This window comes from Papaver somniferum, chromosome 6, assembly GCF_003573695.1.
Source record: "Papaver somniferum cultivar HN1 chromosome 6, ASM357369v1, whole genome shotgun sequence".
Classification (NCBI taxonomy): Eukaryota; Viridiplantae; Streptophyta; class Magnoliopsida; order Ranunculales; family Papaveraceae; genus Papaver; species Papaver somniferum.
Genome location: NC_039363.1, coordinates 170565389 through 170637477, shown reverse-complemented (window position 1 = coordinate 170637477; position 72089 = coordinate 170565389). Strand labels below are relative to the sequence as shown.

Below are 72089 nucleotides of genomic sequence, written 5' to 3'. Positions count from 1 at the left end.
ACCTAGGTCCAGTGATAAAACTTAGTTTATGAGCTTTCATGTGTACCAAGGTTTATCATAAAAGAAGTGAATTTTCATGAAATCGGAATAATCCTTCGTTTTAAAGACAAATAACGATGACACGAAGGAAAATATGTATGATGAACTTGTGTCCAGTGATAAAATTTTGCTTATGAGCTTTCATGTAAATACAAAACTTTATCATATGTATGAGATGTGAGCTTTCACAATATTTTTGAAATAAACCTTCGTTTTAAAGACAAATAAACGATACGAAGGAAAAATATTTTTTTTATATATATATATGCAGCCGTGACATATATTGTGCAAAATATGATGATATATTTTATTTGCATGAATTTTTTTTTAGATAAAATCCTTGAGAATTTATGTATGCAATTGCATTAATTGTTGTTTTTTCGAAAAAACAAACGTGGGTTTTGAGGATTCTTCAAGATAGACAATATATTTATGATGAATATTGTATTGTTATGAACTTCATAGGTCAGTTGTGTGAATGTTCACATTATGAAAATTGTGTCCGTGATTTTATGAAAAATCAGTTTCGAAATTAATAAAGTTTCGTTCGTTTTTGCAGTTTTCGAAGAGACGAACGATTTTGAGGTGTTAACTCTACCGTTACTATCACTATTGTTAGTGGAAGTACAAAAGGTAAGAGTTAAGAGTTACCATTTTTGCCGTATTTCCTTGATTCATGTCTGGACAGCATACTGAAGTAGAATGTAATGTGGACTTTGCAGTTGTTTTAGCAAAATGACCAATTCCCAGCCAACGATACTTCAAGGGACGAATCGCATACTGATGATGACATCTCCAGGGATGATGCATGCATGGACGAGACCTCCATTGGTGAGAAGAGGAGGATGCCACTGGCGTGAAGAACATTCCGAATATAGACGACGCATTCTTTGAGGAGGATCCAAAAGGAGCTGAAGCATATCTCAAATCCCCAGTATATCGTCTTCTGATCAACCCTAGGACTGTGACTCAGAAGAAATTGGTGACCCCGAAGATGGTAATACGGCTTTGTCTCGAACGAGGGCTTTTCCTTGCATCGACCATAGAGTTTAAGCTTTCTCGACGCCCTTTGGAAAAAATTCTGGATGGGCGAGGCATATGTTGGGTTTCCCTCATGTCAGGGCTATGCTCAACCAGGCACAAGTGACGAGAGCTATTCAAGCTTCTGGAGACTTGTCTATTAATCATGATGTGAAAAGTATCGTGGCTTTGCTGGCTCGTTGGTGTGTTCCCACTCACACCTTCATATGTAGATGGGGAGAATTTACTGTTACCTTAGAAGATGTGGCTGCTTTGATGCATCTCCCGATTACAGGTAATTTCTCTGGAGGTCTTTCGGATGAGGAAAAAGTGGTTTTTGACACTCTGACAGCTGCGATGGAAGAAGTGAACAAGGCGTCTGGTAGTAAAGGTTGTTATGCCCATTGGTTGACACGTTGGTGGCCAAGAGATGAAGTTTCTGATAGTCCCATCACCGGTATGTTACCTATTGCCGCTTTCTTATGCTTATGGTTATCCAGAGACATATTCGAAGACAGTGGACATTTGTTGAAGCCTTTCGTAATCCCTTTTGCTATTAAGATGGCTCAAGGTGAGCAACTCCCAATAGGTAGCTTATTCCTGGGTTCCTTGTATTCTAACTTAGACTCCTTGGTGTTAGATTCCAGCGTGTCGAATGGCTTCATGAAGATTGAGTGTTATGTTAACACGATGTTTCTTCAAGCTTTGATGTGGGAGCACTTCAAGAATTATGCGCCTATCCCACGTAATATCCTGCAAGGACCAAATACTGATGCCCGTCACATCTTCGCCGAGAAATAATGCCCGAATCATGCGTTGGTCTACAAAGCAGCCTCGGTCTAAAGCACGCCTCATTGATGTGTTGGATGAAGAATCGGAGTTCGACTTTCGTCCGTGGGTGTCGGTTCCTGATTATGTTTCTCAACCAACGACTTTCAATACTGGAGAGAACACGACTCTGAAATCTGGTGTGAACCTGAATGATGGTGAGAGATCCTTCATGTTGAGCTGTACTCCTGGTCACTTGTTATCCGTTATGCATGGAGAGTGGGTCGTAGAAGAATACAACATTGATAGGGCGGCTCGACAAATGGGTATGGATCAACGTGTTCCAACTATCCGGAGAAGGAAACCATCAGTTGATCAGCTTGCGTCTCGTTTAGATCACACTCACGTGGAAGGGAGTAGTTACTTGTTTTCTGGTTCTGATAGATTTGCATATGTAACCCCAGGTTATATAGAATTCTGGCATCAACAATTCGATAGATTGCATGAATTCGTGACAGTTAGTCAGCCTCCAGTGAAGATTCCTCCATCTGCTGAGATGATCTCTGGTCGACCAAGACTGAAGTACCTTTCTGGTGATAAACGAAAATTATCTCCAGGATGTTCTCAAGTAAGGTTATCCACATGTCTTTTATGAAACCATGGTAATTGTATTCTGATCATGTTATTGAATTCTTTACAGGACGGTCGTAGCGTAAGACCTCGAATCCATGCAAATTTTTCAGATATTGGAGAAGTTGTTCACCACGCAGAAGGAAGGAACAAAAGTTATAAGTTGTTACCTAATATCGTGAAGTCCCCAGTTCGTTCTTTGGTGAGTTCCCAATATTTCTCACCGCGACTTTCATTGCTATTAACATTAGAATCATGAAGCCAATGTTGTTAATTTTGTTGCAGAATTTTACTCCATCAAGTCTTGAAGGTCTTCAATTTTCTGCTACTGAACAAGCAATCGCTGATTTGAGTGACGAAGAAACTGTAAGTATTTCTTCACATGTTCAAATGGGGTGCTTCATAGATGAAAATATTCATTGTAAATGACGTGTACAAGAGGATGTCGTCATGGATATGGAGAATTATGGAACTCAATCATCCTCTGGGAATGGGAATGGAGGTAAATCCCAAGATTCGGAGCCGGATGGAAGTGACGTTCCTCTTGTCGTTGATGTGGACAATTCCAACCCCTTGGACACTTTGGAGACTCCTCAAGTAAGTATATATCCTGTACATTCTTCATAGAAGTATAAAAGTGTTGACTTGTAAATAAAATAAATGAGAACTCATGTGAATATGTGAAAACTTAGTCGAATTTTGTCGTCAGAAAATTCAGAACCCAGCTTTTTAGTAGAAACACTGTAGAGTCTTCGTCCGGAGTCGGATTTTGATGATATGAATGTGCAAATTCAAGCCCGTAGAATTTACAAGATTTAGTAAAGAAGCTTTTTAAGTTTTGAGCACGTTCAGAGCTTGAAAAAGGCGAAATAGTAAACTTCTAGGAGACTTCCGGAACTTTTTCAGATTGCGCATCACTCTATATTTTGCCCACATCTACTCGGTAGTTCATCGGATAGTCATGAAATTTTTACATGTCATAAAGGAAATCCATACGAAGATAATGGAATATGAACCATCCTCATATTCCTTGTAGATTTCTCCCAGTTCGTCTCTTAGTACAAGGAAGAGTTCAGTTTCTTCAGACGGACTCATCGTAAAATGTGTTTTCATGACTTTCATGTTATTTGCTCGTGCCTTGAATGTATTATGATGAACTTTGATGATATTTCCTTGAGGGTATACTGTGTTTCATAATCTCCTTTGGATTCGTGACTCTAACCTCATGTAATATTCGTATTAGGTGCTAAATACCGAAGTTGAGGATACTGGAGCCAATGATGACAACTCTAACCCTTCCGAAGTTATTGATGAAGAGACAACCATCCCCGCACTTTGAAGCCATGAGAAGGTCGCTACTGATGTTATGGAAAACCATATGGTTGTTGCTTCAGTGATAGAAGAAACCGATATAGCAGCGGAGAATACCGAAGGAACTGTTGCTTTGGTCGTGGAAGCTGCTCCAGTGACTGAGAACCGTATAATAGTGTATGAATACCCAACTGCAGGGGTTGTTTTCGATCCTACCTTTAACACTTCACTCCCGTATCATGAACTGGTCGGTGGATTCAGCGTTCCCATTGGATATGCACGCTTGTACGAGACGATATGGAAGAAGTTTGGCCACATGATCGTTGACAGGAACTCTGGGCGTGCTTATGCTTTAACCATGCAAGTAGGCGTTATCTTGCGTGTCGTGAGTGATATGCATACGAGACCCAGGAATACCGTGACTCCAGATATACTCTTTTATTGGGAGTTTAACTTGGAGAATTCAGAAAGACTTGGCCTCAACGTGAAATGGCTTCGTAAGCAAATAAACGTTATCAAGGATTCATGTGAGAAGAACACACCCTTTCCCAATGATGCTTTGAAGGAGAAGGAGGACAAGATTGCCAAGCTGACCGAGGAGTTGAACAAGGAGAGAGAGGCTTTGCAAATCTTGAAGGATGCTGATGAGCGAAAGCCTTTTCTTGCTGATCTCTTTAACTTCTGAATTTCTGAGAGATGTGAGGTTTGTACTTGGGTTTTGATATTTAGATGGTTTTGGATTGACTGATGGTTAAGGATTTTCTTGTAGAGTTGATAGAGATTTTCTTTTACGAAATATGAACTGAATTTTGATAAATTGCTGAATTCAAATACTGATTGCAAGTATTGCAAATGTTTTGGAGGAATTGAAATACAAATGAAAGAAAATCCTAAATGTTAAATCCCAACGCCATAGATGCTTCGAACGCCCAATACCTTAAATGTCCAATAATTTCAGATAAACGCCTTGAGCCAATTTTCGTGAATTACTGGTAGGGTTCTGCCATCTGTGTTGATCAATTTGTAGTATCCTCCGGCCACAGACTCAGCGACCATGAATGGTCCTTCCCGATTGGAGTTCCTTGTAGAATGAAGACCGCGCTGAACTGCTTTGAGAACCAGGTCCCCTTCATGAAACTTGTTAGGCTTGGTCGATCGTGCCTTGAATATCTTCCGCTGATTCGGAATTCCCTTTTTAATGAAATTCCACGATTGTGGCACATATGGACACTCGCGCAGAAGAGAGTATCCAGCAAAGTCTACAAAGACTGGGGATTCAAAAGACACTCGAGGAAGCAGGCGTTTGATCAACAAGCAGTACAACCTGCAACCTTCAACAAATGTTGTCGCGGAAGGGAGTAAGCGAAAAGCAGTGGTTGCCGACCTCTTCGCGGCTTCGTGAATCTCTGAGAAAGTCTGGAATCGAAGGTTTTCTAGCAAGGCCCTGTAGACTGGGAGCATGCCATTGATGCACAAGTCCACCAGTTGTTGCTCCGTGACGTTCGGGTCATGACAATCCAGGGCTTGGACTCTGAACCTTTTCACATAATCATTGGGATTTTCACTAACCCTTTGAAACATTCTTCCAAGGTCGGAGAGGGTGACTTGTTCTGACACGAAGAAGTATTTCCTGTAGAATGCGTTAACCATTTCTCCCCAATTGTTGATAGTCCCTGGTGCGATGTTGTTACACCAGGTGTATGCTCTGCCTTTCAGAGACTTTGATAATTCCTTGAGATGAACAACATGATTATGTTCATGTTCTCCCAGGGCTTCGAGAAAAAGAGAAACATGTTCCCGAGCATTGAAAGTTCCATCATATAAGGTGAAGGTTGAAGAAACGTAACCTTTGGGGAGTGGAATCCTCTGCGTAGCGGAAGGATAAGGAGGTTGATAACGATGGACATGCGATGTTTTGTCTTTTCCATGGTTCTCCAAGAGGTGCTCCAGATCCTCACGAGTGATGAAATTCGATGATCTCTTCGCTGATGAGTTGTCTGCAGCAGTTTTGTGGACTTCGTCGTCCTCTACTGTATGGATTAGAATTACTTCAGGATCGTCGTCTGAGGATTTCTCCTTCTCCTTTCCCTTATCTTGAGTCTTCTCTGACATCTTGTCAGTAAGAGTTTAAGGATAATTACACAGTTCCTTATGTGTAGCAGCCATGTCAGTCTGATTTTTTGCAAGAGTCTCCTGCGCTTTGATAAGATCAGCAATGGTAGGTGGTGGATATCCTCTGACTTCTTCAGGTGTCGTCCAGACAGTGGATGACCTTCGGCGTGAGGAGGAGCAATGTCACCACCATCAGTGTTGGAGGTAGGAATTGTCTCCGAGATATTCTGGTTGTTGTTGTTGCTAGTGCTAGTACGGTTTGTGTTAGGATTCGTAACTGAACCCGACCTGAGATCAACCATCTTGTGAAATTGTGAGATTGAAACCGAGAGAATGATCTCCCACTGTGGTCGCCAATCTGTAGATGGGGAAAAACGATTTGCTGATTTTTAAGGAATTGAGGAGACGACCGTACGGAGGAGACTCCTCGAACCGAGCGAAATTTTAAACCTCACACAGATGCACCGCTGCAAAGGGGGTGCTTTAGATTCGAGAGATCAATCTGTAGTACTCCGGCCTAAATCAAGACAATGACCGTTCCAGAGTAAATTCGGTCACAAGAGAGGATGGGTTGATCTGTAGGAGGAAAGCTGAGAAATGTGTGGAATCAATGGTAATCAAAGATTGTGGGTGTGTGAATTCTGAATACGGTAAGCTCTGAGTGATTAAAATTGCTCAATTGAGAGTAGTTGCTCAATTGATGAGTTGATGATCTCGTGTTGTCAGTTTGACGTGAGATTGATGATACTGATGATGCCGATCCTTCAATCATGATTCAGAGACTTATTTATATTGCTGGAATTGTAGACACCATGATTCCATGAAGTGTGACAGTTGATGTAATCAAGGAGTGGGGAAGTGGAGATCGTGTTTGAAACCAGTTTCTCAACGTGTGGAGACTTGGTCGATTTTCCACCCACTACCTCGTGAATTTCTTCAACTGATTGCACGACTTTCTCACATTCCATCGTGTGTTTGAACACACGTGTCGTAGACCGCCAGACCAAAACCCTAAGTGATATCCCCCCAAGTGCCACGGTTGACGTCTCGTGGTTTGTTAGTCAATTGATGACTTCGTGGTTCGATGGGACGATGAGTCCATGTAGTTGCTGAGTTGAACATGATGTTCTAAAACTCATGAGTTGAACATGTCATGAGACAGAGGTATAGTTCTTACGATGAAGTGAGCAAGTATTTCTCACTCGATGGATCGTTGAATATTGATTGTTGAACCAATATCCCTTGGTTTGAGAAAATATTTATCATCTGAGCAAGTGTTGCTCATGTGATGAATTGTTGAATATTTGATCGTCTAAGCATGTGTTGCTTATCTGATGGATTATTGGCAGCATACCAAAAATATTAATTAGAATACTGGTCGTTGAACCGAGCATAATTAATAAAATTAATGACCATGAGGTCGTCGTAAAATTATTAAGGTTGGAATTTGGAATGATGATCCTTGGATTCAGAAACCCTAATTTGATCAATTGATGATCAATTCATAGTTCGTCAGAATTTCAACCATGGGACGAAGGAGGGAGAGACTACATGGGACCGTGGATCAACCATGTAGTGTTCATATGCTCATGTGAGAAAATACGAAGAACTCCTGAAGAGTTGACGATTTGTTGGTGGAAGAATGATTAAAAGCTGGCTTAATCATTTATTCAAAATGCTCGTCTGAGCCTTAGGCGAGAAAACCTAATTAATTATGACGAGGCGAGGGACCGACCATGGAGTCATGAAACCGGACCCGGGTTGTCACGTGACCGCCTGACGATCACTTCATGAAAATCCAAAGTGTTTGGAAGAGTTTTGGACCTAATACGTGCAATTGTGCAAATTAGGTCAAAACTGTGAAAATTGATGGGACCGGCTTCCGTGAGCCAAAGATCCAATTTTGGTCGGTCAAGGTAGCGTGCTCATGTCCCCAAGGCGTCCGCATCTCAGTCCTGAGAATTTTGATATTTTCTGGCGTGCAATTGAGCATCCATTTGAGAAAATATGTCAAAATTAGGGTTTCGACGAAACTAAGGAAAACACCATGAGATGATGAAAAATAATTATAAAATAAGGAATGAGGAGGCGTGAGACCGTCGTGGTCAAGGCATGGTCGGCCGGTCGTGACCACGGTCCCGTGGTGCCTTTTCCTTAATTTTATAATATTTTGATGGTTTTATGAAAAATTCATGAATTTTGAGAAATTTGATGAATTTAGGGAGTTTCCATGAATTGAAGGAGTTTTCATGAGTTGAGGGAAGCAAAAAATATTAAAATAATAAAAATAAGGGTGTGTGGGACCGTGGAGGCGCGGCCGGCCGGCTAGGGCCCGGTCCCACGAGTTTCCCTAATTTTTTTAATATTTTTAGGTATTTTTGATGATTTGAGGGAATTTTTCCTAATTTGAGAGAAATACCATAAAATCAAGGAATTTTATGAATTCAAGGAAAAATAGGATAAATAATGATAAAATAATAAAGCAACGGGCGTGTGGGACCAGCTAGGGCATGGCCGGCCGGCTAGTGGCCCGATCCCACAAGTTTTTTCATAATTTTATTTTATTTATTATTATATGATGATTTGTGCAAAATACCATGAAATCAAAGAGTTTTTTTTTATGAAATTAGAGAAATAATAATAATAATAAAATCATAAGGAACTGTGTGGTGTGGGGACGATTGGGACCAAGGCATGGCCGGTTGGCCAATGGTCACGCCCCACACTCCTTTCCTTAATTTTATATTATTTTTTTATGGATTTATGGAAGTACCATGAAACCGAGGAGTTTCCTCGAGACGAAGGAGATTTGATAAAATGAGAGAATTTTCATCAAATCATGGAAAATAATAAAGATGCATTAAAAATATAAAACTGGCGTGGGATTGACCATGACACGGTCGGTCGGTCGTGTGTCCGTGCTCCCAGCACCCTGGTCAATATTTTTAATTATTTATTATTTTATTTTCTATTTTGCATAGGTTCATCGTTTCGTTGTATTTTTGAAATACTCGTTCGTCCGGTGACTGTTAGTGTATCGTCGTTGAATACACCTTCACCATTTGAATCGGGGCTTACTTAGAGGTAGCTCAGACGCCCGATTGTTGATTATTTATTACTAATTGTGGAATTTGGTGGAGAATAATCCACAAAACTGAGTAATAAGATGTTTATTATTAATTCATAAGATCAGCTGAGGATTCGACTACGAATTCAGAATAATAAAGTGAGCATTACCATTCCATGGGATCGTAGATTCGACCGTAGAATCAGAGTAATTAAGATTTATCTATTACCATTTATGAGACCAGTTGTGGATTCGATCATGAAATCGGAGTAATGAGATAATATAGTTATTGCTATTCTATGAGATCAAGTTGTGGATTCGATCATAGAATCAGAACAATTGTTTATTGCCATTCCATGGGACCATTCGTGGATTCGACCATGGAATAGGAGCAATTGTTATTGCCATTCCATGGGACCAGTCGTGGATTCGACCATGGAATAGGAGCAATAATAGATTATTCTGGGAATTCAGTAGTGAATGTCACGGCAGAATTAATCTTAATTAGGAAAATTAACTTTTTGGCTCTATACTAGTAGAGCAAGCTGTCTAGGAGCATAATTATCCCGATATGAGCTTGTCGGTAAGTCGTATCCTTTATATAGTTAGGGTAAACTTGTTGTTTGTTCCTGAAGACGTTATCGCTCTATACTAGCAGAGCAAGCTGTCTAGGAGCCGTCCATCTCGTGATACTATGTAGAAATAATCACCGAAAGTATTCAGTATTCATGAGATATCCCGTTGTCCAGTCGTGAGACTACATATCTACATGTACTCTGATAGAAAGTACTCTCCGTTGAGAATTCGATGAGAGACCCGTGTCTCGATACTCACCTCTGATTGCTGAATCAGAGCTTCGTATAAATATGAGATTACGATTTTAGCCTTTGTCGAAAATCCACCATCTAAACACAAACAAAGCTAGAGATCCCTAACTACCAAATGATACACCGATTCATCCATCGTCGTGAGATTAACCACATCGACGCTTTCCTCTTTTACCAGCATCACCGAACCAGAATCGATGTGTCGATCTCCAACCCAAGATGATTCTTCTCAGAGGAGTTGAATATGGAGTCAGTAGATCTACCAATCACCAGTAAATCTACCAAAGAGATAAGTTCTTACGGATATCCTCTAAATCCTGATTTATATCATTCTAAGTTTTGACAAGTAACCGTGTAACAACTCTCCCGGTTGGTTTTTATCTACCTCTCGATCATTAATTTTGAAATGAAATTGAATTTTAGATTCGAAAGAGTGTAGCTAGGTTTTTATTACCCATCAAAGTAGCTGCCAAGAGTTGCTGGGACTAAGTGTCACTCGAGGAAGAGCTCCTTCAACTCATAAAGCCGCGTACCTACAGATGTACCAGCATCCAAAGAAAAAAACTTGAATCCAGCGGCCAACGTAAATCTCTCCAGCGTCATCTGACCTCATCAACACCACCAGCGCTTCTCCTCTCTATGCAACTAACAGTACCACTCTGAGGGAATATACCTACAGGCAGCACTACTTCACTGCACCAGTGCCTCACTCTTTTCCGCTCGTAAGACTGAACCAGTTTCGAAAGTCTCTTGAACCTCAACTCCTCGATGCAAGTACCACATAGACAACATGGTGCAAAGCGCCTTTACCATCAATCTCCTTGCAAGCGAGAAGTGTGCCTGTCAGTTGGTTGATGCATTGCTATGTTTGTACTACAATTAGACGTCCGCTACTCGCTGCAAAGGCTCGAATATTAGTAAATCTCGGAAACCTACATGGTCGGCGTATACTAACAACGCGTTTCTAGCTATGGTACCATCTAGAAGCGACTACCAAAAATCGACTCTCAGAACTGTCGACCTCTCTTTGAACCCAATGATAAAGAGCTAGAGTTAGCAGATTGTACTTGATTGTACTTGCGTAGTTTCACAACTTCATCATCCGATCACCTGATATCAATTAACTCAAGGCGATCCATTAATGATAGCTCCTTCCAGTCATTTATCTCAGACTACACCAAGTAACCAGCGCCAGTTTCCCCTCATTCTCCGACCACAAAAAAAGCACACCAGCGCATCCTCATCAAATGGGGTCTTAACTAAGAACAACAATTTGTCTTCCAAATAACGAAATCAAAAGTGAGTTAAGAGAACCATTAAGTATCCAACAAAGTTTTTATCAGTGATGTAGGTTGTCGAGTACCCACGACTGAAGAAGGACTTCGCCTCACAATTTCTCACGTGGGATTGCCGAAGGATGATGAAGCGTTGAATTTAGTCAGGGGCGATCAAGTGTTGAACTGGCAAGTGTATCCTTGGTCAGACTAAATAGCACGAGTGCACCTGTTTCCGAGTACACAGTCCGAGAGCGCCATTCAAGATCAAAATCAAAAAAGAAAACAACAAATACGCCGCGTGCAAGATTGACAATGGACGCGTTTACTCCCACCCTAAACAACACACTGTTGAATTTTTATTAGTTGTAATTTGTATTCCAAGTTTTGTTACTTCTAAGTTTAGTATACGTGTGAACCAAGAATATTTGGAGGCTACGTATTCATATGTATAAATAGTTAATACATTGTGTTGTAATCTTTATCAAGTCGATCAATAAAAATTCTCAATATTGAAAACCAAAATTTGTGTTGCCATCAAGAGCAGGTACGATCCTTGGGCGCTTTTACCTTCTTACCCAAAACCTAGAGATATACTTTATCTTTCCCAAAACCTAGAGATATACTTTCTCTAAACCCTAATCATCAAACAATCTCAATATCCAGGGATATATTTCTCTGATCTTATTTTACCTACAAACTAAACAGAACCTTTAAAACTTAGGAGCTACAATGGGTGGTGACGAAGGTATATCAGAACCAACGTTCTCAGCAAATACAATTGGTGGTATGCATACATACGAACCAACACCAACATCAATTCCATATGGAATAAAACTGAATGATACCAACTTTTCTCTATGGTCTCAAATGGTGACCATGTTTGTTGTTGGAAAAAGGAAAAGAGGATATCTTAGCGGTGATGCTGCAAAAACTGATGAAGAAATCGTAGATAAGTATGATAAGTGGATCATGGAAGATGCTACTGTCAAGGGTTGGCTGATTGGTGCAATGGAACCTGATTTAATGAATCTTTTTGTTCGTTTGCCTACTGCAAAGGATGTTTGGGATGTTGTATCTCAAACATATTATGAAGGAGCTGATAAGTCTGATCTCTATGATTTAACTCGGAAAGCTATGTCAACTAAACAGACTGGTAGATCAATTTCTAACCTTTTCTCTGAGTTAAAATCAATCTGGAAAGAGTTTGATTATAGAAAACCTATTACCTTTACACAACCAGAGGTGATCAAGAAACGAAAGGAAGGAATTGATGAAGAAAGAGTATATGTATTTCTTGTTGCGCTTGATGATGCTTATGATTCAGTTCGAGAAGAAATACTTCGTACTGATCCTTTACCCAAGCTAGAAGCTGCGTTTACTATACTGAGGCGAGAAGAACAAAGACACGGTATTATGTTAACTCAAGGGTTTGATTCTCAAATTGCTATGTCTGTCAGGAAGATTGAGAAAAACTCATTGAATACAAAAATGTCTCAGCCGAATAATAGTGGGAGATGTGTTCATTGTGGGAATACAAAACATCTTTCTGAAAATTGTTTTAAAAAAATTGGTTATCCAGATTGGTGGGATGATTACCAAAAGCGTATAAAGGCTGGAAAAGGGAAAGTTAAGGGTAAGGTAGCTACCTGTACAACTGTTGTTCCAACAACAACAACAACAACAACAGAGTCTGAACAAGGTAATACTTTTCTTACATCTCTTGCTGATGATTCTAAAAAGGATAATGGTTGGATTCTTGATTCCGGTGCTACTAATCATATGACCTTTGATATGTCCATATTAAGGGACAAAACTACTTCAACTTGTTCTGGTGTTACGAATGCTAATGATATAACATATCCTGTTATTGGATAAGGAAGAGTTGATCTAACAAACTCTTTATCTCTAGAACATACCTTATTAATTCCTTCTCTTTCAAATAATATCATGTCAGTATCTCAAGTAACTTCTCAGTTAAAGTGTTTAGTATTAATATATCCTGATTTCTATTTTCTTCAGGATCTCAGCAGTGGGGAAATAATTGGCAGGGGTATTAAAAGAGAGGGGTTATACTATGTGGATGATGTGTGTGAGGGAAGGTCTTTGTCAGCTAAAAGAATATCTCATACACATACAGATGAAATTTGGTTACATCATCGTAGACTAGGACATGTTTCTTTTGGATATTTGGAGCATTTATATCCAAATTTATTTACTTCTTGCAAACCATCTAATTTTCAGTATGAAACTTGCATTTTAGCAAAGAACCATCGTGCTACTTATCCTGATAGTTTTAATAAAAGATTTGTTCCATTTTATTTGGTACATTCTGATGTTTGGGGTCCCTCAAAGATTGTTTCTTCTTCTGGTAATAGATGGTTTGTTCTATTTATCGATGATTGTACTCATATGACATGGCTCTATATGATGAAGAATAAGAGTGATGCCAGACTGTTTTCATAATTTTCACAAGATAGTCCAAACACAATACTCTGGAACTCTAAGGGTTTTACGAAGTGATAGTGGTGGAGAATATATTAACCACACCTTAAAAGTTTATTTTGCTGAGCATGGTCTTGTTCATGAAACTACCTGTCCATCTATACCGCAATAAAATGGAGTTGCAGAAAGGAAAAATTGACAATTGTTGGAGATTACCAGGGATAGTTTGATAGGAGCATATATGAAACCAAATTTTTGGGAAGAAGCTCTTATTAGCGTTGTTTTTCTTCTTAATTGTGTTCCTACACGAGTTCTGAAGTTTCAGACACCAGTAGATAAGCTTGCGTCATTTGTGACTCTTCCATCTAATCTTACACTTCCACCACGAGTATTTGGTTGTGTAGCTTATGTACACATACAAAAACATTTACGTTCGAAACTTGATCCTTGTGCTCTTAAATGTGTCTTTGTTGGATATAATCAATTTCAAAAGGGCTACAAATGTTATCATCCTCCAACAAGAAGAAAGTATGTCACCATGGATGTGACTTTTTCTGAACATGAGATGTATTTTGCTTCCGCTGAATTTAATACTTCTCACTTGGGAGAGAAGGTAAAAGGAGATGTTAATTGGATGGAAATGTTTCCGGATAATTGTGATTTCATGGTTGAATCTACAGAAGCTGAAGAATTTTTATCTACTAGTGATGATAAAGAAGAAGATGGTCAACAGTTTGTTGAAGAGGAAGATTTGTCGATCAATAATGTTGTTGCAGAAAATACAAATGAAGATGAAGATGAAACTGAAATTCTTATTGAAGAAGATAACCCCTCTGCTACTACAATACCTACTCCTGCCGATTCTACTCGTGCTGCTGAGGTAAGTATTGATATTACTGCTACTACTAACAGTAATACTAAAAATTGTGAAGTTGTTGAGGATAACAGGTATCAACTACCACTAAGAAGCAATCGTGGTGTACCAGCAGAAATATATTCTCCGGAATCCATAAAGAAGGTTAAATATCCTATTGCAAATTACATGTCAACTCATAGGTTGACAGAATCTTGCAAGGCATTTGTTAGTCAGATGTCAGATATTGTCATTCATACCTGTGTTCAAGAAGCATTGTCCGATCCTAAATGGGTTGCTACTATGCTTGAAGAAATGCGATCTCTTATGAAAAATAAGACATGGAAGAAAGTTATACTACCAGAAGGAAAAAAGCCAGATGGTTGCAGATGGGTATTCACTGTGAAGATTAATCCTGATGGTTCTATTGACAGGTATAAGGCAAGACTTGTTTTCAAAAGTATTTACTCAAACTTATGGTATAGATTATCATAATACTTTTGCTCCAGTTGCAAAGATGATTGTTGTCTATAGCAGCAAATTTGGGGTGGCCACTACAACAATATGATGTAAAAAATGCGTTTTTACATGGAGACTTGGAGGAAGAAGTTTACATGTCTTTACCACCAGGATTTGGTGACTCAGATCCTAATGTTGTGTGTAGATTGAATAAAGCCTTGTATAGCTTGAAGCAATCACTACGTGCTTGGTTTGGAAGATTCCGAAAGGCAATGATTAAGTTTGGGTATAAACAAAGTAATGTCGATCATACTTTGTTCTTAAAGAAGTGTGGCAATAAATTAACAACACTCATTATTTATGTTGATATGGTGGTAACTGGTAATGATGATAATGAGATGTTAAACTTGAAGACATACTTGTCTTCAGAATTTGAAATGAAAGATCTGGGAGCTCTCAAATATTTTTTGGGAATTGAAGTTGTTCGATCTAATCAAGGTATTTTCTTATCTCAACAGAAATATGTACTTGATTTACTCAAGGAAACATGTATGCTTGGTTGTCAACCTATTAGTTCTCCTATTGAGCAAAATCATAAACTAGATGAGGTTTCTGATCAAGTACCAACAGATAAAGGACGATATCAAATATTAGTAGGGCGTTTGATATATCTCTCCCATACTATACCTGATATTTCTTACGCAGTAAGTGTTGTTAGTAGATTTATGCATAATCCTGGTAAACAACATATGGATGTTGTTATAAGAATACTTAGGTATCTCAAGTCTGCACCTGGAAGAGGTTTGATGTTTTCAAAACATGGAAATATGGATATTTCTGGGTATACTGATTCAGATTGGGGTGGAAAAGGAGATAGAAGAAGATCAACTACTGGTTATTTTACATTTATTGGAGGTAACCTTGTTACTTGGAAAAGTAAGAAACATAAAGTTGTTTCTTTGTCTAGTGTTGAGGCTGAATATAGAGCCATGGTTAAAGGAATTTGTGAATTACTATGGCTTAAACAGATTATGGGGGAGCTTGGCGTATTCACCAATTGTCCAATGAAGTTATTATGTGACAATCAGTCAACAATTAAGATTGCACAAAATCTTGTGCAACATGATAGAAATAAGCATGTTGATATTGATCGTAACTTCGTCTATGAAAAGCTAGAGGATAAAATTATTTAAGTATCGTTTTGTCGTTATTCAGATTAACTGGAAGATGTGTTAACTAAAGAAGTATCAAACAAGTCGTTTTGTAATTCTATTGTCAAGCTGGGCATGTGTAATGTCTATGCGCCATCTTGAGGGGGGAGCGTTGAATTGTTATTACTTGTATCTTGTATTCTAAGTTGTGTTACTTCTAAGTTTAGTATACGTGTGACCCAAAAATACTTGGAGGCTACGTATTCATATGTATAAATAGTTAATACATTGTGTTGTAATCTTTATCAAGTCGATCAATAAAAATTCTCAATATTAAAAACCAAAGTTTGTGTCACATATCGGTATCACCACTTTGTACCTCGCCTATTTTTATATATGACAGCATGAATAGAAAGAACTTTAGAAACTGACACCTATTTTCTTTACTTTACCATAACTACTATATGTGGATGTAGGTAATTATTATGTACGTGCACATGATGCCCACGTAGGGACAACATGCAGTTGCATATTTCATACTAAACAAATATGGCATATGCTTAAATAATAATAATATATAATAAAGCATGCAGCAGGAAAGAGGCGTCAGCCGCCTAGCCCCAGTCACATGAATATGGTGTTAATTTATTGACGCGTTTAGTGCATGTCGTTTCACTGTTTAATCTTTGATCAACTGATATTCATGCTAGGAGATGGATTTTCTAGCTTTAAAGCATATAAAAGCGCCGGTTTGTTTATATCACATCTTGTATATTCGGGACTTTCTCGATCATTTTATACAACACTTAAAAGAAAACATATGATATTACATATATAAGCCACACATCAAGTCGATCAATACAAATTCTCAATATTGAAAACCAAAGTTTGTGTCACACATCGGTATCACCACTTTGGACCTCGCCTGTTTTTATATATGACAGCATGAATAGAAAGAACTTTAGAAACTGACACCTACTTGCTTTACTTTACCATAACTCTTATATGTGGATGTAGGTAATTATTATGTACGTGCACATGATGCCCACTTAGGGACAGCATGCAGTTGCATATTTCATACTAAACAAATATGGCATATGCTTAAATAATAATAATATATAATAAAGCATGAAGCAGGAAAGAGGCGTCAGCCGCCTAGCCCCAGTCACATGAATATGGTGTTAATTTATTGACGCGTTTAGTGCATGTCGTGTCACTGTTTAATCTTTGATCAACTAATATTCATGCTAGGAGATGACTTTTCTAGCTTTAAAGCATATAAAAGCGTTGGTTTGTTTATATCACATCTTGTATATTCGGGACTTTCTCGATCATTTTATACAACACTTAAAAGAAAACATATGATATTACATAGTCTACCAACATGTATGTATATGCCCAAGTGAAATGTTACTGTATCTTCTCTGCTTGTATGGTAATAAAGTCTAGCCTAAAGTACGTCTCATATATTTAGCAAATTGAAAGCATGAAATGTCCAAAGCTAAAGTGTAATTGCGCCTTGCAATATGCATGTCATCTACCAACATGTGTTGGTTTTGTCATTTTATTAATTTTATTAAGCATCAGTATGCTCTTGTCTTGAATCCATGATGGCTACAAAAATAATCTGGTAATGTGCTCCGGGCATCATGCCAACAAGGGTCCATAGAGGCCGTTTAAACAAAAATTTACAAAAGGCTACGGGAATGCCAAAGGAACCCGGTCGGCTGATAAATTTATAAAAGTTCTCAGGAATGCCAAAGGCATCTGATCGATTGACAAATCTACAATATGTCTCAGTAATACCAAAGGCACCTGATCGACTGACAAATCTACAAAAGGTCTCAGGAATGCCAAAGGTGCCTGATCGACTTACAAATCTACAAAAAGTCCCAGGAATGCCAAAGGCGCCTTATCAATTGACAAATGTACAAAAGGCCTCAGGAATTCCAAAGGCGCCTGATCGACTGAAAAATCTACAAAAGGTCTCAGGAATGCCAAAGGCACCTGATCGACTGACAAATCTACAAAAGGTCTCAGGAATGCCAAAGGCGCCTGATTGACTGACAAATCTACAAAAGGTTACGGGAATGCCAAAGGCGCCTCGTCGGCTGAAAAATTTACAAAAGGCTACATGAGTGCCAAAAAAGAGAAGGGGAGGGAATAGGCTCGCCCCAACCCATCCTCTACAAAGAATGGGGGAATAAGCTCGCCCTAGCCCATCCTCCACAAAAAAAGAGGGAATAGGCTCGTCCTATCCCATCCTCTACAAAAAATAAGGGAATAGGCTCGCTCTAGCCCATCCTCTACAAAAAAGGAGGGAATAAGCACACCCTATCCCATCCTCTACAAAATGACGGAATAGGCTCGCCCTAGTCCATCCTCCACAAAAAAGGAGGGAATAGGCCCGCCCTATCCCAACCTCAACAAAAAGGAGGGAATAGGCTTTCCCTACCCCATCCTCCACAAAAAAGGAGGGAATAGGCTCGCCCTAGCCCATCTCTACACAAAAAGAGGGAATAGGCTCGCCCTAACCCATCCTCCACAAAAAAGGAGGGAATAAGCTCGCCCTAGCCCATCCTCCACAAAAAGGAGGGAATAGGCACTCCCTAGCCCATCCCCTACAAAAGTCAGGATAGGCACACCCTATCTCATCCTCTACAATTTTTTTGGGTAGGTGTGTTTCACCACACGCCCCATTCCCCTCATCAAGGCATGAGTGCGCTACCAACTTGTGGATATCATGTATAATCGTGTTTAGCTTGTGCCCCACGCGCGAGTGAAAGAGTGTTTGTATGTTCATCATATTCCTTACGCGCTTTGTCTTGACGAATCAGTCTGAGACCCATAACATACCCACTTCCTCTCTCAACACCAACATGCACGCCAGTTCGTCCTGAAGGTAAGACGGGGATACAAGCTAAAGACATCCCCAACCACGCGGGTATAGTTAGAGAAAATAAAAGAATGAGGCTAAGTAAATTCTATTCCATATTCATCACACTCGCGCTGAGAGCCACAAATTGGGCCGGTAAAACAATCCAAAGGTCTAAGAAAATGTTCAATCATTTCATGTAAAAATTCTCGGAAAATGCGTATCCAAACACCCGCACGTATGACGAAAATTTCTTGTAAAAACTATCTCATTTCATATATTCCTCAAACTTGCAGACTGGGGACTCGACCCGAGAAGACAGTACAATGGGCGCCAGAATGGAACGCGCTATGATAATCGGGTTATTTGACAATTAACCCAATAGCCAGGGGACTAATGTTGATACATGAAAAATATCACCCCTTAGTCGGGCTAGTATGCCCCCAAAAGGGTGGCAAACCCAACATGAAACATGGGACTTGGGGACTAAAGTCCATGTCCACTAAGAAAGTATCCATACGACGGAAAGGACAAGGGAGGAATTAATTGGAAAGAATGAAGTTGTATTAGAGAAAGAATGACATAAGTAGTAATTAAGGAGATTTAGGGCATGTGGCATGATATCATAAAAGGAAGGGCTTTTGAAACAATCCTGTTAAAGGGACGGGGGATTCCATTAGACGGGCGACAGTGTGATAATAATGTCCCTCTACTTGGTTAGGGGATGTCCTGTAGGGGGTATAAATTGATTAGATTACCCTCCCCATTCTTTAACCCAAATCAAAGCTAAATTGAAAAAAAAAATTCTTCTTCTTCTCTTCTCCTCCTCCCATCAACCGTAACCTCCATTAAAACTCAAAATTCCATCGTCTATGATTAATCAACGATTCGAAAATTAATCAAGTATAATGTAATGACTTGTATGAGGTATGTTTTGAAAAATCCAGTTACGATTTGGTTTATTTTGTACGATTTAAGTTCAACTTCTATCAAAAATTAGGGTTTTAGATGAAAATTGAAATTAAAATTTCTGGGTTTATGTGAGTTACGGTTGATTTTAACTCAATTACGAACCATAACTGGAGATTTTGATGTTATTACGGTTGGTAATTGAACTATTACCAACCGTATGTTCTTATATCTGAGAATTTTCTTCAGTTACGTTTTTTTTTTCAACCGTAAGTGAACTTACGGTTGATGTCGATACCAGAATTACGAACCGTAAATAACCATGGAACCCAGAGTTCAGAAAGGTCACCAATTACGGTTCGTAACTAAAATTCAAGATGAACCGTAAACACTTTACGGTTGGTAACCATTTTAGTTTACGAACCGTAACTTAGTTACGGTTCGTCTCGAGCATTTGGTTACCGACCGTAACTGGTTTTACGATTGGGTTTTCCCAAATTTAACCAGTTACGGTTGGTAGTTCATATTTTACGAACCGTAACTAAGATTTATGGTTGGTTACAGGCAAAATTCCAACCGTAATTAGCTCTGAAAATGTAAAAAAATGGATTTTTTTTTTAAACTCTAAAATCTGTTTTTCTATTTTTTTATTTAGAGTCAATATAAGTGAAAATTAATCATTAATACTAAATTAGATTATCAACACTAAACTATGTAAGGGTTAATTAGTCATTTTCAGTTTTTTTTTGGATAAGGGGCACTTCAAATTACCATGTAATGACCCATTTTGTCCTATTACCCGCCGCCCCTGTAATGGAATCCGCCGCCCCTATAACAAGATTGTTTTGAAAAGTCTATATAAAAAGGCATATATTATAATAGAAAGGGATCTCTCTCTCTCCCTCTCTCTCTCTCTTATTGGGAATTGGATGTTGAGGCTTTGACTTGTAGAACCAAAATCAAATTCACCCCTCAACATAAAGCGCTATTCTGAATAACGTTTTTCAAACGCTATTCTTTTTAGCGTTTTTATTATTCCACCATTAGACTTGAGCTTCCATAAACAATTCTAAATGCTGAGGTTTCGTGGAAGATGGAATTCTTCCACCATAAGACCTGCTCTAAACAGCGCGGAAGCTAAGATTGGCCTTGTGATTTCCCTTCTCTATTACCTAGTGCTTGGATTGTGATTTACCTTATCTATTACCACTTTTAGTTATAGGGAAGAGATATCCCTATATTAAAGGGATATGGGAGACCACAGTAGATGGATTTCTCAAAATTTTCCTACTTTCAGGGGATAGGGAAGGGAAATCCATTACTATGATCGGCCAGGCAAGTGATGCGCAAAGGTTGTGCGTTACAATATTGCAGGCCAAGTCAGTGTGCATTCAGGATGGCGCGACACTGCATAGACTGTCAAGTGCTAAGAATAGCATAACCCTGCAGGGCCTGTGAAGCGCAAAGGTGGCGCTACACTGTAAAGACATTGGCTAAGTAATGAAGCTTATTGACTGACACAATAAAGCTTCATTGAGGGAAAGGCAAGGAAAAGCCAAAATGACAAGATGCAATATGCGAAGTTGGCATTAAGGCATATCCATGAAAATGAGTTGGCCCAAAATCAAGGATGATGCAAGAAGGTAGAATAGGCCAACAGTTGGTCTATGCATTAGTTCAAGGAAGAGCCAAAGCTTGAGTAATGCAAACAAGCTAGTAATGCAAGAGTGACATTGCTATTGTCAAGCAAATTGGCTAAGTGAAGCATATGACGCATGAATAACTAGAATGAGCTCAAGGAGTTGGGATTGATGATTGAAGCACAAGGATTGTCCGTGCATTGGCTTAGATCAAGAAGTTTGCAGGGCCAAGATGACTGAGCATTGGATCAAGGCTAAGTTCAGTAAAGCAGAACAATTGTGCATGACTCAAGTGACGATTATGAATTGGTTAATGGCTTCACAAGCATGCCAAAGGTGTGAGACAAGATATGATGGTTATAAAAGGAGTTTATAAGCATGGTAGAGTGTTCTTAACTGTTTTGGAACATGTATTGAGTGTTGGCCCAAGTTTAAAGAGAAACTGGCCAAGGCGGCACTTTATAAGAGGTTATGGAACTGCTCCATGGGACAGATGGCTGTCCCCTGCGTGTGCAACAGTTGTGCATGATTTTTGGCCTGTAAAGTTGATGTATAAATAGTCCTAAGGCATGGAAATTTCGACATGCTTATATAGGAGATTGTGAGACTCAATTTGAGAGAGTTTTTGTAAGGTTAAAACTTGGTTCAAGAGGAACAGGTCTGTGTAAGTCCCTAAGTGGCAAGTTTTGTATATTTTCCCTTTGATGCAATAAAATGAGTTGATTGTGTCATGTTTATAGTTTTCTTGGTTGGTTGATTGTTGTTGACAAGGTATGACAATGTTTGAACGTGTTATGGGATACATTTGAGAAGTTAAGAGAAGCGAAAGAAGGCTAGAGTTTTCCGCTGCAGAACTGAAGAGTTGGTTGTTTGCATTGGTGCAAACTTATATAAGGCTGAAGTGCAGGTGGGTGAAGCTTGATTCACAGAACCACTGTACTACCGGATTACACTTTCGTAGAAATTTATCTGGAGCATTTGAAGGTATGACACTTACCATGGTGCTTGGCCTTATACTCCGGAAGAAAAAGGAGGAAAACCTAAGGAAAGGATGGCTGAATTAAAAGTCGTGTATAACAAGGTAATGACGGATGAGATGACCGTGATTAGGTTTAGTGAAAACTACAGGGAGACCCATTCTTACACATTTTCCTACTATGAAACCCACCTTCACAAAATCTCACGGGCGCACCCAAAAGCAGCCAACAAATTATTTGCAGGCCCAGAGTTTTCAAAATTCGTTTATTTTCTTTTTTATTTCCCAGTTTAGCCTCACTTTCAGTTTCAGTATATCCTTTTTATTTTCGAGAGATTGATTATCGAGAGATTGATTCAATTTACTCAGCAAGCTTTAGCCTCACTTGTCCTTGATTACCGAGAGAGATTCAATTTACTCAGCAAAGCTTCAGGTTCGTTCGTTTTTATTCCAATCTTTGATTCTGATTTTTTTTTAATCTTGATTCGATTCTATGTTTTAGTTTCTGTAAGATTAGGATCTATTATTTTAGGTTTCCGAAGCTTAATTTAGTTTTTTGAATCGTTTTTTAGATCTTTTAAGCTTGTTTTTGAATTTTTTGTTTATTTTCTAGGTTTTGAATTTGTTAACATCAATGTAGATCTTTTCGATTAAATTTTTTTGTTTCGATTTCATGTCCCGATGTTGACATGCCAATTTACTAGGTTTTGCTTCTGTTCTGTTGGATTTTTTATTTGATTTGTTTTTCCATTCTTATTTTTGATTTGTTATCTGTTATTAATTTTGATATCCTGTTGCTTTCTCATCTGATTATGGTTAATGTAGATTGTTTGCTGTTGTTGATTTGATCTTTTAATTTTGAGTAAGAATTTTTGTGAAGGAATATGCAGGATAGATATGTTTGGTTTTTTCTCTTTTGTGTTTTGCAGGGTGAAAATGCCTGTTGGTAGTGCACTAGCTGTAATTCACTACTTCAGTGAATTCTTAGCACATCCTGTTGATGTCAACACAACTTTGGAGTCTTTGAAGACAGCCGTTTGCCAAAACTGGACTCGTTTATTACCGCATCATGTCAGATTTTCCTTTAATGATGGAAGCAAGTTTGTGCGAGTTGATTCTGATATTCTGCTTCAATGTTTTGTATCTCGTTGCCACTGTAAAGGTCAGAAGAGCTTTGATTTACTTGTCGAAGTTGGATGTAATTCTTCCAGAAGTCGTAGTAGAGCTTCAAGTAGTCGTGTAATAGAACCTGGACCCGAACAAGCTATGGTGAATTTCCTTGAAGATGGTTCTGTGCCTGTTAACAAGGTTCTTAGGACTGAAAGTTGGGATAAATTACTTGGTGAAGTTGGTAAAGTGTTTTTTGGAGGTGTAGTAGAGGTACGTATCGTAGTGAAGAAATACGAGTTAAAATCTGGGCATGTTCTTGTATATAAGAAGAATGAACCTAGCAGGTTCTATGCAAAATGCTCAAAATAAAATTGCCCTTGGGAGTATAAGGTTTGTGCTGTTGATGTTGAAAACAGGATGCTTAAGGTTAAGAAATATGAGAGCAGTCATACCTGTGGTGTTGGAACTGTAAGGCTTTTCCACAGGCTCAACAGTAAATTTGTTTTTAGTCTGATCAAGGATGAAATCCGAAGTGATCCGAGTTTCAAAGCATCTGATTTGGTGAAGTTTTTCAAAACTAGCTACGGGATCAATGTGAAATACTACCAAGCTTACAACGGAAGAGAGAAAGTGTATGAGGATATATTTGGTGATGAAGCCATGTCGTATTCGCATCTTTCATGGTATGTATATTCCATTCGCAGCACAAATCCTGGGAGTTGGATTGATTTTCAAGTTCAAACGGATGAACCTGAAGCGAACGAGGATAGTTCAGATGAATTAGAAGATGAGGCACCTTCAAATAAGTTTGTGCGTCTTTTTATTGCTTTCGAGGCATGCATCCATGGTTACCGTTACCTTCGCCCCATGGTTTATGTCGATGCTACCTTTCTTACAGGGACATATAGAGGATGCCTCATGTCTGCAACCGCTATCAATGCTGAAAATGGTAATTTTTCTGATAATGTATCCTTTTTATATATGTGCATAATGTCTCATGGATTATTTATTTTTGATGCATAATATCTTATGCATCATTTAGTTTAGATGCATAAGACATTATGCATTATTTGTTTTCACTTTTCTGGTTATGCATCATTTCTGTTTTAGATGCATAATGTCTTATGCATTATTTAGTTTAGATGCATAATGTCTTATGAATTATTTAGTTTAGATGCATAATGTCTTATGCATTATGGTTTTCACTTATTGATTTTATGCATCCTTTTTATGCACATGCATAATGTTTTATGCATCATTTAGTTTAAATGCATAAGACATTATGCATTATTTGTTTTCACTTTTCTGGTTATGCATCATTTTCTGTTTTAGATGCATAATGTCTTGTGCATTATTTAGTTTAGATGCATAATGTCTTATGCATTTTTTTAGCTGCACATACTTCATGTAGACGCTGGCTTGATTTTATATTTTTTTTCTGTGCAGGCTTCTTCCCACTAGCCATGGCCCTGGTACCTGGTGAAGATAATGATAACTGGGAATGGTTCATGAGGAATTTGAGTAATGTTCTTGATCATGATCAAAGGCCAATCACATTTTTATCTGATCGTGCAGAAGGATTAAAGAGAGCGATTCCATTTTACTTTCCTGGAGCCTTCCATAGTTTCTGCTATTATCATCTTAAGATGAACTTACCTATTAATGCATCTGACGAAAGGTATGGTGCAATTATTGATTCATTTCAAGCTTCTGCTTATGCTCTTAGTCGCGAAGGTTTCCAAACTGCCATTGCTACTATTAGGGGTCTTGGTTGTGGTTGGGTTGCCGACTATATTGAAGATATCCCTCCAGAGAAGTGGTCAAATGCCTTTTTCCAGGGTTGTAGGTATGGTAGGACATCTTCTACTCTTGCTGAATCCTTCAATAGTTGGATGAAGGTACACAAGAAGCTCCCTGCAAATGATATTCTGGATCAGATAAGGAAGGATGTGATGAGTATGATGTCAGAAAGGCGAAATACGGGTAATAGTTTCATAACAATTCTCACACCGAAGAATGAAAATAAGATGAATGCTCTTATTGATGGGGGTTTAACTTGGATGGTTATACAGTCTGATACTCATGTTTATGAAGTGGAAGGAGGGGACAGTTCTCATAGTGTTAACCTTGTGGCAAGGACATGTACCTGTCAGAGGTGGCGCGTCTATGGGTTTCCATGCGTGCATGCTTTCGCATCGATAACAATGTCTGGTTCTAATCCATATGATTTTGTTGAACCTTATTTCACTACTTCATACTTCAATAATGCCTACAGTCATGCAATTCATCCTATTACGAACTATAACAGGCCTGAAGTTTATGAAGGTAATGATATTATCGATGTACCTGATGTTAGGAGGCCGCCAGGGAGACCACAAGCTAATAGGCATTTGAGCAGATATGAGAAGCCGCCCAGGAGAGCTATTCGCTGTGGTAATTGTTTTGAGCTTGGTCATCATAACAAGCAAACATGTACGAATCCTACCTGTTACAAGAAGCCTCCGAAGCCGCCGAAGCAGCCTAAGGGAAGTTAAAGAAGAGCAATTATCTTATTTGTTTCTTCAGACTATTACTTTTATGTTTGAACCTTATTCATTTTTCTTTCATTAGTTTTTGTATTAGTTTTTATGAACAAGTACTTTTTCTGTACTTAGTTTCTTTTTTGTATTGGTTTTATGAAAAATACTTTTTTTTCACTGTGTGTTTTTCTGCTTCTATCAGATAATGTTCTCATTTTTATTCTTAAATGCATAATGGATTATGCTTTAGCTTTTGATGATGCATAACTTGTTATGCATTAGTTTTTATGATGCATAACGTATTATGCTTTATTGTTTTGTAGATGCATAATCTCTTATGCATTGTTTTTCGACGATGCACGATCTGTTATGCATTTATTCTTTTAAATATGGCGTCATAACGACTCATGCAAATGTGGTTCCTTCATGCATCTGCATCTGCATAATAAGTCATGCGTCTGCATAACAAGTCATGCACATTTATTTTATTAGGAATAACATGTTATTCAGGTTTATTTTGTTTCATTGGTTTCTTTATTAGTTTTTATGAACAAGTACTTTTTTTGTACTTAGTTTCTTTTTTGTATTGGTTTTATGAAAAATACTTTTTTTTTTCATTGTGTGTTTTTCTGCTTCTATCAGATAATGTTTTCATTTTTATTCTTAAATGCATAACGGATTATGCTTTAGTTTTTGATGATGCATAACTTGTTATGCATTAGTTTTTATGATGCATAACGTATTATGCGTTATTGTTTTGAAGATGCATAATCTCTTATGCATTTATTCTTTTAAAGATGGCGTCATAACGACTCATGCAAATGTGGTTCCTTCATGCATCTGCATAACAAGTCATGTGTATGCATAACAAGTCATGCACATTTATTTTATTAGGAATAACATGTTATTCAGGTTTATTTTGTTGCATAACTTGTTATTTAGATGTTTATATGTAACCTGTTGTTCCTTCATTTTCCTTGTAAGATTTATATCATAGTACAGTTAAATGAAATAAGATTGCAACAAATAGAAGCACTGAAACCAGCATTGATATATAATAAATATATTTATAAACATCGACAAGATAACATAAGTTGTTCTAACAAGAACTACTAACTACTTTCCCATTAGTTTTCACTCCCAAGTTAAATTTCTCAACCTACCAACAACACATAGGTTGTTAAAACAAAGTTATGTTTGAGCCTTTCTATTATGCACAGCTTCATATTTGACGCTCATCTTCATCACATTGACGCGCAATATCATTCCAGATGTCTTCATTGGCATCTATCGCCCAACTGTTTCTAAGATCCGTCAGCATTTTCAATACCAGACTTACTCTTTTCTTGTTGGCTTTTTCTACTGCATCTTCCTTTCCCAACTTCAACCATTTGTTCCTAACTTGAGACTTCATGCTCATCTTCATATAATAGCAAACAAATATGAGGCAGTCGGGGTGATGACCTTGTTCAGGAACAATCTTGGTAAAAATATCCTTGTATACAAGCGGTTCCCGCTTTATATCCACGACTTGTGGTGATAGATTCAGTTCATCATATCTTTGGATCAAATACGACATACAAACCTTTGCCATTATGAGTGCTTGTTTCTTGCAGTTAGATTTATAGCCTTCAACATGTTATAGTAGTTCCACTCACCCTCTGAAAAGTCATACTCTAACAATGTCCAATGTGTACCAGCAGGGTTTTCCTTTGTCATATAGTTCATTGGAATGAACATTCTCTCAACTTCAATAGGGAGATTCAAGATGAATTCTCCAACAAATTTGGCAATCCCATCTTTCTCCTTTGTTTTAACAAAGAACTGCAAAAGAAATATTTTTTAGGAAAAAAAAATTAGTGGATGCAATTGAAAGGGTGCACAACAGGTGTAGAAAACAATGCTGAATAACTTGTTATGCAGTTCAATCTAGTTGCATAACATTTTATGCTGAAGTAATTATATGGGCATAAGATAATATGCAGGAATGACTTGTTATGCATCAAAATGATTTTATTTTCTTGACTTACCCAAGCGTCTGGCATCATGAATGCAGATTCCGCATACCTATGTTCAACATTATCAGCCATCTTTTCATTTTCCCGCTTCTTGAACAACCTATAACTGTAGTAGCGTACTACTTGGTCTTCTAAGTATTCGTTGTTCATTAGCTGCCTTATTATATCTCCGTGAATCCGAATATCCCACAAGTACGGGTCTTATCCTTCTCTGATACTCCAAGCCGAATTTCTGCAGATGACATAAGACACAATTGGTGAGATGTTTTATTCAAGTGACATGCGGCAGAACCATAAACTAGAGGGTTGTGTTATGCATGGTTTTTTTTTTAAGCATAACTTGTTATGCATTTATTTCATCAGAAGCATAACCTGTAATGCATTGATTTCTTAAACAAGCATAATAAATATAACAACATTTTTTGCATAACTGAACATGCATTAAACATTGGAGCTGCATAACATGTGATGTAGATATTTTAAACAATGCATAACTAACCATGCATTAAACATTGGGAGCTGCATGACATATTATGCAAACAAGCATAAAGGTAATTTGATGTACTTACAGGCTGTTGGCATTCTCAAAGTATGTCTTCAGTACTTCCATCATGGCTGGTTCTATTGTATTCTTGTAATCTTGAAAGCATTCTATTGTTTCCAGCGGAGGTAATTTTCTGAACGGCAAGCCAGTAGACGTACGGGGATTTTCTTCTTCAACTTTATTCTCATCAGGATTGTCTTTTTGCTTCTTCTGCTTCCCTAGATCACAATCTTTGAGTAGTACACTGGTTGTCCTTTGATTACATGTTGTCCTTTGCTTGATTCTTCTTACCTTGCTTCCTGGTTGCTTCCCATCCTCTTCTGCCTTGTTTGCTTTTCGCTTCAATACTGACTTTTTCTTCAATGGTGACCTCTTCAAAAATTCTTTTCTTGGTACAAACTCCCCTCCTACGTCTTCTTCCTAGAGATTCATGTAACCAAAATTTGTTATATATAAACAGTTTATTATGAAATTAAGTAAATAGTTGATTAAACAACAAAACAACAATATAGTAAACAGTTTATAATAAAAAAAGAGGTACCAGGTTTTTTGAAACGGTCTTCATCTCAGCATCTTCATTATAGCCTTTTTCTTTTTCAGCATCTTGTGTGGCACCAGGAGTTAAAGGATTCTCAACCACCATCTCCTTCTCTGCATCAACAACCATCTCAACAGCTACTTTTTGTGGCTTTTCAGCCACTGGCTCTTCTGGTTGTTGTGGTTCTTCAGTTTGATGTTGTGGTATCTCAACAGCGGGTTGTTGCAGATTTTCAGCTTGCTCTTGTGGTCCACCAGCATCATATTTAATTGCAGCAGCAGGTTGTGATAAATGCAGATTAAATATGGGCACCACATATTCTTCTGATTTCTTCTGAGTTTCTGGAAGAATGTCATCATCACCACCAGCCAAAAAGTCTATTTCCCGTGCTTCAAGTCTTTCTTGTGTTGTTGCTATATTTGGTGTTGTCTCCAATTCCACTTGAGTTTCTGTTTCCTTGTCGTCGCTGGAGAGATTAACAGCTTTTTCCATGTCCATGAACTTGAAAGGTGGAGACTGGATACCTTGAAAAGCCGTTTGGTCTTGGCTATCGAGTCTGATAACTTCTGGCACTGATTCTTGTGTAGGTGGTTCAGTTGAAGATACCAGTTCAACAAGAGTCTCATTCCTTGGCAAGTTTTGGCTCAGTGGGTCGCTTGGCTCAACTGATGATACATTGACACTAGGTCCACCTGACGACTCCTCCTGCACTTATATGTTGCCACAATAAACAAGCAATTCCTTCACGTAATTATAGAACTTTTCATTGAAGTCTACTCCACTCTGTCTATTCCTCTCCTGAGTCTGCTTCATGTCTTTCAGCTTTGCTTCAATGATCTGCAACCTTGCTTCAGCACTATCGGGGGGACACGTTTCTTGTTCAATGATCTTAATCGCATCTAGAAATGCTTCTTCATACTTGTCCCTGTTCTCTTCAAGATTCATTGCGACGAGATCATATATCTCTTTCCTTTTTCTTGGTTTTCTTGGTTCACAGAATTCTATCTCTATTGCACTGTACTCATCTCTAAATTTCTCATTATACTGCAACATGATTAATGACACTCATCAAAGGAATGCATAAAAAATATAACAACATTTTTTATATGCATAACCTGTGATGCAGCTAATCTAAACAATGCATAACTAGTCATGCATTTAATATTGGAACTGAATAATATGTCATGCATTGATTTGTTAAGGTGCATAACTTATTATGCATTTAAAAACACAACCCTGCTTAACTCCTTTTCAATATTGAAAAATGCATAACTGGTCATGCATTCATATATTGGGCTGCATAACATGTTATGCATTGATTTATCAAGGTGCATAACTAGTCATGCATTTAATATTGGAACTGAATAATACGTCATGCATTGATTTTTGTTAAGGTGCATAACTTATTATGCATTTAAAAACACAACCCTGCTTAACTCCTTTTCAATATCGAAAAATGCATAACCGGTCATGCATTCATATATTGGGCTGCATAACATGTTATGCATTGATTTATTAAGGTGCATAACTTATTATGCAGTTATCATTTTTTGCTAACGTAACTTATTATGCATTCATTTTTAAGGAATTTAGAGATACAATCATAGATGCATGAAGGTCAATTATAAATCATGAAATTTTCACAAACAGGTACCTTTAAGAACGTAATATTCTTCTTGAGCATTGCTTTCTTCATTGCTGCCAAGTCCCACTTCGCATCTCTCGGTGTAGCATTGGAAATGACCTTGACGATGTCTGATGATATCTCATCTATGTTAGAATGCTCAGCCAACCAAAGCTGCAAAAAATAATAACTAATAAGATATTCTGTATCCAAGAAAGTAATATTTATTGACAGATGTTATGAAAGTAAAAAAAAAAACTAACTCACAAGAGAATATATAGTGCAACCACTGCAACTCCTGATATGAAGATTGTTTCTTTTGACAGTCTTGATGCTCTCCATCAGGTGTTCATGAATAAGATCAGGAAAAGAGACAGAGTCCATGGTTTCCAAATCCTTAACCAAACCAACATACGAGACATCTAAGTTGTCTCCACTTGAACGACAAAAGAACAAGACGACTAGCATGTAAAGGCAGATAAGGCAGACAACTTCCTCTTCATGACCTTTCTTATCAAGTTTTTCCAACACCAGCCTTTCAATACCATCTATCCACACCTTTGTTACCCGTGCTTTGGGATCTTTGCTGATAAATCTTGGCTTTGTTTTGAATGGGAATTGCTTGACGAGGGGATGTGACTGAGTCATCTCTATCTCTGCCTTCGAAGTCAGAATATCATTTCCTCTGTCTCCTTCAATTCTTGGAATCATAAATGTAACAGCAAGCTCACTAGACGTTGATGCTATGGAATTGTTTTAAGACAACTTGAATGAATGTTGATTCAATTCTTCATGGTCATATGATAGAAAGACTTCATCCATCAGCTTGTTGCTCTTACCATCCAAGTATGCCATGTTTGCAGCATATAACCAGTTATAGAACTTTCCAAACACACACACATTCATCATGTTAGCCTGCAACGGATTCAAACCACCTCTGTCTTTTATCTTACTAAGCAAGTGACCTACCCTAAGGAAACCTGCACTATAAGTACCTCCTTGAACTGTAGATTTGGTTTTAGGTTTAACTGCGTAAAAAAAGAACAAAAAAAAATGCATTTTAGAACTGCTATTTAGAACAACAAAGGAATGCATAACAAATATAACAACATTGTTTTATATGCATAACCTGTGATGCAGTAAGTCTAAACTATGCATAACATGTTATGTATTGATTTATTAAGGTGCATAACTAGTCATGCATTTAATATTGGAACTGAATAATATGTCATGCATTGATTTGTTAAGGTGCATAACTTATTATGCATTTAAAAACACAACCCTGCTTAACTCCTTTTCAATATTGAAAAATGCATAACCGGTCATGCATTCATATATTGGGCTGAATAACATGTTATGCATTAATTTATTAAGGTGCATAACTAGTCATGCATTTAATATTGGAACTGAATAATATGTCATGCATTGATTTTTGTTAAGGTGCATAACTGATGCATAACATGAACAGGAAGGAATTCAACGCACCTTGTTTATAGACAACACATTGCTTATTTGTATTATCATCCTCATTATCTGCATCACCCAATACTTCCTTTGGTGCAGCTTTCTTTGCTTTCTTTGCCTTGATTTGCATCTCCTTCAGTGTTTCGACACTATCAATTTCTTCTTGTTCATCTTCAACATCAGAAGGTAAAATCACATTGAGGAGAAAATTATGTTAAAATCGAAGAAGAATAAAGTGATAACTCAAAAAAAATTATGGGTATTCAGGATTAAAAAAAATAAATTCAAAAAAAAAACAAAATCAAACAATGATAGATGAAGCTAATGATAAATCTCACCGGGTTTTTTCTGTTTCTTCGACTTCATTTTTCCTTTTTCATCTGAAGCATCAAGAACAAAAATTAAAATCGAAAATCAATAAAATCAAATGTACCGAATGCATGCAAGAATAAGATCGATTAAACTAGTTTTAGTACCTAATTTCTTCTCTTTTGATTTCTGAAGACGTGTTTTTGTCGGTGTTTCATCCATTTTGGTTCTACTGAATTCTAGGGTTAATGTTTTTTAGAGTTTGAAATTGATTTTTAGGGTTTGATCAACTTCAATAATCAATCATCTGTTACAGTGTTTATGGAGGAATAGGAATAGAAAAACGGATGAAGAAAAAATGAGAAGAACAGATGAAGAAAAAATGAGAAGAAGAGAAAAGAAATGGTTCCGACCGTTTAGCTTATCAGGTTACACATAGAAACCGCTGAAGGGTAATTGAGAAACTCTGCACGTTTTTAATGATTTTAAATAATGTTGGGCGCGACTGTAGGGAAAAGTAATTCTGGACCTGGCGGTAAGAAAAAAAAGAATTTTGAGCCTGCCCTAAGTTCCCCTTAGGTTTAAAGTCTGGACCATCAATAGGCCCAATTATGAGAGCGTGAAAAATAAGCTCCACTATCTTGAGATTCTGAAATCTTCAAAACCAAATCATACGGTTAGCATGCCATTTTCGTGTCAGTGCAAGATTTGTAGATTTTAGTAAAGATAAGTAGAGAGACAGTGACAGTGATATTATTCTGAAATGTCATACTGTCGACGAATCCAGTTATAGCTTGATTAGAGATCCCCGAAATGTTATTTTTTATTGTTAGATCATAATTTTACAAATTTATCTATAAATTCAAACCTCACATCACTTCCATTTCTCAAAGAATAAAATGAGATATGGTTTTCAACTTCTTCTTTTTCTTGTTTCCACACTATTCTATTTCTCGATTGGCAAAGACGAACCAATCGGATACGGATATAAGATTCGATCAGTCGAAGTCGATGGCGGAAGATCATTGACTGCTGTTCTTGATGTAATTCGAAGTTCATCCGTTTTTGGTCATGACATACAATATCTCAAGCTCCAAGCCAGGTAAAGATTAGATAACAGTTCAGTACACTGTACACCCATTAGTGCAAAACATCTGACTCTTTTTTTTTGGTTATAATGAAGCTTTGAGAATGCTGACCGGCTGCGAGTTCATATAACCGATTTGGATAAAAAGAGATGGGAAATTCCAGATGAGATTCTGCCTCGGAACACTACAACTGCTACCGCTGCGAATCTGTTACTAGCTGAAAATGACGCATCATCATCTATTCAAGGGCCTGGTTCTGATCTCATATTCACTCTCCACAACTCCTCCACCTTCGGTTTTTCGATCTCCCGTAAATCTACCGGCGACGTTCTCTTCAGCACTTCTAGTAGTGATTTATTTGTGTTCAAGGACCAGTACATACAAATTTCATCATCACTACCGGCAAATAGATCTTCGATATACGGGTTAGGTGAACAGACTAAGAGGACATTCCGTTTACAAAAAGGCGATAAGAGGACACTGTGGAATTCTGATATTGCTAGTTACAATGTAGACCAAAGTCTTTACGGATCGCATCCGTTTTATATCGATGTCAGAACGCCGTTAAAGAACAGTCAAGCAGCAGGGACTACTCATGGTGTTTTATTGCTCAACAGTAATGGAATGGACATTGTCTATGAAGGCTCTAAAATAACTTATAAAGTTATTGGAGGTGTCATAGATTTCTACTTCTTTGCTGGCCCTTCGCCGAAATCTGTCATCAATCAGTATACTGAACTTGTTGGCCGCCCTGCACCCATGCCATACTGGTCCTTCGGTATGAAAAAACAGCTTAATTGCTGCATCTGCACTATCTCAGTAGTTCCATTGTTAATAATCCTAACCCAGATAGTAAGAAATTTGTTGTGTGTTCTCTGTGCAGGATTTCACCAGTGTCGATACGGATACCAAAACGTGTCTGTTCTTGAGGAAGTAGTTGCTAGATATGCAAATGCTGGTATCCCACTGGAAGTTATGTGGACAGACATCGATTACATGGATAAGTTCAAGATTTTCACTCTTGATCCTGTAAACTTTCCAGAAGACCGAATGAAGAGTTTCGTTGATAAACTTCACAAGAATGGCCAGAAATACGTTGTGATTATAGATCCTGGTAGGCAAAAACGCACAAGCTAAAACAATGAATGATACTCGATTTAACAATTTTTTTTGCTAGTTGTACTAATTGAATCTTTGTTCGTTTATTTCCCTGTTTGGTGTTAAACAGGAGTTGGCATAGATGGCACATACGGAACGTACCAGCGAGGGATTAAAGAAGATATATTCATAAAAAGACACGGCAAACCGTACCAAGGCAAGGTCTGGCCAGGAGACGTCTACTTCCCTGATTTCCTTAACCCGAAAACAGCACCTTACTGGACAAATGAAATTGCAATGTTTCTGAAAACTCTCCCAGTTGACGGTCTGTGGCTTGACATGAATGAAGTCTCTAACTTTATAACCTCCACTGCTGACGGAGGTTCTACTCTTGATAATCCTCCCTTCAAGTTTAATAACGGCAGAAACATCAATGAAAAAGCTATTCCTGTGACTGCTGTTCATTTTGGCAACATTACTGAGTATAATGTTCACAACACATATGGTCACTTAGAGGTGAAAACAACAAATGCAGCATTGGAAAAGGTAACCAAGAAAAGGCCTTTTATACTCACCAGGTCAACTTTTATCGGGACAGGCAAGTATGCAGCACATTGGACTGGCGATAATGCGGCTTCTTGGGATGATCTTGGATTTTCAATTTCAACCATGCTCAACTTTGGATTGTTTGGAATTCCAATGGTTGGAGCCGATATCTGTGGTTTTGCACGCAACACAACTGAGGAGCTCTGTCGACGCTGGATTCAGGTTGGGGCCTTCTACCCATTTGCTAGAGACCACTCTGAAATAACCTCATCTCCGCAAGAGCTGTATCTATGGGACTCTGTTGCAGCATCAGCAAAGAAAGCTCTGGGGCTGCGGTACCGACTACTCCCTTACTTCTATACCTTAATGTACGAGGCACACATAAACGGGACTCCCATTGCACGGCCACTGTTCTTTTCTTTCCCTGAGGATGTAGGGACTTATGGAATCAGCTCACAGTTTCTAATCGGTGAAGGCGTATTGGTGTCACCAGTAGTGAAACAAGGACAAGTTTCAGTTAATGCTTACTTCCCTAGGGGAAATTGGTTTGATCTGTTCAACTACTCGAATTCAGTTAGTGCATCGAAAGGACATGTTATCAAACTTGATGCCCCACAAGATCATATAAATGTGCATGTTCGGGAAGGGAATATTTTAGCAATGCAGGGTGAAGCCATGACTACAAAAGAAGCAAGAAAGACAGGATTTCAACTTCTGGTGGCAGTAAGCAGCAGTGGTAGTAGTGCTACAGGAGAAGTTTTCTTGGATGATGGAGAAGCAGTCATTATGGGCGGTGCACAAGGAGGAAACTGGACTCTCGTCAGGTTTTCCAGCAGGGTCTCGGGGGATAAAATGACCATTCAGTCAGAAGTCACAAATGGGCAGTTTGCCAAGGATCAGAAATGGGTAATAGAGAAGATTGTTTTTGTTGGTTTGAAAAAGAAGAAGAGTAGTTTGTTCAGAAGGCATGCATGGAACCTTGTTCAACGGACAAACGATGTTTCAGCACCGAAGGTGACCTTTAACTGGAAAGGTACTTTCGGCGTTGCAGAGGTTACAGGGTTATCACAGACGATTGCAAAGAATTTTAACCTCGAGTTTCAAATCAACTACACCCTGTAATTAGGATAATGCAATGTGTATGAACTAGTCCTTTTTTCTACATACAATAGGTGAGTTTCTGTTCTTAATAAAGATCAAATATTACTACAGAACAATCATATACAGCAAGTTGGTTGAATTAAACCATGAACTTTGTTATCCAGCATTACTTTTACACCTTACTATCAACTCCCTAAACTCGTCTTCGGTACTTTTAAGCATCAAACCCAAAGGAATCCTAATCCCAGAAGCATTGGCCTTGACAATCTCCTTATGCCTTGGCTTTATTCTCTTCTCCAGACTAAAAGTAAAGTACTGTGGAAACTCCTTGAGTTCTTCCAAACTCCCTCCCATTTCTTCCATGTAATATCCGAGTTTCGGCTTGTAATTATTCTCAATACTAAATGTAAGCAAACTGGGACACCTTAAAACCATACCAATCACATCATCTTTACTAAACCCAATGCTTTGCAAGTAATCCAATTTAGGCAGCAATGTATTCTCCACACTAGACACTAACAAGATTGAGTCCTGATAAGCAAGTGCTTCTAAATCTTCAAACCCAAGTCTTTGCAGATAAAACAGTGTTGGTTTAAGCTGATCTCTAACACTTGAAACAAGCAATCTTGGGTTCTTATTAATAACCCTTCTGTAATTCTGGCTTGGGACATTGAGATCATGTGAAAGGAACTGAAAAACAGGAGCTAAATCAGTCTTAACGTTGGATGTAAGAATTCTAGGACACATACCGAAAATCCTACCCATGTCTTTTTGCTGAATGCCTTTTGATTGCAGAAAACGAATGACCTGATGGATTGAGTCAAGTGTTGCTTCATGAAGAAAAGGGTTCACTGATAATGCCTTGCCTGAATCAACACCCATTATTTCAAGACAAAGGATTTTCTCTTTGACTTGATCTGATGATATGGGGATTTTTTGTAAGAGTAGTGTTTTGGGTTTTGTTGAGAGATTGGTGAAATTTGTTGTTTGGGTTTTTTGTTGTGTTGGTAATGAGGAGGAGGTGGAGCTGCTGGTGGTGTGAGCACAACACAGTGAATGTAGTGCTACTGACATGGTTTTGTGAAGTTGCAATAACTGGCTAGACTGTAGGAGGAGTTTGGTTTTGTGTTCTTTTCTAGGTGGAAATTTGGTTATCTTTTTATCTGTTTTATGTTTGTGAGACTAGGCAGAAAATGATTGGCTGAGAGTTGATTTTATAGATACTCTAAAATGGGTATTGGGTGAGGGGATGATTTCGCCATTTTTCTTCTTATTTTATTATGAGGAAAATTATTTACTTTTATTTCAATTAAATGATTTTCTTTCCTATCAAAATAAAAAAAAAATCAAAAGAAATGCATCAACACTATTACTGGGCGGTAAAAATAGTTAAATTAAAAAAATGACTAGACAATAAAATTATTAAATCTGTATAATTTTTCCCGAATTCTGAATTTGCTTACTCAGGAGTTGGTCAAACATATTTTACGTCTATCAGCATCACAAACCAATCTTTTTGAGAATTAATATAACAAATATCAAAATTATTTATGATCGATATTTATAGTCGAAGAATAAAATTATATAGATTCACAACCGACTTGAAGTCATGTCTTATGAATCTTCAAATTTATTTTTCAGGAGAATAAAATTATTATTTGGTTTTTATTCCAGTCTATCGTATTTATTTATTTATTTTTATTGTTTTGTCCGGAGAAAAGAAACAAGACAAAATGAGAAAAGAGGGAAAAGAAAAGAAGAGAGTTGAGGAAAGAATAATTTTTACTTCCCGGAAAAAAGAGGGGGATGAAAAATAAGAAATCAAAAACCTTATCGCGTAAATTGACAAGAAGCTAAGCAGCCACGAATGCTCAGAAAGCTTTGCCACCACCAACACCTATAAACTCACTTCCGCTGCCATTTTTCTATCTTCTTCTTCTTCCCTCTATTTCTATCTAAAACCCCAAAGATAGATAGAATCCACCATTTTTCTGCATTTTCTTAATCCACTGTCACTTCATTTTCTGAGGTAATTTTCTTAAATTCTTTCTTTCTTTTTATTTCTCTTATCTCATTGTTAGTTGCTTCTGGAAATTGGTTCAATTATATCAAGTTCACTAAAACACCTAGGGTTTTATTAATTTAAGTGGAGTTAATGGGGGAATTCTATTGTTTAAAAATCTTCAAGTGAACTCTACTTGCTAATTTGCAGAATTTTGAGGGTCATTTCAGTAGGTATTGTTCATTGGGGTTCATGCTGATTCAAACTAGTAGTAGTAGTAATTTATAAGACAACCCCCCAATGGCTTCTTTGGCTTCCCTAGCTAGTTTGGGAAGTGTAAGACCAAGTTCTTCTTGTTATTTTGAAGGTTCTTCGCCATTAGTTCGAAGGATTTCGATAAGTAGTAAAGGGGGTGTTAGTTTTCTTAATTGTCCAAATGGACAGAAATGGAATTGTGCATCAGTATGCAAATGTATGGTTACAACAGCTAATTTCGTAGCAGAACAAGGGAATTCTTCTATTTCATTAGATTCTACATTGAGAGATGAGAATAATGCCGCTGACCTTGTTCTTAAACCTGCTCCAAAACCTGTTTTAAAATCTCCGCCTAGACTAGAACCACCAGTTTTAAATGCTGCACCACCTCGCAATTCAGTATATATACCGCCTAAGAAACCTAGTGTAGATTCGAGTAGTAACAAATCAGAGAATCTAGAGGAAAGAAATAAGGTGATTGAATCACTTGGGGAGGTTTTGGAAAAAGCAGAAAAGCTTGAGACTACTTCTACAGCAGGAAGATCGAGTAGTAGTAGTAGTACTTCTGCTGGAGTTGGTGCTAAACCTGCAGCTGGTGCTAGAACGACGAGTAGTAGACCAGTGAATCCGGTGCCAAATCGTAAGGCAAAAACTTTGAAGAGTGTGTGGCGAAAAGGGAATCCCGTTGCAAGTGTGCAAAAGGTTGTGGAATCTCCTAAAATCACTATAAGTGAGAAGGAGGTAGGTGCCAAGACGGAGGAGGTGGTGAAGGAAGCAATTCAGGCAAGTACTCCTCTTAAACCCCCTCAGCCTCCTCAGAGAGTTCAACCGACGCTACAATCAAGACCCGCTGTTGCTCCCCCTTTACCTGTAATAAAGAAACCTGTTATTCTAAAGGACGTTGGAGCTGCTCCACGTCCACTGGTTACTGCGGAGAAAGAAACTGTCACTGCAGAGAGAGAAACTGGTTCAAAAACAAAAGAGCGAAAGCCAATCTTGATTGACAAGTTTGCATCCAAGAAAGCCGCATCAGATCCCATGATGGCTCAGGCAGTTTTAGCACCTCCCAAACCTGGAAAAAACCCTGCTTCTGCAAAGTTTAAAGATGAGCAACGTAAAAGATCCGGTGGTCCTGTTGGATCAAGGCGTCGTATGAGTTCTTCTGATATACCTGATGATGACTCTTCAGAGCTAAATCTGAAAATCAAAGGTGCTGCAAGAAAAGGTAGGAAATGGAGTAAAGCCAGCCGAAAGGCAGCTCGACTCCAGGCAGCAGCTGACGCAGCTCCTGTTAAGGTGGAAATTCTTGAGGTGGAGGAGGATGGAATGTCGACAGAGGAATTGTCGTTTAACTTAGCTATCAGCGAAGGTGAAATTCTTGGGTTTATGTACTCTAAGGGGATTAAACCAGATGGAGTACAGAAATTGGATAGAGACATGGTGAAGATGGTATGTAAAGAGTACGAGGTGGAAGTCATTGATGCAGCTCATGTTGGAGTGGAAGAGAAGGCAAGGAAGAATGAAATTTTCGACGAGGAAGACTTGGACAAGCTAGAAGATAGGCCTCCAGTTCTTACTATAATGGGTCATGTGGATCATGGGAAAGTAAGTAGCGACAAATTTCTTTATATTTTCTCCTTCAGGTATACAGTGAACTGCGATAAATTACATGACATTGAGTTTTTTGCTAATATTGTTTTTCATTGCTCCACTTGACAGACAACCCTTCTGGATTATATTCGTAAGAGCAAGGTAACAAATATTTTTCTTGGTATTGCTTCATAGCTTCTCTTGTGGTATCTTAAAAGGAAAACCTATTGTTTGGGCGCCATATTGTGATTCTTTTCAGTTTATGCAATGGTCCAGACCCTTCATAAGATTCAGATTATAGATTTTCCCTTTATCAGAATCATGCAGTGTTCGTTATGACACAATGTTGGCATGTCTCATGAGTGAAATCTTTGTTGGCATGTCTCATGATTGAAATCTTAAAAATGTATAGGTGACTGCATCTGAAGCAGGTGGAATAACACAAGGAATTGGGGCTTATAAAGTGCTTGTTCCCGTAGATGGCAAGCCTCAACCATGTGTTTTCCTTGATACACCAGGCCATGAGGTAATCCTTGCTGTCTCTTTTGAAGTTCTAACTTGAGATCATTTTCTCCTATTTTGGACAGTAGGTTTTCATGCTTCCTGTGATTAACCAAGTGTATTCTAGTTTCTATTTTTCGTTGGCATATTTGTTAGTATTTCATTTATACTTACCTTCCCTACAGGCATTTGGGGCAATGAGAGCACGTGGAGCAAGGGTGACAGATATTGCCATCATCGTCGTGGCTGCTGATGATGGGGTCCGCCCTCAAACAAATGAGGCCATTGCTCATGCCAAAGCAGCTGGGGTGCCAATTGTTGTAGCTATTAATAAGGTACAGTACTCGTGTTGGTGACTGATAGTAATCCAGTCATGTCCTTGGCATGTGCACTGATTCTTCCTCCTTCTATGTCTCTTACGTTCTATTCTAATTCTATTACATGGTGATCATCACTCCTTTTGTTTCTTCACTAGGATTTCAGAATTAAAACTTTAAAATTCTACTAAGAATCTCTTGTCTACATCAGAAATTGTCAATGCTTCTCCTCTTTCTAGTTGCATCAGAATGACTCATACTTTAGCCTTCTGTTCATTCAGATTGACAAGGATGGAGCCAGTCCAGAGAGAGTCATGCAAGAGCTCTCTTCAATTGGTCTAATGCCTGAAGATTGGGGCGGTGATGTCCCGATGGTTCAGGTTTTTATTCTCTTAACCGAAAAAAGTTCATGCTCCTTTCTGCAACACTATAAACATTATTGGGGGATTGATGTGTAAATGATTTCCTTTATCAGATAAGTGCTCTTAAAGGGGAGAATGTGGATGATTTGCTGGAGACTGTGATGCTTGTTGCCGAGGTACATATATTGTTTTCGGTCCTCTGCTAAGTTGAGCTAGCTAACTACTAATATTATTTATGTTTTTTTTTCCCCTTCAAAGTGTCTTATATTCACTATACAGTTCTAGACTTCTGGTTACTATGGATGAGAAATCTCAACTTTTCATTTGCTTTTTTAGTAGACATATATCAGAGGAAAGCTGTGAACTCCTTAAATGTTTTGCCACATTATTAACTTCTAAATACTGTTCAGTAAATTTATGCTTTGCTAAGTCTTGTAATAGCTCAGTATCCAATGTATATCGTTCATGACCACTTGGCAATGCAATGAATGCTGGAGATAAAGCATGATATGTATTTTGGGAATTAACTCCTCTAAGTGGAGGTCATCTGGTAAAGAATCAGGCCCCTCTTTGCATGGATGATCTCCTTGAGTTCTCCATGTGTATGCCATACTCGCCTTGAAGAGACCATACCATTGCTCATTATGTGTTCCAAAAACTTTTCAGTAATCTGTTTAAAATAATCCATACAAATTCAAGAGAACACGTGAATTTTATTCATGAAATTTTTTCAAGCGCCAGATTTATGACAATATCAAGAACCTGTTACATGTGCAAGCGTCAGGCTTTCCAAAATTCTGACCTTAGGTGTGTTAATTTGCAGCTACAAGAATTGAAGGCTAACCCTCACAGAAACGCGAAGGGAACAGTCATTGAGGCCGGTCTTCATAAATCAAAAGGACCTGTAGCTACACTTATTGTTCAGAAAGGAACCCTCAAAAGGGGGGATGTTATAGTTTGTGGTGAAGCCTTTGGAAAGGTTTGTTACTGGTGACATGATCTTTTGTGCACATGTTGTTCTGTCAATGTTCTACAGATCCAACTCTGACTGCTGTCTTTATTCAGGCAAGGGCCTTGTTTGATGACAGTGGAGCTATAGTTGACAAAGCAGGTCCTTCTACTGCTGTCCAGGTCCGTGAATCTGTACCATTTTGTTTTTACCTCTTTAAATCTTTGCTGTTTTATGTCAGAACATGTTTGTTGGTTTTTTAAAATTGAATGTAGTCAATCTTATTCTCTTACGCATTATTGTATTCTGGAGGGGTAGTGGTGCTAAAGATATTAGATTGCTTAACAACAAGAGATAACTTCTTTCTAGCAAGCTTTTATTTTTCTGGAGCATTTAACTTCAGCCTTTCATTAGTTATTTTCATAACAATTTGTTCCAGCTAGACTCCCCTCGCTAGAAAGTTGGATAGAGAGTAGAAGTGATATATCCTTTTAATTAGCTAAAAAGTATTGTTAAAAATACATAATTTGGAAAGCCGAGAATAAGCATCCTGGAATCCAGGCTGTTAAATCATCTCATTATATTCTCCGCCTCTGAGGAAAATAGTAAAATAGAATTTTACAAGTTGTAAAACTAGTCGTAACGTAACCACAAAAGTTAATTTCATGGGGTATTAACTTTTGTAGCCACATCATCCTTTTTGAAGCATTCAGAATTGCTTGCTGTTTCATTCCTCATTGTTGTGTGAACACCTTCCACAACTGCATACACTTTGTATATATCTGCCTAATAGCCCATCTACTGTTGCAGGTCCTTGGTTTTAGTAGTGTTCCTACTGCTGGAGATGAGTTTGAGGTTGTTGACTCACTTGATACTGCTCGTGAAATGGCAGAGACACGTGCAGTATCATTAAGAGATGAAAGGATATCATCAAAAGCAGGTGATGGGATGGTTACACTTTCTTCATTAGCTGCCGCAGTTTCAGCTGGAAAGCAGGCTGGAATAGATTTGCACCAGCTGAATGTTGTGATGAAGGTTGATTTACAGGTAATATTTCAAATTCTAAATGATTTACGTAACACAATCAATAGTGTACTTTGTTCTCGTGTCTGCAATATAATGGAAGGATAGGCTAGCAATTTTCATGATGCAATGAGATAACTTGCACCAAAAATGAAACTGGTGTTGTTCGAGAAGGTCTAAAGAAGCAATGCTGCCACTTTAGTACCTTTCAGTACTGATATTCCCCTGGATGTCCTTCGCATCCTGCTGGTAGGGGCTGGCATACCATCCTAGTGGCATTGATATAGTTTCCTCAAAAGTACAATATTCTGTTTGTTTTTTAAATCTGTCTTTACTTCTTCCAAATTAATTCTGAAGCTCTTCGTCTCTATTAGGGTTCCATTGAGGCCATCAGACAAGCTCTTCAAGTGCTCCCTCAGGATAATGTAACTTTAAAGTTTCTTCTGCAAGCAACAGGGGATATAAGTGCAAGTGATGTTGATCTTGCTGTGGCAGCTGGTAAAGCCATTATAATAGGTTTCAATATCAAAGTGCCAAATGCTGTCAAGAGCCATGCAGACAACAAAGGTGTAGAGATTCGGTTGTACAGAGTCATTTATGAGCTTATCGATGACATGAGGAAAGCAATGGAAGGACTTCTTGATCCCGTTGAGGTAAACCATATCTAATGCCTACTATTTTCAATTGTCTTTATTATGAAGCATGGAATGCCCTTGTTAGGCACATAAAAAATTGTCCAACATAGATGGCACATGCGTGTTCTGCCTTTCTCTCTTGTCAAAATTTATGTAGGATTTTAACAGTATAAGAGTTCAAACTAAATCAAGGTTACCGTTTCTATTCTTCCTTCATAGGAACAAATACCCATTGGAGCTGCTGAAATCCGTGCTGTCTTCAGCAGCGGCAGTGGTCGTGTTGCTGGATGCATGATAACAGATGGAAAAATTGTGAAAGGCTGTGGAATTCGGATCCTTCGGAATGGGAAAACAATCCACGTTGGTGTTGTTGATTCTTTGAGACGAGTGAAGGAAGTTGTGAAAGAGGTATGTTTCTACAGCTAATTTACCAGAACTTGTCTTGAAAAATCAGTCATTGTTTTGATTACTTGTGTAAATCCAAGCTGTGTTTTCTGCTTTTAAGAGAAATTTTGTTTTTCCTTCTTTTGATCAGGTAAACGCCGGACTAGAGTGTGGTGTTGGGATTGACGATTACACCGATTGGGAGGCAGGTGATACCATAGAGGCCTTTAACTCTGTTCAGAAACAACGATCACTTGAAGAAGCATCGTCTTCCATGGCAGCTGCAATTTCAGGTGAAGGTTACTAGGTTTTAAAACACAAATACCAAAAAATAGAGATGGACTTGACCAGCAACTATGATTCTCGATTGAAATTTGTTTTACTTTCCCGATTTGGGGGTACCACATTGGCATAGCTTTGAAAAAACACCCACCAGGTATAGGTTTTTTCTTGTCATTTTGCATGGCCGTTATTTATGTATCCCAATCGATGTTGAGAGAATCTTTTGAGTGTTGCTCAAATTTGGTCAAGTTGATGTGTATGCACTGCTGTAAATAATCTCACCTAGTGATGTCCATCTTTTTTGTAAAGTCTGGATATTTTGATTTGAGTTTTTCAAATCAAATCTCAAACCTCACTTGTAATAGCTAAAGAACCATTTGGAAAAGAAGCATACTTCCACCTTCTGTGTTTTCAGGTGCGCAACTCCAGTCCAAAAGGATTGTAACTGTTTGGCACCCTAGACTGTGTTTGTAACTTAGCAGTGTGCTTGTAATGACTAATAAAGTCAGATGGCTGCAATTTTGTGCAAGCAAGGAGATTGAGAAATCACAGATAAAGTGAGAAAGATGAGTAGGTTTATGTGATTTATTAACTTTTTTCTCTCTTTTTTTTATTGATAAAAATTATAGCGCACAATTACATGTTCTATTACTGATGGGAACTATTGAAGCATCACCCCCAGCGAGACTTGTAATGAGCGACCAATTCATTATAACTAGGCAAGTTTTCTTTGACTACAGGCACTTCATTGAACCTTTCGATCCATGCTTGCAGAAGTGTACGAGTTTCAAATATCTTCACTCCCTTGAGCTCTTCGATCACTTTCATCCAATGAATTCCGATTCCAATTGCCAAGTCTGTGAATCCGATATCGTCTCCCCCGAAAAATTTCTTGTCACCTAGTCCATGTTCTTCAAGGGTTCTTAGTACTTCAATAACTTCATTAACTGTTTTCTCTTTGGTTTCCTCGGTAACAAGAACTAAACTCCAAAAGGTTGATTCCTAAGTACAACAAAATGTAAAAAAAAAAAAGAGATCAAATTAGTAAGCACCCAAGAAAAGTTGCATAATTAATCTACAAGTTGAATTATTTACCTTGTCTTGCAAAAATTTAGCCCAAAAACGAGCGTTAGATCTTTCATAAGGATCTTTGGGGAGTAATTGATATTTGTCCGGCCACGTCTCATCGATGTACTCGAGTATGATCAGTGATTCAACGATGGGTTTTCCGGCATGAACTAGAATTGGGATTTTCTTGTGAACTGGGTTGTATTTCAAGAGTAAATCACTCTTGTTTGAAAGATCTTCTTCTATGTATTCATGATTCAGACCTTTCAATTGTAGAGCACATTTTACTCTACAAACAAATGGGCTATACCATACACCATATAACTTCAAATCTTCCATTATGTGATATCTGAATTTCTCTGTAAAGTTTGATATTTATGTTTGAAGTTTTGAACCTACTCTTTGACTGCTTTTGCACAGGTCAAACTCAAGATTTATTTCAAAAGGGTTAATAGTGCATGATTTTTCGCCCCCTTTGTAACGTCATCGTGTTCGTCATACGATAAGGATTTGTGTACTCCACTGATTAAAGTGACTTTTTTTTTGGAATCAAAGAGCAAACATATACTCCTCTGTTTCTTAAAGACCGTCCTCTATTTCATTTTGGTCTGTTTCAAATATATGTCCAGCTTCTGTTTATAGTTATATTTTTTCAATGATGTCTCTAACATACCCTTAAGTTTTTTATATTCATAAAAAAAAATTTTAAAAGGGTTAATAGTGCATGATTTTTCGCCCCCTTTGTAACGTCATCGTGTTCGTCATACGATAATGATTTGTGTACTCCACCGATTAAAGTGACTTTTTTTTTGAACCAAAGATCAAACATATACTCCCTCTGTTTCTGAAAGACCGTCCTCTATTCCATTTTGGTCTGTTTCAAAAATGTGTCCAGCTTCTGTTTATAGTCATATTTTTCCAATGATGTCTCTAACATACCTTTAAGTTTTTTATATTCATAAATTCTTTTTTCAAAAGGGTTAATAGTGCATGATTTTTCGCCCCCTTTGTAACGTCATTGTGTTCGTCATACGATAATGATTTGTGTACTCCACTGACTAAAGTGGCCTTTTTTTTTGAACCAAAGAGCAAACATATACTCCCTCTGTTTCTGAAAGACCGTCCTCTATTCCATTTTGGTTTGTTTCAAAAATGTGTCCAGCTTCTGTTTATAGTTATATTTTTCCAATGATGTCTCTAACATACCCTTAAGTTTTTATATTCATAAATTCTTTTTTAATGAGACCCAATTTAGAATACTAATGAAAATCTGTATAATTAAGGGAAAAAATATATCCTTTAATCCTTTTTGAAGACAATATATGTATGGTTCCAAATTATTTTTTTTATTAAGGTTATACTCCATAAGTATACAATCTTTATTGATACTGTTTTTATAAATCGATATGTTTTAGTTCTTTTTTTTTATTTCCTATTTACAATCACAATACAATTTTTAGTAGTTTTTATTACTAACATATTTATTGAAATAAATTAGGCAAATAATTAAGGGTAGAAATGTAAACTACTATAGTCTCCTTAATATCTTGACAAAGTCAAACCGGACTGTCTTTTAGAAACGGAGGGAGTATTACATAAGCATATTTCTTACATCATGGTTTATGTAAGGAATTAACATTTCTGGTCGTTGAAACCACCATTCCCCACATAGATTATTTTTTACGAGCTAACTTTGCTATTGCATCAGCAGCTTTATTACAAGGCCTATATACAAGCTCAGAAGACCACACAGGATTTATTTTACATATATTTATACAATTTCTAAGAAGAGGTAAACATTGCCACTGACATAGATTAGTTTGTTATTGTAGAAAGGAACTGATGCCCAGATTGTCTGTTTCAAAGATAACATTACACCAACCATTTGTTGTTGCTATTTGCATAGCTTCTAACATAGCCAAGGATTCAGCTTGTTGGGCATTTATAGCTCTTTTCAGTGATCCCTGCCCATGACATATGCCCCTGTAGAATTTCTAATTATAATTCCAATACCGGTTAATAAATATTTAGAATCATACGAAGCATCAATATTTACTTTCAAGAACTGAGTAGGAGGAGGTTCCCAAGGAAGATTTAAGATGTAGTTATCCATATGAGAATGACTAACAACAACCAAGGAGCTATCTATGTGATGTTGTGCAATGTAAAAGTTTATCTGATGTATGACAGTGTGATAACTGGGTGTTATATTACTAAAAACAGCCCTACATCTATGTTTCCAAATGAAATGCATAATGCAGAGTGCTAAGTGAACTGCCTGTGGTGTTTGTTTAATATTTATACTAGAATCCTTAAGCTGCCAAGTCTGAATCCAAGAGAGGATTGAAGGATGCTGCACAATAGAAATAAACTGATGAGGAGAAAAATTCCGCCAGATTGCTTGAGAGAATGAGCAATGTAGTAGCAAATGGCCAGATCTTCTATCTGATTCAAACTACACATAACACAAAATTAATCAGCAATACTCAAGTGTCTAAAAATGCGAGCTTTGACAGGAATAGCATCATGAAGTCCTTTCCACAGAAAAATTTGGTACTTATATGACACCTTTAACTTCCAGAATGCTAACCAAATTTTTGAGATAAACCCACTGTGATGTCAGTGTTCGACTAAAGTGACTTTGATTTCTAGAACAAGTTAGTAAAGGAAGGAACTTAATTCCCAATTCCCCTCTCTTTCAATTCTAAACCTTATTTTACCAAGACAGTGACTATTATTTCAAAAGGAAATTCAACAACATTTTCCGATTTAATTCAGCGGCTACGATGTGTCGGGCCACATATTTTCCTCTTTATATGCTGACACCTATTATAAAGTTGAAAATAAAACCCCAAAACCATTTTATTACATAATTATTTAACTAAAAAAGGTTTTAACTTTCTATTTTTTCTCAAAAAACAAATGATTTGTGGGGATTTAGAGGGGACAGGTTTTTAAGTTATACTAGATTTGTTCCCGTGCTATGTGACCGGGTTTTTTCTTCTTTTAACTTGGTATGCGAGGGGCTTCGCCCCGCCCCGTGACGATGCATTTTTGATTTTGTGTGTGCGGGGCTTCGCACCTCCCCGTGACAATATATTTTTGATTTGATGTGGCGGGGATAATACATTAAATAGGTGGACAATATGTGAAGATTTTATCTATTTTTCCTTTTATTTTCGCAGAAAATAAAATATGTCCCTTTATATATTAATTTGGGAAAAAAAGTCTTAATATAGGTACTCGATTTCCAAGTTAAATTTGGACTTCCATAAAATTCCAAACACGGTAAGTTAGGTTTTCCTATTGAGTTTGTAATTTTTAAACCAATCATACGTTTTCAAGTGTCCTCACCTAAATGTTGTCACGTCATGAATTCCAAATTGGATTGGGTTTCCTTTTTTTTTAATCGTTTTCCTATTCTTTTTAAATCAATCATACATTGCCAAGTGTCCTCACTAAAATGCTCGTTTCACAAAACTCAAAAAAGACATATTTCGACCAATAGGAAGCGAGGGTTTCCTCACCATTCAACGTGAGAGCTTTATTTGTCTAGGCCTTTAAGTCTTTAGATACGTGCCAACAAATAGAGATGAGCCACATATTCGTTGTATGTAGCCCGACCACATCTTAGACGGATTTAAGTCGTTGTAAAGGTCTAATATGCTCTCGTTGACGTTGGACCGTTACAACGGCTAACGGCCTCATGACGAATTTTTAAAAAGGTTTTAGAACAACCGTGAAAGACGCTTTTACATCCGTTATATTCAGTGGCGGAGCTAGGATTTTAAAAGGAGGGGGACTAACAATCTTAGACGGTAGAAATCTAGGGTGATTTGAAGCTAAAATAATAGTACTTGGAAAATTAAGTTATCTTATCTTCCGATTATAATTAGCCCAAAATTTTGGTTTTGCCAAAATCCTTAGATTTTCGAACTTTGGGACTCCAATAATCTGTAGTAACAAACTTCTGATTCAAAAAATCCTTCATTTTTCGAATTTTGAATTTATTATAATTCCGATTATGGTGTTTTTTGGTACAAGAGAATTGTATTCTGAAATTAGAATAATCGGAAGTACAATTTATGTGATATCACCGATTAATTTGGGTCTGACAAAAAATTGAAATTTATCCCAGAATCGGTAGATAAATATAAATAATATATCTATCTTTCGATTCTGACAACAAATGAACAACTTCTCCAGAATCGGAAGTTAAATATTAACTTTGACTCCCGATTGTAACCTAGTACTGACAAAGTTTAGCAACTTCTCTAGAATCGGAATATACACATATAAACTTATCTACCGATTGTGCATCAAAATTCAACAATTTCATATTTCGTCATGTGAGTCACTTGCAAATAATCATTAAATTCATAAAAATAACTCAAAAACCAATCATAATCCATAAAACTAACCATTCACGAACCATAAACATATATAATGTAAGAACTTATAATATGACTCAAATCTTAAAGTCAACATAATCCAACACAAACTTTGAAATCCATAAAGTTAACATAACATTGAGAGCTTATTTGTTCCTTTTGGCTTTGACTTTACGACCTCCACAAGTTGCACGACCACCACGACTTGGATTACCATAATTATCACCTTCATGTTCAACCTCATTGGTTTCATCATCGGGGACTTCAGCTTGAGCGCTCGATGACCCCCGAGCTCTTTTACTCAGCTTTTGTGTTGGTTTCTTTGGAAGACCCTTGCCTTTTCCCCCGAACTGAACTACATAATCTTCATCATCAAGGTTATCAATTAAATCTTTGTGCTCTTTTATCTTCTCAATTGGCACAAACTCTCCGGAATTTATGCATCCAACGCAGGACAAAACCTTGAACCTGTTCCGTTGTTTTTATACATAACATAACATCAAACGGTTATTACCTAAGATATAGAGCCGTAATATAAACGAGAAGAACACAACCAATCTATCATAACCACTTGGTTTGTCTTTGATGATACACTTATAAGGGGCGGCCGCCGGGGTGGTTTTTTCTTTAAGTTCACGGATTACACGAAGATGAGAAACCATCTGATACCAACCCATATAGCCTGGAGAATTTTCATCACCTCGGGTGACAGGTCCACCAGGGGGACCAAGTAATTCATCATGTTATTCCAGTTTTCAGTAACAGATGGTTGGATGTTGTAAACCATCGCCATAGAGTCACCGTTAGAAGAGCACCGTGACAACTCCAATTTGCATCTTCCATGGATACCATTCAACAGTTGTTGTTGTACATAATCGTGTTGTCGCATCACCCTTGAGGCGTTATACATAATGAATCATGTGGGGTGCCACAACGTTCCAAAATAAAGGGTCAACTCTAATCGACCCGTTATATGTCCACTAGCTCGGTTTTCCTTATATGGATCAAAGCATACTTCTGAAGCTTTCATCGAGTCCAAAACCTGTCTCATGCGAATCAATTGCTTCTCCTTTGTCCTAGAACGGTTGTCATCGAAGACGTACTTTGTTCCTATAGATCCATGTCTATATGGATACGAAACCAAGTATTAGAAAATTGATTTTTTAATCGTAGAAACAAGAAAACATAACTATTAATGGGCTAATAGAGTTAATAAAATAAAATACCTGGAGTAGACTAATGTTCCCACCAATTTGGCTAGTTCCTCGCCTCGACGCCTTTCTCAATTCTTCCATCAAGAATACAAGGCATACCGTGCCCCAAGAGTACTCACTGACTTTATCGATAGGATGCAGTAGTTGTAGAAGGTTGGCGTCGATCCGGTTTCCACTAGCATTGGGGAAAATGACACATCCCAATACACATAAAAGATATGCGGTGGACGCGTATTCCACTTGGGCATTGGTTTAGCGTTCCTTTCCGTCCTTTCTCCAAGGTGCCCATGAACATGTCATAAGATGACCCATGTTGAACTGTTTAGTTCTGTATTTACCGCAACTCCCAAAATCAATTTTTGATGTGGCTTCATCCCAACCAAAACACTTATTAGTAAGATCATAAAGTTTTCCCAACTTAACCGCTTTGTGTAATTATACTTCACAGCAGTTCCATGGTCAGCGAGTCTAAGAATCTGCACGACATCATCCGTGGTAAGCATAATCTCCCCGAACGACATATGGAAGGTGTCTGTCTCAAGATACATTATCTCCACGAACGCTCATGTCGCCACCCGGTCGTGCTCCAATATTGAATACTCGGCGGCAGTAGATAACCCCCAGTTTACAATATATTGTTTGAACCTTTCACATTCTTTGTCTAAAGGCCAATCAAGCATTTTTGTTGGTGCGAACGTGGGTTTGAGTAGACGAACCGCATCAGAATGAAACTATTAAACACACGAAAAATTACAAAATAAGCATTAGAATATTGTAGAATACTATTACGAACAAGAAGACAATACGTTAATAAAAAAATACGATTCTTACATCGGCTTCGTAGATCTCTTTGGCCCAGGAGTCTTTGTATCCAAATAAAAATTTTCCTCCATCCTCCAGTAGTCCCAAGATTTCTCCTTCCCGGATATTCTTCACCTTCAAAGAAGATGGGACAAGGGGTGATACTTAATTTCTTAGCGATTGGCTTCTTTGTACCTTCTCCTTATCCTTGCGTACCACTTGCTTTTCCTTCTTAAATACTCTTGGCTCTGGATCAATTGGTTGAATTTCATTTTCGTCTCTAACTTGTGTGGAACTTGGTTCTACACCTTCTTGAGTTCCTTTGTTCGTAATAATCTGTTAACAAACTACACAATCAGAAGACAGAAAAAAAAAAACCGATTATAAACATTCGGAAGTAAATATTCAACATTATCACCTGAACAAAAATAACCGGAAGCCAAAGGACAGCTTTATGTTTCGAATACATAACATTCGATAGATAACCAAAAGTATTTTCTACCGTATATGCATCATTTTGAGTTCAGAAAACTCTTAAGTTGTTTAGTCATAATAACCGGAAGAAAGTATCCATACATATCTACCAAATATGCATTAGAAAATTATTAAGTTCTTAAGCATAAACAATCGAAAGCAGATAAGCATACTTATCTACCAAATAAAATGTATCCCCAAAATTATCTCAATTTCAAAAACACATAATCGGGAATGAAGTAGATTACATTTTTTTTTCCCGATTAGTCACAAAATATTAGAATTGCTCAACAAGCATAATTGAAAGTAAGTTGAATTTAACTTACTTCCGATTACTGCGTCTCTATATCTTCTAATCCTCTAGTATAATCGGAAGTAAAAAAAAAAAAAACTTCCGATTATGGCCAATTAGGGTTTAGTGATATAGTCGGAAGAAAACACATAAATTTAACTCTCGATTCTGTTCGATGTTCTTGAGGAATGAAGAAAATGGACACAATCGGGAGTTAAAAACAATGCCGATTTTGGATAATAAACGAAAACTCTGGATTTTTTTTTCTTCATGGATTCGTCAAATTGAAGCAACATAAACCCATAAAATGATAAAATCTTACCTAATTGGGGCCATTTGAATTTGTTGGAGAGTTTGATTATCAGAATCACTAACAACACCTACATCAACAGCTTCGTCTTCTTTGTGTTCTTCGTTTTCTCCATCAGTTTCAGTAACAATATCTTTGTTATAGGAGTGTTGTCCAATCTTTGGATCGCTACCACGGTATACGTTTTTCACTCGAGCTTTACGGGGTTCTTTAGTTCTAATCATCGTTTTATATAAGTATCAATGATGTTTTGATTCAACGAATCTCGATGACGATGAATTGAAGTGAGTTGAACGATGGAAAAAAAAATCCCTCTGCAATCGGTAGCAAAAAGAAGAGGAGAAGAAGAGTTGAAAAGAAAAGAAATGAAATGAAATTAGGTTTTGGTTGATTTTATTCGTCAAAGGGTGTATAGGTAATTCTATAATCCGTAGTTTCTTGACCATCTCCTCTACCGGTTATGGTCACAATCGGTAGTATAGTGATGTTCATTTTTTATCGATTGTTATAGTAACCCAATTTTAATTTTTTCGAAACAAAGCAATGAAGAGAAGGAACAAAATAATAATTGGTTTCCAAAACCAATATTTAACTACCGATTGTAAAAAGGGCATTTAGGTATTTTTCTAACCACGAGGACATACCATAACCATATCTATGGGATGGGAATAAAAAAGTCTCCCCTAATTCCTTTGGGGTCGCCCCTAAAAATTCCAGGTTTTTTATACTCTTCTTTTTATTATTATTTTCTTTTCCCTCATCATGTCTACAGAGTCATCCTCAATATCTTTTTCTTCTTCTTCAACTACTACGGGATCTTTCAACACCATGTCTACTTCAACTACTTTTGATGTTCCTTTTGAACGACTTGTCATTACAAAGAAGCTTGCAGGTAACAATTATCTGTTACGGAAGGATCAGTTTACACCTTATTTGCAAGGTTATGATTTAAAAAAAATAATGATGCTTCTTATACATGTCCATCAGTTGTTATCAATGAAACTCCCAATATGGTGTTTTTATCATGGCGACGCACAGATAAACTCCTTCTTGGATGGATTATGTCTTCTTTAACTTCACCAATTTTAGTGAAGGTTAAGGCGTGCTAAATCTCTCACTCCATCTATACTAAATTGATGCACATCTTATTCATCTGAAAGAATCTCCTTCATCTGTTACAAAAGGAAATCAGACTATGATAGAATATATTCGGTCTGTCAAAAATATTGTCGACTAGCTTGCAGCAAGTGGAGTTGATGTTTTTGATAAGAAATTTCTTTATTATGTTATTAAGGGTCTTGACTCGGTGTACGAGTCGATTGTTAGTTCGTTAATTACTACTATGGGTATTATTACAACCGATGAATTTGAATCTATCTTACTTCCGGACAGTGGCGTAACAAACTATATGAATAATGATCTCGACAACTTGCAAACCCATCATGAGTACAAAGGACCAGATCAAGTTTGCACAACTTGAGGTTTTAATCTGCCAATTTCTAATACCAGTAATGGCATCCTTTCTACTCCGAAACGTAAGTTCATTCTTCCCAATGTTCTCCACGTCCCACACCTTTCTAATAATTTGTTATCCATCTCTGAATTTTGCTACGATAATAATGTTTTCTTTGAATTTTATGATGATTTTTGCCTTGTGGAGGATCGTCGTACACGAGAAATAATACTTCGAGGAACGCTTATCAAGGATAGCCTTTATACTCTTCTTCAAGTGTCTTCAATTTATGATATTGTTGGCAAACACATTATTCTACAAACTTGGCATTCTCGTTTAGGACACCCAATGCTCAAAACTGTCAAAGCTGTTGTTTCCAAACACTATTTACCAATATTTACTTTTGGTTTCTCTATGTGTCAGTCTTGTCTAGCTAATAAAAGTCATAAACTCATTTTTAAATCTAGTACTAAAGTATATGACAATCCTTGGATCTTATTATTTACGATGTTTGGGGTCCTGCTCTAATTCTATCTAATGAAGGTTTTCGGTATTATATTATTTTTGTGGATGCTTTTAGCCATTTTACTTGGATTTATCCTATGCATTTGAAGTCCGGTGTTGTTCCTGTTTTTGAAGTATTTTATAAGCATGTTCAAACCCTTTGTAGTATAAAGATTATAATATTTCAGTCTGACAACGATACTGAATATCGCAAGTTCACTAAAATTCTCCAATAAAATGGTACCTAACATCAATTTACTTTCTCCCATATATCTGTTCAGAATGGTCTTGCTGAAAGACGACACCATCACATTGTCGAAACTGGTTTAACAATCCTTTCAATGGCTTCTATTCTTCCAAACTTTGGTATGATGTTTTCTATACTTCTACTTTTCTTATGAACCGTGTTTTATCAATCCCTATGGGTATTAAGTTGTTATTCAAAAAAGTGCCAGATATTTTATCTCTTGGAACTTTTGGTTGTTTATGTTTTCCGCACCTCAAGGATTATCGGTCTAATAAACTAGAGTCAAGGTCATCTCCATATGTGTTTCTTGGATATTCTGACATTCGTAATGGTTATAAATGTTTTCACATTCCATATGGTCAAATTTATTGGTCGCAATATGTTATTTTCGATGATTCTTTTTTTCCTTTTGCATCTAATCGTTGGATACTATCACCTCTGTCGGCTCCAACACATATAATATTTGTTCCTTCTTGCATTCCTGCATCGGCCTCTCCATCTCCTACTTATGATGTCTTTTCTATTCCCCCTCCTGTTAGTACTTCTAAATTGAGTTCAGATTTTCCCTCACTACCACAAACTCCAAATTCTCCACCTTTTACCACGTTAGACTCAAGTTCACAAAATCCAAGTTCTCCATCTATTGCCACATTAGACTTAAATCCACCTTCAACCCCATTCACACCAAATTCAGTTCCAAGCCCCGTCTTACCCATTGAAGTTACCTCACCCAATTATCCACCACCAGATCCATTTAGTTCTCTTCTACCCCTAATTCCTAGGACACCTAGAACTCAATTACCTACTTTCCATAATCCCAACTCTTTCACTGTACCCTTCCAGAAACCCTTAGTTCATAATGATCATCCTATGGTCACTAGAGGAAAGGATTGTATTATATAGAAAAAGGTATTGCTGGAATCAAAACATGCGAATATTACTGACTCGTTGTTTGAGCCTACATGTTATTCGCAGGCAAAAAAGGATCCTAAATGGCGAAAACAATGGATGTCCAGTATCATGCCCTTCAAAAAAATGACAATTGGTCTTATGTTCCTAAAACTTCTAATATGAATTTGGTGGGATGCAAATGAGTGTTCCGTGTAAAGCAACTTGCACGTTGATGGTACTATTGAAAGATATAAAGCACGTCTTTTGGCTAAAAGGTTTAATCAACAAGAAGGAATTGATTATGGAGAGACGTTTAGTCCAGTTATTAATCCTTGTACTATTCAGGTTGTTCTCACTTTGGCGCTCTCACACTCTTTGCCAATTCGTCAATCGGATATTCAAGATGCTTTTTTTAATGAGTTTCTTACTAAATAGGTTTATATGCAGCAGCCTTCGGGATGCGTTGATCCTCGTTTTCCGGATCATGTTTTTCGCTTATATAAATCCATTTATGGGTTAAAGAAATCACCAAGGGCTTGGTACACTCGTTTGAATGTTTTTCTTCATATCTCGAGCTGATTCTTCCCTCTTTACGCGCAGTTCATCTGATGGAATTATTTATTTACTTGTCTATGTTGACGATATCTTCTTGACATGGCTCAAGTTCAAGTTGTCTACAAAATTTGATTAACACTCTACATAAAGAATTTTCTTTAAAAGATCTTGGTGATCTTTCATTTTCCTTGGTGTTGAAGTAACAAAAATTCCTACTGTATTATTTCTTTCTCAACGGCGCTACATTGAAGACTTGATAGAGCGTGCTAATATGCATATCGAAAAATCTGTGAGTACCCCATTTACAACTTCTAGTGAATGAAATCCAATAAGTGGAACTCCTCTATCCAATCCAACTATCTACTGCACTCTTGTGAGGGTAAATTACCTGATGGCCACGTGTCAACATCCTAAGGGATGAATACATGATAAGATGATGGGATAGGAACACCGAATCCTATTCTAAAAAGGTGAGTTCGTCCGAATCGAGGCACCTTCTACAAACGTCACATGAATGACGCGTGTGAGGAGTGGTCAAATCCGCTCAGAAGGACAAGTCTAAAAAGAAGGACTGCATTTAATGAAGGATAAGAACAGACGTGGATGAATCTACATCGCAATAGAAGGCTCGGGTGATCTATACTACGACCCAGAGGTGATAGAGCACGAGGTTCTCCAAAGAAGGACTATGATGAGTGCTAAAAAGTGCATATTTCTATATATTTTTCTTGGCATTTAACTCATCTTTTGTGCGTTAATTCTACATTTTATCCCATATTCTGTATTTTCGTTGTTTTCAAGAATAAATATTTTTCTTAATTAATTTTGCATTTTTAGGTAATAAATAAAGTTAGATGAATTGCGGAGCGGAAAAGAGCAGAAAAGTAGTGAAAAGCCGGGAGGAATCACGCAAGGAAGCCGCGAAGAATGTTGTGCACAATACCAAAAGGCTAGAAGTGGGCTTGAAGAGGAAGAATTGTTCTTAAAGAAGATATGGGCTTGGCATACCCAAGGCCCAAAACCCTCACCCAAATCCATTTCCTATATCCATACCCGTTTCCCTTTCTAGCCGTCAGATTGGATCATCTCAGCATCCTATGGTCGCAGCATCGCCAGTACATCAAAGTCTGAAGCTCCTGTCTAACACTACAGCACCTAACTCCATCTTGATCCGTCAGTTTCGTTGTATAAGGCATCCGACGGTCGATACCATCCTCTTCACTTGTATCCGTTAGATCAATCTATCATTTCCGCATCCCACGGCTCAGCTTTGCGAATCATCGAGACTTGATGCATCCGCTCAACACCCAAACACCTAACACCTATACCCTTCAGCCAAACGCACCTTACCCAAATTCTCATCTTCCTCCTTCGAGCAGTCGAGCTCTGCTCCTGCCAATTCCACCCTCTCTGTCGCCTCAACCACCACCACTCCCCTCCACGAGCCGTCAAATCCCCAAACACTAGAACCCATCACTACCACCTAATCCCTCATCATTCTAGCCTACTATTCTATCACTTTCTCCTCTTCACAGTTCCTGAAACCCTAGGAGAGAAAATGATGGAATAGCTCGAGCTAGGGAAATTGTACCAGAAGAGTGAGCAGAAGAGGAAGAGGAAGCGTCGGTCAAGCTAATTGAGTGGATATCAGAAGTAGTTGGTAAGAATTTTTGATTTAATTTGTAAACCCTAATTTTAGAAATTAGGTATTTTAGGGGAATTGAAATTGGGTATAAATAGAAGGCTTGGGTGTTGTAGAAGGGAGGCCTGGACTAGCCAGTGCACCACCAAGAGGACTGGACTAGCCAGTTCCTCAATTGTTCATGTTCTGTTTTTGGTTCACTTTCAAATTCAGTTTTATTTTCACATATTCATCATGTTTTAATTTATCACTTGCTAAGGTTGAGATGAAGCTTCCATGCTAATGCTAGTTGGTTAAGGTGTAGACAATGTTCTTGTGTTCTGAAACTGTGTAGGACAGTTATAATTTAAGCATTTCATCACATTGCTCTCACATTGTATGTCAAGCATACATTGTAGTTAGGATAACCCTGTGATTGATGGTGCTGCAGCTCATGATTAATGTTTATTGTTCAAACCTTAGACTAGTTGTGCTCTAATCAGACAGTTAGTGCTATGGAAGAACATTTTAGCTGTAATTAGATTATCCTTTAGGAAGGTTTAATCATCTAAGTGGCTTATCTGCGGGTAGTTGCAGTGTGAGAGCCCCAATTACTACAAGGACTAGACTTAACTTAGTGACCCTAAATCCTTCTCTTAAAACCACCTCTTTGATAAGCAGCAGGCTCGAACCTCCACTGCTATCTAGATAGTTAGCTGAGGCTAGAATCTCACTAATATCTAAACAAGGGGCAAGAACATGAGTTAGCATTGAAAATTAACTTAGCATAGGTTAGAGGTGGAATCAAAAGCCTTAGTGATTAAGCCTAAAGTCACTGTTTCTTTTCCTCACTGCAACTGTTTTACTTTGTTTCTTTGGCTCTTTACTTCACTGTCTTAGGCTCATTGCCTTTGTCCCTTTGCTTCACTGTCACTAGCTCAGAACTATCTAGGAAACTTCAAATCACACACACCTTGTCTCTGTGGATCGACCCGTATTTGCATTGTTCTACACCTCGACACCGTGCACTTGCGGTATTAGTTTGTGACTCTTTTAGAGAGCCATCAGACTACATGATGATGAGCAGAGCGAGACGACTTGGAGGGGAGAACCAAGCAAGCCATCACGAGGGATAGTATAGAACCAGTCCGAAGCGGCGAAGGCGATGTACGATAACTCCACCAGCTCGGCAAGACCAGGCCTTCACAAGTCTAATTTGCCTATAAATACCAGTCCATGTATAAGGAGATGGACAACTTATGTAACATTTTAGATGGTCTTTCTACAGAGAATTCCTGAGACAGATCTAGAGATATACAGAATAAGAAGTCTAAGTGACATTTGTAGTTCTTTCGAGGGAAAGACCTTATAATCAATAAAGAAAACATATTCTTTCCCGTGGACGTAGGTATTCATGGCCGAACTGCGTTATATGCTTGTATTAGTCTTTAATTTTCATGTTCTTTACATCTTGTTCATCTTGAGTCTTGAATGTTTGAGTAGTTTATAGCCTTTATATTTACATGGGTGTAGTCATCAGAAAAGATGCAACTACATTTTGGCGCTAGAAACAGGGAGGTATGAAGATCCATACTACCTCCCTAACAACAACTCTATATCATTTTCATAATCTCCATGAGAGAAGTGGATTTCATACCACTGTGTAGAATTCTGTTAGAATTTATGAGTAGAGATCGGGTTCAATCATGATTCATGCGATCTGTGGAGTCTTGAAGACCCTCAAAATCAACAGATCTACATCTTTTTCATCAATTTTCTTTAAGATTTTTGTTCTTTAAATATTTCTATGTCTTCCTCAAGATGCTTAGGAGAGTTTTAGATCGGAGTAAAAATGGAGTTTTAAACACTTCGGTGCTCAAACGATCTCCTCCATGAAAGAGTTGGGAAGAAATACTAGTCAGTAAACTTCATAAGAGAAATATCACCCTGTGAAAGTTGAAAAGACAAATTTTTCATGATGTTCATCATCAAACTCATAATAATCCAAGATCTCCTTCTTAGAAACCTAACTCTAATTCAAGGGGAAGGATTAATGAGTACATAATCATTCATCAAACTCAAAGTTTGTTCAAAATCAAAAGTTTAAAGATGACGAGAAACATTTCCTAGAATGGGAAGATATGCTCAATCGTCATAATTTTGTTTTTTCCCAATACACGTATAACGTGTTAGAGAAGGTATTTTTCTCAAAAAAATAGACAGATAAAACACCTTTTCTCCATCATTTGAAACCTCATGCAAGTAGGAAATGTTTTGACATCTTCACATGTCTCCAAAATGTACTAAAAAGTCTTTATGTGCAAAAGTTGTCCAGTATGAACTCTGACTTAGTAATTGCACGTGACCTGAAAACTTAGGGTCTCACTTTTCTAGAAGAATAGACAATTAAGTATTATTGCATATATCGCAGGTAAGGCGATGGTGACGAGATGATATACTCGTGCGAGCCAACGTGAAACTGGTGGAACCCACCAAGAAGGTCTGTACGACATGGAGCTAGGAGATACGATGCACAACGGTGCACTCCCTGGAGAGGGACAACCCGATAATCAATATCGGGAGGGGTTAACAGATAACTCCAGCTCTGACGAAGAGGGAAACCCCTTCGAAGGACAAGACGACATCCATTTAACTCGACCAGGAGGGTTGAACGGTTTGCCAAGGCAAACGGTGAACTATGAAATAAAGAAGGACGAACCTTCTAACCATGGTAATACCACTGCGACCATCGCAGCCATCCTGAAAGCGCAGGAGGCGCGGGATGAGAGAATGAAAAAGCTAGAAAGACGTAACAAGAGGCTAGAACGGAGAAACCGCAGGCTGAAACGCAAAGCAAAGAAAAAGGTGCCACTTTCTACCATAGAGGAGACCCCCGAGGAGGAGAATCCATTTGAAAACTGGCAAGACGATGAGCGAGTCAATATCCCTGACACCTCAAACGAAGAAACAGTGGATCTCTTTCCCAAGGGAAGCAAAGGCGTCCTAAACGAGGAGGATAGTCCATCCGAGGGATCATCCGATGTTGATCCCAAGCATAAGCGAGAAAGGAATAAAAATGACGAAACCAAATGCGTGGTCGAGAATCTCGCTACCGCTAATCCCAAATGAGGGGAGACCTCGAAGTCAACTCGTTCTAAGATTATATCATACGCCGAACAATCGGATGAAGACTCAGGGAGATTCCAATATCGCCGTCGAGAAATCTCTTTCTCAACCGAGAGATCACAGGGAAGAAAGAAGAAGGCCGCAACGAGGTACATAGACGATCAGTCACAGGCCCGACTCTGCCATTTAGAGGTTATTGGTGTGGAATGGAAAACACACAAAACTTGCAAGTATACAAGGCCAAGCTTTATAGTATAGGGGTGAGTAGGGGTTAGTCCACAGGGAGTGGGAGCATACAAGAAGTTTTCCTAAGCTAGCAAATGATGTAAAACAAGATACAAGATCACAATGTTATAGTGGCAGTGAAACAAAGAGGGCAAATGGCATGAACCAAGGCTGTGAGCCAAGGGCAGGGGAGACAGTGAAGTAAAAAAAAAAGGAAGGAAAAACAAGCAAAGCCAAGGCAATGGCTTTAGGCATTCATCTAGAGTGGGAAGAGAACCAGCTTGCTCACAGTCACTAGTGAGCACTAGTTTCTCCCCACTGCTCAATCAATCCAATGCTTCAAAGCTCTAACCTAGCATTCCACTTCTTGACAGTGAATTAAACTTAACAGTTTGAGAAACTAAACATCACACACTAAACATGACAGTATATCCAATTAACATTACATTAAACATGAAACTAGAAATTAAACTAAATATGCACAATGTATCAAAACAGAAAACAAAAATTAACAAAACAGGGAACAAAAATTAACAAAACAGGAATCATTGCTAAACAGGAAACAAAAATTGAGGCAAAAATTGAAACAATGAAACTGAAATTAAAACTAACCTAAGCATGGAACTAGAAATTACCAAACATTAAAATTAAACTAACATAAACCTAATTGCACTAACAGTTGAAAATTAAATCAAAATTAAACTTGCTAAACACAAAATTAAAACCTAAATTGAACTGTTGGAATTGAAATTGACATTAAAACAAACTTAATTGTAACTGAAATAGAAATTGGACTTGAAATTGAATTAAAATTAAACTAAAAATTGAAACCCTAATTTTGAATTTGATTTGAAATTGAAGAAACTAGAACTGAAATTAAACCTAATTGGAGACTTGGCTAGTCCAAGCACACCCCCCACACGTTCTACAAACCCCAGTATTTATACCCTAAATTAGGGTTCATCCAAAATTCCCAAAAATCCAAAAAAAACAGTGAAATTAGGTTTTCTATTTTACCTAATTCGATTGGACAATCCGAGCCCATGCTTCTTTTCTTCTCTCTCGGTCCTTCTCCGCCTCCAATTGTGATCTATAGCCTCATCTATTTCATCAACTCTTCACGCCTAGGGTTCCAGCGAGAAAAGGGGCGTGATGGGATGATGTAATAGATGGCTAGAGAGTAGGGGATGATGATGATTGAGACAGAGGAGTTGGTGATAGAGAAGGTGGAGTTGTTGATGGAGAAGGTGGTGGTGATGGAACTGGTGCGGCAGGAAGGTGGTGGTACGGGTGAGGGAGGAAAGAGAAGGAGGATAGAAGAAAAGATTAGGGTTTCTTCAATTTTTGGCTAATATACCCTAGGGTTGTTTTGGTGTGAGGCGAGTTCATCAATTTTTGATTTCCAGCGAGATGAAGCCGCTGGATGCGAACCTGGTAGGTAGATCCAACAGTGAGATGGAACAGAGCATGTAGCGACCGTTAGATGTGTAATAAATCAAAGTTAACGGTGCAAGATTAGGTTAGGTGTTGTAGTGTTGAGCGGAATCATCGGGATTTGATGAGCAGGAAAAGGAGAGACCGTAGGATTCAAATGCAATCTAATCTGAAGGCTTGGAATTTAAGCACTATGGTGTTTGACAAGAACCTCGGATTTTGATGCACATTAATGAAGCGACCATTGGATTATGAGATGGATCCAATCTAACGGCTGAGAATGGAGGCGGGTATGGATATAGAAAATGGGTTTGGGTAAGGGTTTTGGGCCTTGGGTATGCCAAGCCCATATCTTCTTTAAGCACAATTCTTCGTTCTTGAGCCCATTCCTAGCTTTTTGGACTTGTGCGCACCATTCTTTGCGGCTTCCTTGCGTAATTTCTTCCGGCTTTTCACTACTTTTCTGCTCTTTTCTGCTCCGCAAGTCATCCGACTTTATTTATTACCTAAAAATGCAAAATTAATTAATAAAAATATTTATTCTTGAAAACAATGAAAATGCAGAATATGGGATAAAATGTAGAATTAATGCACAAAAGATGAGTTAAAATGCCAACAAAAAGGGATAAATATATACATTATTTGGCACTCATCAAATACCCCCAAACCTGAATTTTACTTGTCCTCAAGTAAAACAAAACTAAGGAAATCCTAACTATACCACTGTCGCTGGTCTCTCGAATGCATTTAGCGTATGCACTAAGCCTTTTAAACCACAAAGTGTCCCTAGTGGACGAGTGAAGTCTCGTGAAGGTTTGCTTAGAACGTACCTACAAAGTTCTAGGTCAAAATATAAGCTCAGATTCCATCAAATGTGACATGTGCAAAACAGTTTAAGCTCACAGCAAAATGGAGATGTCAATCTAGCTATCGAAGGCACAATCCTAGCACTGATAACAAAAAAAAAGACATGTGATAAGAGTGTAAAGTGTATCTACACATGTGTAAAGAAAGATCTGAAGTCATGACTACTAATCACCAAGAGATAGTTTCTCAGGCTAAGAACCAAGGTCGAAATCTAGCTAGCTGTCCGGACTTTACGAGAATTGTGAATGAGTTGGAGGTATTTCACAATTACTCGCGTTGTACATCAATGGCATACACCCTCCTTGCTTATTACAATGAAACAACAAAATGACTCTTTACATGACTCTTATTTACATTGACTATTCTCTTTTTATTTTTGGAACAAGAGATGATGGAATTGATAAATACTTGATTTTTTTTTTTTGTATTTTTCTGATATTTTTTTTTTTTGTTTTTTTTTTTTTGCATAAGGAAACACTTTTGATACATATACAAAAGGAAACAAAAGATTACATGACACTTTGCAAGAGGTAGCCCTTTTTGATGCACCCAGTTAAATTCGATGGTTGTTTTTCTTAATGTAACCTCCACCTTCTATCCCAACCAACCAAAGAACAAGCTAGTCAAGTTTCGTTCAGTATTCTAAAGTGATTGGCAATCGTAACTTCCTATCAAACACCTTGAAGATCGAGGCCATACATGTATTGGTAGATCGTGCGCGTGCAAATTTCTTATCACAATGTGAATTGTGCTAGAATCAGGGTGCCTAAATATCTAGACTAAGACTCCTAATAATTACATATTTGCACAAGAGTCAACATTTCAAGGTAAATGAGCTCCATTTTTTTATGTTTTTTGTTTTTTTTTTTAATTTTTTAATTTTTTTTTTTGATTTTTTTCGATTTTTTCAAAAAGATGGAGTTTTGTTTTCAATTATAGCATATTATCATGGTATCTACTCTATACCCCCAAACCTAAACTAAACATTGTCCTCAATGTTTCAAAATATGGAAAGAATTATAAAACAATATATGAAGAGGATCATGTTGAGTAGAGAAAAAGGAAAGAGAATACCCGGTTTCGGCGAAAGCAATATTAGAACTCCGTTATTCAAGGCAAGAATCCAACATATGTCAGCCGAGATCATATTGGATTAGCAAAATATATACAAATGGAACAAAAAGGTTTTTAAAATTTATCTACTTGATTATATACAAAAAATTCACCATACACTAACAATCTAAAGAGTTGAGGATCAACCCAAAAGACAAAGTGTAGCGGTTTCAACAACTTCACACATATATAACAGGAAAGAAACGCAAGTGAAACTGTGAAACAAAATGAGCTACCCCCAAACCTGGATTTTACAGAAGATATAATTTTGAAAACAAAATCGCGAAGTTTCGGGGGTTCATCATGCACAAGGTCTAGCTCGAAATGAACTTTGCTAGGGACGGGCAAACATGCTAATTCCAACTGTGGTTCCTCAAATGTATTATACTTAGAAGCAAAATAGTCCAAGAGGACTTGGGAAGCATACAGTTCCAAACCTAGGTTGGGCATTCTCAGAAAAATTGGTTTTACAATATTGGTACAAACCAAATCTAGGTTGGGTGGAAGGCCAACAGATTGTGACTCATGTAGGAGAATAGGTGCGTCATTATTAATCAAATCAAAATCTCCTAAATCATCTACACATGTCACATCATGCTCACAATCATCAATCAGTTTAGCAAGTTCACACTCAGAATCATCAACATCATCAACAAATTTATTCTCATGCATCGGCAAATCAGGAGAAATATCACAATGTGACCTAGGTAGAGAATCAGACACATCAAATATATTTTCATGCATATTAGTGTCTACAGAAGATTCAACTATTCCTATGTCATGCTCATCTTCACAGAATAATTGTACGAATCCCATGTCAATATCAAAATCATATGAATTACAATGAGTATTAGAAAAAAACAACATGAAGGTCGAGGGCGAGAAGCCATATGTTATTGAACCAACAGGTTCCACAATATTTTCATGTTCTTCTAACATATCATCATAATCATCATAATCATCATCATGGTAGCATGCATATTGGTCCTCATTAACAGTGGTGGTGTCATTAGTCGATTCATGTTCCTCTAAATTAGGTTCATATTCAACATTATTTACATGAATGGGACTAGACACTTCATTAGGGACAACATACATTTCCTCATGAATTTCCTCCTTTTGTAGGTGAAGCAAAATCTGATCTAAATGTGCATGAATTCGTGATGTAGATCTATCATAGTCTTGCTTGCAGAGTCTTAAAGCTTCTGTGGTGGAGTCTAAATTCATGGGAGTACAAAATTCTTCATGTTCAAATTGTGGTGAATGGTACATGTGTGTATGGTCATTAGGGTTTACAAAATATTGATCGCAACCCTCAAAGGATTGATTATGGTCCCAATGACTACCATTCTCATAATTTATGGGCATTTCATACCTTGGATTTTCTCTACATTGCCTAAAATTATGCAAAATATGACAATTCTCAACAGGGTGGTCTAAACTACCACATGCGGGACATGCATAGATTTCAGGTTGCCTAAGAAAATTAGATGTGACAGATTCCTCATGTGATTGCATTTCTAAAGCTGTGATTCGAGCTTCTATTTGATCCATAAGTGATGATTGTGTGAGTGAGGCACTAGCAAAATGTTCATTTTCACGTTGCGATGAATGATGCATGTATGAATAGTCATTAGGGTTCATGTATTGCGGCTCGGGACTTTGAAAATGTCCATAATAATTCCTATGACTATTGACATCATGGTCCGTGGAAGGTTCATAACGTGGCACATGCCCATAAGCAAGTTCTCTAAGAGTTTTATTTCCATCCCCAGGAGCAGACCAAAATCCAGACATGATTGGCTCAAAAGCTAAGTAACTATGTTACAAAGCCCAAAATTTGGTTTTTTAAAGGGTTTGGATTTTTGGGAAAAATTTGGTTTTGGTGGGAGACATTTGAAAATTTGGTTTTGAAATGGGAGTAAAATAAAACTTTTGGTTTAAGATGGGATAAGAAGAAAAAATTTGGTTTAAAATGGGAGCAAGTAAAATTTGGTTTTTGAATGGGAGAAAAGTAAATATTTTTTTTTTTTTTTTTTTTTTTTTTATGGAAAATTTGGTTTTTAAAGAGGGAAAAATTTTGGTTTTTGGTTTTTTTTTTTTTAAACTTAGCCTAGCATAAATTATCACACCCCACAAAAGAAAATAAAAACAACAATAAATAATTACAAGCCCATAAAAGAAAAATAAAAGAAAATAAAAGAAAAAAAAATAAAAATAATTATTACAAGCCCAAATTAAAAAAAAATAAAGAACAACAAAAATTATTACAAGCCCACAAATTAAAAATGGAAGCCCACAGGTTGGGTTCTCTTAATGGGTTTAGGCTTACCTATAAAGCACAGCCCAGCTGTTCGGTTTGGTTGCAAAAGCCCAGTTGGGCTATGGATCATCCTAAGCTTTGGCTTTTCTATGGCCCAGTTGGGCTTTGGTTCAACTTCTTCACCTTCTGCAGCTTACAGCCCAGTTGGGCTTTGGGTCTTCCTAAAATTTTTTGTTGGAGAGGCCCAGTTGGGCTTTGGCTCTCAGCAACAAGCTCAGACCAGCAGGCAGCAGCAGCACATCAGCAGCAGGACCAGGAGCAGCAGAGGTTGCAGCAGACTTGGCCTGGCACCAGCAGGAGCACAAGTTCTAGCAACAATAGTGCAGCACCAGCTCCACAGCAGCAGTTCAGGCTAGCAGCACAGCTCAACAACAGCAACAGGCAGTTTGCAGGCTTGTTTATCGGCAACACCACAAAAGAAAATCAGCAAAGGAAATCAGCAAAGGAAATCAGCAGATGGCAGCACCACTCCCCGGCAGCGGCGCCAAAAACTTGGTGTGGAATGGAAAACACACAAAACTTGCAAGTATACAAGGCCAAGCTTTATAGTATAGGGGTGAGTAGGGGTTAGTCCACAGGGAGTGGGAGCATACAAGAAGTTTTCCTAAGCTAGCAAATGATGTAAAACAAGATACAAGATCACAATGTTATAGTGGCAGTGAAACAAAGAGGGCAAATGGCATGAACCAAGGCTGTGAGCCAAGGGCAGGGGAGACAGTGAAGTAAAAAAAAAGGAAGGAAAAACAAGCAAAGCCAAGGCAATGGCTTTAGGCATTCATCTAGAGTGGGAAGAGAACCAGCTTGCTCACAGTCACTAGTGAGCACTAGTTTCTCCCCACTGCTCAATCAATCCAATGCTTCAAAGCTCTAACCTAGCATTCCACTTCTTGACAGTGAATTAAACTTAACAGTTTGAGAAACTAAACATCACACACTAAACATGACAGTATATCCAATTAACATTACATTAAACATGAAACTAGAAATTAAACTAAATATGCACAATGTATCAAAACAGAAAACAAAAATTAACAAAACAGGGAACAAAAATTAACAAAACAGGAATCATTGCTAAACAGGAAACAAAAATTGAGGCAAAAATTGAAACAATGAAACTGAAATTAAAACTAACCTAAGCATGGAACTAGAAATTACCAAACATTAAAATTAAACTAACATAAACCTAATTGCACTAACAGTTGAAAATTAAATCAAAATTAAACTTGCTAAACACAAAATTAAAACCTAAATTGAACTGTTGGAATTGAAATTGACATTAAAACAAACTTAATTGTAACTGAAATAGAAATTGGACTTGAAATTGAATTAAAATTAAACTAAAAATTGAAACCCTAATTTTGAATTTGATTTGAAATTGAAGAAACTAGAACTGAAATTAAACCTAATTGGAGACTTGGCTAGTCCAAGCACACCCCCCACACGTTCTACAAACCCCAGTATTTATACCCTAAATTAGGGTTCATCCAAAATTCCCAAAAATCCAAAAAAAACAGTGAAATTAGGTTTTCTATTTTACCTAATTCGATTGGACAATCCGAGCCCATGCTTCTTTTCTTCTCTCTCGGTCCTTCTCCGCCTCCAATTGTGATCTATAGCCTCATCTATTTCATCAACTCTTCACGCCTAGGGTTCCAGCGAGAAAAGGGGCGTGATGGGCTGATGTAATAGATGGCTAGAGAGTAGGGGATGATGATGATTGAGACAGAGGAGTTGGTGGTAGAGAAGGTGGATTTGTTGATGGAGAAGGTGGTGGTGATGGAACTGGTGCGGCAGGAAGGTGGTGGTACGGGTGAGGGAGGAAAGAGAAGGAGGATAGAAGAAAAGATTAGGGTTTCTTCAATTTTTGGCTAATATACCCTAGGGTTGTTTTGGTGTGAGGCGAGTTCATCAATTTTTGATTTCCAGTGAGATGAAGCCGCTGGATGCGAACCTGGTAGGTAGATCCAACGGTGAGATGGAACAGAGCATGTAGCGACCGTTAGATGTGTAATAAATCAAAGTTAACGGTGCAAGATTAGGTTAGGTGTTGTAGTGTTGAGCGGAATCATCGGGATTTGATGAGCAGGAAAAGGAGAGACCGTAGGATTCAAATGCAATCTAATCTGAAGGCTTGGAATTTAAGCACTATGGTGTTTGACAAGAACCTCGGATTTTGATGCACATTAATGAAGCGACCATTGGATTATGAGATGGATCCAATCTAACGGCTGAGAATGGAGGCGGGTATGGATATAGAAAATGGGTTTGGGTAAGGGTTTTGGGCCTTGGGTATGCCAAGCCCATATCTTCTTTAAGCACAATTCTTCGTTCTTGAGCCCATTCCTAGCTTTTTGGACTTGTGCGCACCATTCTTTGCGGCTTCCTTGCGTAATTTCTTCCGGCTTTTCACTACTTTTCTGCTCTTTTCTGCTCCGCAAGTCATCCGACTTTATTTATTACCTAAAAATGCAAAATTAATTAATAAAAATATTTATTCTTGAAAACAATGAAAATGCAGAATATGGGATAAAATGTAGAATTAATGCACAAAAGATGAGTTAAATGCCAACAAAAAGGGATAAATATATACAATATTTGGCACTCATCAGTTATGTGTAGAGAAGCTATAGGAAAACAAGAAAGCAAGAAGTTGGCAGAGGTAATGCAGGAGGCAGGACAATCTCCCTTTTCCGAGAACCTATTAACACAACAATTTCCAAGGAAATTTTCCCTTCTGACGTTCACAGCTCCATTCACTGGGATCGGGGACGCAATTGAACATCTTAGAACTTACCGCATGACCCTAACCCAGTGGGATCAGTACGATGTGGTGTTGTGTAAGTTTTCCCTAGATAGTCTAAAAGACGAGGCCTTAATGTGGTTCAACAATTTACCGAAAGGATCGGTTAAATCATTCGCTCACCTATCAGAGTTGTTCTTAGAAACATACATTCACAACAACAGAGTCAAACCTGAAGTTGCCGCACTGTGTCAGTTAGCCCGAGGACCAAATGAGACACTCCGCTCTCTGGTAACACGATGGAGAAAATTATGCGCCGAGATCGGAAGAGTCCCCGAGGCCTACGCGATCTTGGGCTTCAAAAATAGTCTGAGAAAGACAGACCCCATATTCGTCTGCATGTATGAAACCATGCCAAAGAATTTGGGAAAGCTGAGAGAAATCCAGGAGGACTACGTGGCCCTTGAAGAACTTCAATACGGTACTTACGATAAACTGGTAAAAGGAACCAGTAGAGGAGCAAATGTGGTAGAACCGCAGAACCCCCAAGTGCCAGCCCAAGGAGCAGGGCGACCCAACAACGGGTCAACCCAGTTCGATAAACATCGGAGTTGAGGATGGAAAGGGCGAGACCAAGCCCAGCAAAAGAAGGGAAAGTTTGTAGACCCAGTCTACACGAAACTAAGCACCCCCATATCCGAGATCCTCAAGAAGATCGACGGAAAATACAAAATCACTTACCCATGGTACAGAGGTCAGCAGCCCAAGCGGGCCAAAAATAGAACTGACTTCTGCGAGTTCCATCAATTCCATAGTCACACGACAGACTCGCGCAGAGACTTGAAAAAGATGGTGCAGGATATGATCGATGAAGGTAAGCTCCAAGAGTACATCGCGTAACCGGCGATCCAACCAGCCACTGGGGCACCCATACATCGTGTGGAAATCCCTCGTGAGGCACAATATCTAGGATGCAATACGATATCGCACTCAGCTATCATTTCTCCCGCTCCTGAAGGAAATATCACAGGACGAATTCACAAACGAAAATTCGAAGGTGACGAAGTCTTCAGTGTAGCTAGAGATCCCCCCATTGAGGAGTGGATGAAATTTCCTACCATCTTTTCAGCCTCGGAGGCACCTGATGGAGGTCGGAACCACAACGACCCGCTAGTGGTCACGATGGCCATCACACTTCCCGAACACGAAGGTGAGGAAGCAAAACTTAAGGCGTTGCCATGGGCCATGCCTAAAATCCTAACCGATGGAGGAAGCTCTGTAGAGATCTTATTTTATGAAACATTCAAACATATGGGTCTTAGAGATGACTGCCTAATACCTTCCACCTACAACATATTTGGCTTCAACGGCTCGTCGACTCGCCCAAGGGGCGAGGTGACATTGGAAATTCGGGTAGTAAAAATCCCCACCTTAACCACTTTCTATGTAGTGGATGTGCTTTCAACCTACACAACTATTGTCGGGCGATCCTGGGTCCATGGGATCAAAGGAGTTGCCTCGACTTACCATCAGAGGCTAAGGATCCCTACGCCCGATGGAATTGCAGAAATCATCGGAGACTCCGGTGAGGCAATATTGCTACAAGATGGACGTTCAGAATGGCGAAAACAAAACAAAATCCCCAAAGGCGCAGGCAAGGAGGGCCAGGAATGCCAATAACCTGGCTGAGATTCATGACTACATAGCAATAGCTAGTGAGCCAAAGCACTCAGACGATGCTCCAGTCTCGTGCAACACCATGACCTCGGGGTCGCCTACATGGCCATTATAGCAATCACAGACCCTCTCCGATGAAGGAGAGTAT

At 38.0% G+C, this 72089-nt stretch overlaps 5 protein-coding genes and 1 long non-coding RNA gene across 8 annotated transcripts; 3 read left to right on the top strand and 3 right to left on the bottom strand.

The window, feature by feature from the left end:
* Positions 1-30096: 30096 nt before the first annotated feature.
* LOC113286589 lies at positions 30097-32553 on the bottom strand. Of its 2 annotated transcripts, none has more exons than XR_003329362.1 (3): positions 32512-32553; positions 32195-32344; positions 30097-30129 (listed from the first exon to the last, which is right to left on the bottom strand). It is a non-coding gene; the product is annotated as an uncharacterized LOC113286589 (long non-coding RNA). The 2 variants fall into 2 exon arrangements; XR_003329361.1 differs by lacking the exon at positions 30097-30129 and adding an exon at positions 31713-31737.
* A 662-nt stretch (positions 32554-33215) lies between these two features.
* LOC113290106 (alpha-glucosidase-like) lies at positions 33216-36481 on the top strand. The gene is made up of 4 exons (XM_026539641.1): positions 33216-33584; positions 33666-34348; positions 34454-34684; positions 34799-36481. The coding sequence occupies exons 1-4, from the start codon at positions 33382-33384 to the stop codon at positions 36334-36336; spliced, it is 2655 nt and encodes an 884-aa protein (XP_026395426.1). The 5' UTR covers positions 33216-33381; the 3' UTR covers positions 36337-36481.
* On the bottom strand, positions 36152-37492 carry LOC113290107 (transcription termination factor MTEF1, chloroplastic-like). The gene has a single exon (XM_026539642.1). It carries the CDS (start codon positions 37387-37389, stop codon positions 36472-36474), a length of 918 nt encoding a protein of 305 aa, XP_026395427.1. The 5' UTR covers positions 37390-37492; the 3' UTR covers positions 36152-36471.
* A 608-nt stretch (positions 37493-38100) lies between these two features.
* On the top strand, positions 38101-45023 carry LOC113290104 (translation initiation factor IF-2, chloroplastic-like). Of its 2 annotated transcripts, XM_026539639.1 has the most exons (13): positions 38101-38344; positions 38528-40177; positions 40292-40324; positions 40575-40688; positions 40849-40998; positions 41262-41360; positions 41456-41518; positions 42166-42321; positions 42408-42473; positions 43102-43338; positions 43689-43967; positions 44169-44357; positions 44485-45023. In XM_026539639.1, exons 2-13 carry the CDS (start codon positions 38618-38620, stop codon positions 44638-44640), a joined length of 3102 nt encoding a protein of 1033 aa, XP_026395424.1. In that variant the 5' UTR covers positions 38101-38344; positions 38528-38617; the 3' UTR covers positions 44641-45023. The 2 variants fall into 2 exon arrangements, with proteins under 2 accessions (XP_026395424.1, XP_026395423.1); XM_026539638.1 differs by having other exon boundaries at positions 38101-40177.
* A 138-nt stretch (positions 45024-45161) lies between these two features.
* LOC113290105 (glutathione transferase GST 23-like) lies at positions 45162-46073 on the bottom strand. Its single transcript, XM_026539640.1, has 2 exons — positions 45711-46073; positions 45162-45617 (listed from the first exon to the last, which is right to left on the bottom strand). Exons 1-2 carry the CDS (start codon positions 46020-46022, stop codon positions 45288-45290), a joined length of 642 nt encoding a protein of 213 aa, XP_026395425.1. The 5' UTR covers positions 46023-46073; the 3' UTR covers positions 45162-45287.
* A 24062-nt stretch (positions 46074-70135) lies between these two features.
* LOC113291796 lies at positions 70136-70879 on the top strand. The gene has a single exon (XM_026541289.1). The coding sequence runs from the start codon at positions 70136-70138 to the stop codon at positions 70877-70879; it is 744 nt and encodes a 247-aa protein (XP_026397074.1).
* Positions 70880-72089: the final 1210 nt, after the last annotated feature.

Excerpts from the sequence above, each read along its gene's own strand:
- LOC113290105 (XM_026539640.1), bottom strand. The coding sequence starts at position 46,022 with ATGGAAGATTTGAAGTTATATGGTGTATGGTATAGCCCATTTGTTTGT. Across the intron at positions 45,618-45,710 it reads CTAAATTTTTGCAAGACAAG|GAATCAACCTTTTGGAGTTT; the intron begins GTAAATAATTCA and ends TGTTGTACTTAG.
- LOC113290104 (XM_026539639.1), top strand. The coding sequence starts at position 38,618 with ATGGCTTCTTTGGCTTCCCTAGCTAGTTTGGGAAGTGTAAGACCAAGT. Across the intron at positions 40,999-41,261 it reads TTGTTGTAGCTATTAATAAG|ATTGACAAGGATGGAGCCAG; the intron begins GTACAGTACTCG and ends CTGTTCATTCAG. Across the intron at positions 43,339-43,688 it reads TGATGAAGGTTGATTTACAG|GGTTCCATTGAGGCCATCAG; the intron begins GTAATATTTCAA and ends CGTCTCTATTAG.
- LOC113290106 (XM_026539641.1), top strand. The coding sequence starts at position 33,382 with ATGAGATATGGTTTTCAACTTCTTCTTTTTCTTGTTTCCACACTATTC. Across the intron at positions 34,349-34,453 it reads CATGCCATACTGGTCCTTCG|GATTTCACCAGTGTCGATAC; the intron begins GTATGAAAAAAC and ends TTCTCTGTGCAG. Across the intron at positions 34,685-34,798 it reads CGTTGTGATTATAGATCCTG|GAGTTGGCATAGATGGCACA; the intron begins GTAGGCAAAAAC and ends GGTGTTAAACAG.
- LOC113290107 (XM_026539642.1), bottom strand. The coding sequence starts at position 37,389 with ATGTCAGTAGCACTACATTCACTGTGTTGTGCTCACACCACCAGCAGC.
- LOC113291796 (XM_026541289.1), top strand. The coding sequence starts at position 70,136 with ATGTGTAGAGAAGCTATAGGAAAACAAGAAAGCAAGAAGTTGGCAGAG.